The 63079-nt window shown below is 37.1% G+C and overlaps 3 protein-coding genes across 4 annotated transcripts; 1 reads left to right on the plus strand and 2 right to left on the minus strand.

The window, feature by feature from the left end:
- Window positions 1-5197: 5197 nt before the first annotated feature.
- On the minus strand, window positions 5198-9430 carry LOC122296173 (isoaspartyl peptidase/L-asparaginase 1-like). 2 transcript variants are annotated; one of them, XM_043105639.1, is made up of 5 exons: window positions 9184-9430; window positions 8109-8342; window positions 6674-6760; window positions 5651-6134; window positions 5198-5461 (listed from the first exon to the last, which is right to left on the minus strand). In XM_043105639.1, exons 1-4 carry the CDS (start codon window positions 9343-9345, stop codon window positions 5676-5678), a joined length of 942 nt encoding a protein of 313 aa, XP_042961573.1. In that variant the 5' UTR covers window positions 9346-9430; the 3' UTR covers window positions 5198-5461; window positions 5651-5675. The 2 variants fall into 2 exon arrangements, with proteins under 2 accessions (XP_042961573.1, XP_042961572.1); XM_043105638.1 differs by having other exon boundaries at window positions 5198-6134.
- A 20626-nt stretch (window positions 9431-30056) lies between these two features.
- LOC122296174 (40S ribosomal protein S23) lies at window positions 30057-32214 on the plus strand. The gene is made up of 4 exons (XM_043105640.1): window positions 30057-30214; window positions 31417-31572; window positions 31712-31838; window positions 31944-32214. The coding sequence occupies exons 1-4, from the start codon at window positions 30210-30212 to the stop codon at window positions 32082-32084; spliced, it is 429 nt and encodes a 142-aa protein (XP_042961574.1). The 5' UTR covers window positions 30057-30209; the 3' UTR covers window positions 32085-32214.
- Window positions 32215-45456: 13242 nt separating this feature from the next.
- On the minus strand, window positions 45457-50249 carry LOC122296172 (isoaspartyl peptidase/L-asparaginase-like). The gene is made up of 4 exons (XM_043105637.1): window positions 49846-50249; window positions 48815-49048; window positions 46459-46545; window positions 45457-46129 (listed from the first exon to the last, which is right to left on the minus strand). Exons 1-4 carry the CDS (start codon window positions 50005-50007, stop codon window positions 45647-45649), a joined length of 966 nt encoding a protein of 321 aa, XP_042961571.1. The 5' UTR covers window positions 50008-50249; the 3' UTR covers window positions 45457-45646.
- Between the last annotated feature and the right edge of the window lie 12830 nt (window positions 50250-63079).

Genomic DNA, 63079 nt, shown 5'->3' on the forward strand with positions numbered 1-63079 from the left:
AATGATAAAAAAAAAAATGATTCATCAATAATTGAAAAATAGCAAGAAAGTCAAATATGAGATGTAAAATTTTTATGAACAATTTGGCCTTTCTCCTATTGCTTCTTCTAGACAAAAGTGCTGGCATATTGATAAATCATATAAATATAAAACTCACGCTAAGAATAAACTTAGTAGACATGATGATTTTTATAAGAAAAAACCTACCGATTTTTATAGGAAAACATCCCCCTATAAGAAAAATACTTTTCAAAATTGAAAATGTTTTAACAGCATCAAGTATGGTCATTTTTCTAAAAAATGCATCAAAAAGTTCAATAAATTTCAAAACAAGCTTAATCAATTAAGCATTAATACCAATGATCGTGAGAAATTGATTCGAATTTTAGAATCAAAATCCTTTGAATTATCCGATATCAATGAATTAGTTTAAGTGATTCTAATTATCACTCAAAAACCGAATTGTATGATTCTCCCAATATTAAGTTTGGATGCAATGATTCTTGTTGCAAGCCTTTGGAATAAAACAATCAATAATTTAACTAAAGTTGAAGAACAAGAAAATATTTTGTTAACCTTGATTAGCCAAATTACTATTCCCGAGCTTAAAAAAGAATACCTTCAAAAGCTCAAGAAAACCATGATTTGACAAGAACTTGAGAATTTTGAATCTAAAATCTGTTTTCAAGAAACCTTGGGAATATTTGATTAAAAAAAAAAAGACCAAAGAAATTTCTATTAATGATTTATAGCGTAAAATTGTTTATATTAAAAAAGATATTGTTGATCTCAAAACTGAGATAAACAATATCAAATATGACAATAATTCTTTTAAACAAGAATTATTATGTCTAAAAATCGATAAACAATTTAAACAAAATATTCCTTCCGACAATGATGAGCAACAAAATGATGATTCCAATTCTAGTCAAAAAGAAGTTTCTCCTTCTAACAGCAATCAAATTTGTTTAATCCATCATACTACTCCTCCCAAATAATTTTCTAAAGTTTCTATTATTTTTTGTCATGAGTTTGAATTCACTATAATTGCTATGATTGATTCTGGATCAAATATGAATTGTATCCAAGAATGAATAATTCCTAGTAAGTATTATGAGAAATCTATTGAAAAATTATTATCTATTAACGGATCTCATATGAAAATCAAGTATGAGCTTAATAATACATATGGTTGCCAAGCTAGTGTCTGCTTTAAAATTCCTTTTGTGCTTAATCCTTTCGGTTATAATGGCATTACTAATAATCCTTTCGATTATATATATAAGGATTAGTAGTAATGCCATTATAACCGAAAGGATTAAGCACAAAAGGAATTTTAAAGCAGACACTAGCTTGGCAACCAAATTAGTTCCACCATCACTGAAATCAAAGTGGAAAATTATGCTTGGATTTTTTATCAAAGTTAAGAAACTGAGAGTGTAACTGATCTGGGATTTGAAACAACATAAATTTAAATCAAGCATTAACATAATCATAGTAACAATAAATAACATCTGATTGTAGGAGTTTTTTTGAAATATAGAGATGAGTTCCCCAATCTTCTTCAGTAATCACATTCAGAATGTAGGCACTATGATAAATTATCTTGGTTTTATCAGATCTGTCAAAAATGGGTTTAATAGAGAACTTTGTTTGAAGCAGAATCCCAGAATAAAATTAGAGATTTTTTGCTAGATTCTGTATAGTCCAATGAAAACTAGGGGGATAGTAGCTGGAAGTAACTTTAAAAGAATTTGTATACATGGACCTATTCGGTTCAATGTAGAATAGACTTTGAAAATATGTCTTTTGAAAATAGTTAATTTTGAAAGCAGGAAAATATTGAGTAGGCTTAGCCGTAGTGATTGGCTTAACATACGGGTCATAAGGAGTGAAAATAGCTGAAGTTAATGAAATAGGTTTGGTGGTAGGAATACTACTACGCATAGTAAACCTATTGGCAATATCAAGAGGGGAAGCAAGTTGATTTGTAAGGAATTTAGGGAGGGGACTCAGCTTTTTTACCTTTATCATTTTTCTTGCTCATGGTTTCTGCAAAAATTCACAGGTAAGAAAATCAGAAATGGAATTGTCATATCCCTTAATTTATTCAATATAAAAAAAAAATATACTTAAAATAGCTATCTATCGTGCAAAATTTACTGTTCTCTCAACTATGTTGTTGAATTCTACAAGAATATAAGGAAACAATGTCGCCTATTATTTGATCGATTACATTCCAATCTTCCTCCTTTACAGAAATTCACACTAATATTGTTAAACAAATTAATACACATGTCAAAACTCTTTTGTGTCTTGATATTCCTATTTCTGATTCTTTTAAAATTATTGAAACATATGCCTCTAATATCGATTACGATGGCATTCTGAAAGAAATAGTTTCACCAAGCTTATCTAAACAAGTTGTTCGATTCCATTTTGAAGAATGGAATTTTGCATAGCTTGATTATAGTACTATTTAAAAGGAAATATTATCTATAGTACTATGTATTTCTAAATTTCAAAGTGATTTATTACATAAAATTTTTTTATTACACATTGATTGCAAAAATGCTAAATATTTACTAGTAAAAAATATTGAAAATATTGCATCCAAACATATTTTTGCACAATGGCAAGCTATTGACAGCTAATCCTGTCAACTCTAGTTTAAGATTGAAAGAAGTTTCTACTTCTTTTCAAGTTACTTCTGGTTATTATATTACCAAGGATGCTGAAACATCCAAAGGTAAATCTGTAAAGGAAGAAGCTGATAAAGAAGAAGAAGATGCTTCATCTATATCACTTACAACTTCGGATATGGTTGCACTTATTTATCACAGCTAACTAACTGTGATCAATAAAGTTTTTGAAATTTATCTGATTTCTTTGTTTAAAGATTATAATTCTGTTGAAAACCGTGATAAGAGAAAAAACCTTATCATGCCATTTTTTCTAATTCTGAAAAATTATGTGTCGAAAGAAAATTGAAAGAAAAAATGTATGCTCTTTAGAAGCATATACTTTTATTTGATTTTTCTTAAAAATTACTATGTTTATAAACATAGTTTAAATGTTGTTAAAGCTAGTTTTGTCAAGGAAGAAGCCAAGGCTATGGTTAAATCTAGCTCCTTCCTTTTGAGACAATCATTATTTCTCACGAGGAGAAGAAATAAAAACTTCTCCCATTAAAATACCTGATGTTGGTCCTAAAGCTACTATTTATACGGAGACAAAAAAAAAATGATTCGACAAAACAACTTCGATAACCAAACTATATATATATATATATATATATATATATTGTATGGCAGATTTAGGGTTGCTGCCCACAACAAGCTGTAGACTATGCTCTCTTTATGCTGAAGGACTCGCATGCTCTTCAAGTAGTTAGTCAGGAGAAGGTGATAGGAAGTCTTGCTTGGAAACCTCCTTCTATAGGTGCTCTTTTTTTTTTTTTTTTTTGAAAGGAGAAACCTGATTTCATTAATAAACCAAGTTCATAACATCTCAGTAGCTACAATTGACTGAATGCACGAGGGGCATTCTTCAATATCATATAGATCTACAGAGAAACCGAGAGCTGATTTAGCTAACTCATGTGCTGCCATGTTCGCCTCTCTACATGCATGCACTCCCGACCACTGACTCCAAGTATTCAAAATATGTCTTGCATCCTCTACCATCAGTCCCCCTTTACTCCAATTGGATCCCTCCGTGTGAAGCACATCAATAACCTGCTTTGAGTCTCCTTCCAGTACTAAATTTCTCAGCCCAAGCTCCCTACAGAAGATTACTGCTAGTAATAGGCCCTGTGTTTCAGCCTCAAAAGGGGTTTCTGTGGCTTCCCGAGTTGCCCTGAGTGTGCCCATGACTTTGCCATTATGATCTCGAATGATTACTCCCAGCCCCATTCTCTTTGACTCCTTTCTCAGTGCCGCATCCCAGTTGGCTTTATAGAGTCCTGCTGCTGGTTTCTGCCACCTAGCTTCTCTCTGGTTTCTTTGAAATTGCTCTGTTGGTTGTGGCAAGGATGCCTCATGGAAGGACAGAATTTCATTCCTTGCTGTTTGGGTTATACTCGTGGGGTGTTTGAAACCTTTACCATGCATATAGTCATTCCTTCTATAGGTGCTCTTAAACTCAATACAGATAGAGCAATTTTCAATGAGTTGAGCAAGTTAGGAATTGGAGTCATTTTGAGAGATGAGAAAGACTGTGTTATCATGGCAGCTTGTAGCAAAGAACCAGAGATTTCAAATCCAATGGAAGTTAAATTACTTGCCATTTTGAGAGGCCTGCAACTGTGTGTTCCGATGGGTATTGGTGCTAATTGTGGAATCTGATTCCTTGTTGAGTGTTAATGCTATATTGGCAGAAGGGGATTCCATGTCTCCACTAGGTAATCTAATTTTCTCTATTCAAGATTTGCTCAAATAGATGCCAAAGGTGCGGATTCAACATGCTAGTAGAGTTTCTAATGCTGCAGCTGATGCAATGGCAAAATATGCATGGTATGTAGAAAGTTTAATAGTTTGGTAGGATTCAGTTTCTGAGTATGTTTCCCAAATTGTTTGGCATGAAACCAAATTGTAACTCTTTATAACGATGTTATTGAAATGAAAATGATTATGTTATTATAAATAAATAAATTAATAAATAAGAAAAGATCTAGGGGTGCTGGCGGGGGCCACCACCCACCCCCCAAAATTATTCTATATATATTTTTCAAATCCATAGAAAAATCTCTCTTTAATATTTTTGTTTTAAACAAAATCTCAAATTCTCAGAAAAATTATAACAATCTTATTATTTCTTAGAAAAACTCAAAAATATATAGACCAACCGATTAAAAGTTGCAATATCCCTACTGAGCGAAAAGGGATTAAACGTTGCAATAAATCTTTGTACATCATGAGGGAGCATAAGAACGACTGATTCCTATGGATTGGAAGCATGGGAAAGGTCTATATAACTGCTGTGATCAGCTCAAATAGAATGAAAAATGTATAAGTATCAAGTGTACGTTTCATCCATGAGCTAAGTTTCTTAGGATCACTGTTCCTTCAATTATTATGTTTGAAATATGTTGGCAGCTTAGAGTGTACTGAGGGGAGAATAGGAATCATCTCACCTTTCTAACCAAATGAATATGAGGGTGGAAACCAAATGTATTTAATGTAAACACAAATAAGACTTATCAGAATCTGTAACTGCTTACCATTTTAGTGTAGGGATCCTATTCATCATCCAACTAACACTTTACACCCTAAACCATCAACACTAACATATTGTACCCTCAAACTACAAAAAACTTACAAATACCAAATACCACACTATCGACAAATATTTTGTGGTATAACACAAAATATTTTCTCTGGATTTTTTTTCTCGACAAAATAAATTAAGTGCACAAATATCTACTCAAACATCAAGACGCCTTGATTCTGCAATTCCATACCTACACAATGCCAGTGAGTGAGTAGGTAAATGTGGCCTACGATGTTAATTTCAATAAAAAAAACTTACCCAACTTTGTAACCACACAACAATGTGTTTGCTTAATATTGGACAGTTCATAAGATAGCAACCCAAATAAGTCTGGGGATCACCATGAGCAATTTGTTGTACTCAAGTAATTGAAACTCACCTAAAGCAAGCAATCAGTTTAGCGACTAAGGCCAAATTGCAATCTCTGTATACCCATCTTCAGTAGCAGCAGCTCGAAACATGCCAGTCGTATTAAAAGCCATCGTGAGTTCTCCTTTGGCAGACACAGCAACCAAGCCAGCATTGCCTCTTGGCACACATTCCTCTACAACATAAGCTGCAGCCTCCTTGAGAGAAAGACCTTTGAATTCCATAAGGGCAGCCACATCTCTTGCAACAGTCCCACGTATTATTGCTTCACCTTTCCCTGTGGCAGAAACCGCACAAAGATTGTTGGCATATGTCCCTGCCCCAATGATGGGCGTGTCCCCAATCCTACCAACCATTTTGTTGACCAGTCCACCAGTGGAAGTTGCAGCAGCTAAATTTCCGTCATTATCAACAGCCACACATCCAACTGTACCAATTTGGCTATCACCATCCACAGTTGGTGTTTCTTTCTCAACCGGTTGTGTATAATCAATCTGTACATTTAGGCCCCCTTTAGATAGTGAAAGTGTTTCATCTCATTTCATCATTACAATTTTTCCAAGTTTCCACACAAAATATAATAAACAATTCAACTTCAATCCCAAAAAAATAATAATATTAAAAAATATTATTCTATCAATATTTTATTCAACTTCCAACTTTCATCTAAAACCATCTCATCTCATCACACTATCCAAACCACACATTTATGAAAGAGTTACCAGCTTCTAATCAAAATACTTTTGAGGCATAGTGGAAGTGAAATGCAGGTTATAGATATGAAAACTTTAGACACTTGGAAAATCCCCCACTACAAATGATTTGCTAGGTTGCTCTACGTACAAGAAATTCAAAAATATTTATAGGTCCTCACCATTAGAAATGGATAGCTAGCAATGTGCAAATTATTATGGTAGTGAAATGCACCATGCAAGTGATTGAGGAAATACCATCCACAGCGTAAGAGTGACTCAAAGCACAAATTCAGGATACTTCTCATCAACACCCCCAAAAAAGAGAGAGAACAAAATACCTGAACTCTATTAGCTTCTTTGGCATGCTTTAGCCTCTCAATGTTTTCTGGAGTTATAAAATGGCTTGATTCTACAGTTTCAAGACCCTGGAAAAATCAAGAAGTCGTCATCACATAAATCTTTGATGAACATAAACCATACACTGAGCAATCGAATACCAATAATAAAGATTACAACAATTAAAATATATTTTTTTGAATAAACAACAATACTAATATTATTGTTGTTGTTGTTGTTGCTATTAGTATTTATGGTTAAAGTGACTCCACTTTACCTTACCTTTGAAAAAGTTATAATCATACATGTTGTGCCTCACATAGTGAGAAGGGTTATTTAAATAATGGTTAAGTTGTTAAATTTACCATTTAAACTTAAGCTTTTAAGATGACTAGTGTTATAACAATTATTATAATCATTATTAATATTATTAATTATCACCATTCAATTTCATTCAAGATAATAATCCCAAAGCAATGCCAGTTTGCTTTTTTTGTGAATTCAAAACTGTATATGGATATGATCAAGTTTTGAAGCTCGGCCCTTCTTAGCCTCAATTTGGCAGACCTACCCTCGTAATGAAAGCAAATTACACGAGGTTGAACTTAATTAGATCTATAAATCCATACTCTACAAATGGTTTACCATCCATTTTCCTATACACTGACCTAAGCATTTGACTTGCTCTTTATAATATTCCAATGGGGCTCCACCCATAATGAGAGAATTAATCCTTTTCTTGAATGGAAAAGATTAGTTCAACTAAATATCTATATAATTTGCTTAATGACTTTTGTAATTTTTTTCAGGGTTAGCTTGTAATTAGGTGTCTCCTGTGTATTTGGGCTATGCCTAATTACGTTTACTAATAAATTTCTTACTTACAAAAAAAATATCTATATGATTTGCAAAATTACCAAAAGACATTGCACAAGAAATGAATAAAGTCAGATTCATATCAAACTTTAATTGCTCTTTCCTTTTTTTTTTTTCACAACTCAAATCCTGGGAAAAATTAAGAATGTTGACTGTGGTAACAGTACAGCAACAAAATTGGGTTTTTAAAATGAGTGGAAACAGAAGACTCAAAAATGCATACCACACTGAAATGTCTTGAACAAGAAGAGTGAGAGGGGGGATTGAGGACACAAAACATGTATGCAGTGCATGCTAGTGTTGTAATGCTAGAACTGTGGCCAAGCACATAGAATAGATGCTGTTAGAACTGTGGATTCTACATTTTTCAGAAGTAATATCTATCAGCACGATGCATTATTATTTTGTGGATAAGAATCATAAAATCAATAAAGACATTTCAGGCATGAAAACATCTAAGGAAACTTATAGCAATTTGATTTCAATTGGAAATGAAAAGTAGAGTTACAATATAATAAGCTCAAGAACAGTAAATGTGATCATAGTCAGACTTTCACTCACTTGTTCCCGTGCAAATTTTTCTGCTCCATCAAAAGCAAGATATATATGAGGAGTTTTCTCCATGACCACCCGTGCTAAAGATATGGCATTAACAACAGTAGTGAGCCCAGAGACAGCCCCACATTTTTTAGTCTTACCATCCATGATACAAGCTTCCATTTCAATCGTGCCTTCAGTGGTTAAGACAGATCCCCTACCTGCATTGAAGTGCGGGTTGTTTTCTAGTTCACGAACCTACACATGGAAAATCATCAAAAGTATAACAGTAAGTGAAATAAGTGATGAAAAATGTTTCAAAATCCTTCACCTAGAGAGGAAATAGAAATACAAACTCTTCCTTTGAATGAACACAAATTATAGATCTGATGGGGTATTTCCTCGTACAAAAGTGGTCAACTTCATTATTCTCATCATAGCACTCTGCTATAGAATTATGAGCTCACAATTGTAGTTAAGATGCTAATCTATAACCAATCTCTGTGTGTGTGTGTGTGTGTATCTTTTAACATTCTCTTCTTCATCTGGTCCCTTCATCAACTGATACAGCGATATTGTATCAGAGAAATTAGATTGGGTCCACCGCAGTGTACAGTGTATTTGATTAGGTTTTGAAAACAGTCCCCCCGAATATCATTTGAGGCAATATGTTCATAGAAGACCATCGGAACAATTCTAACCAGCCAAGTAGTACTAAAGAGTTTCTAATGATAATTTCCGTTAAAGAATATCCAATACTAGTTTTCTAATCAACCTCATCACACCAAAGACCCAAGTCAACAACAGAACCGTTCAATTTAACAAAGAACTAGTACGAGGTAGATAAATACGATCGAACTAGCCAAAATCAGTAACTATCATTAGGAAAATGAAGTAAATAGATAACCGAGTTATACAAATCCAACCATTGATATAGTTAAACATACAAAGTAAAAGACGAGAACACCGACAGTTTCAAACCAACAACGGAAGATACATGTAGCCATAGACAGATATATATACATAAACGCATTGAGTGAACTGAGATGTACAGAAAACAGTTGATAAGTGGAGTGCGGTAATTTGCGTAGTTACGCACCACAAGTTCGACGACGTCGAGGGGGGACTTTTGGGCCTTGAGAGAATCGACGCCGACCTGAAGGCAGTGGCGTAGGGCGGCTTCACGCGGTTGGCGACGCTCCGGTGGTAGCGAGAGTGGGATGTCTCCGGCTCCGCCGTGTAGAGCTATAGCCCAGCCCATTTCCACCCACTCGCTCGCTCTCCTTAGTGTCTTCCTCTTCCCGCTACTTACTGGAAAGACAACTGATTTGAGATTGTCTGCAAAGCTACTAGTCAAGTGAGAGGTGGGTCGCAGGTCAGCATCAAATTCGATCTGGAACCATGTTTCATTTGGACTTTTCCTTGGAAGACTTTTCCAAAAACTATGCGGTATTTTGTTGGCATTAGTATAGTACACTATTCAATTGATTTAAGGAAAATTATATCATCTCTAATGAATTTTTTTCTTCATTTTCACCGTTCATAAATTTTAATTTATTATTATTATTATTATTATTTTACATAATAATTAAAAAAATAAATAGTGGTTGGCAGAGTAACATTACTCTTTATTTAATCTTATAAACTATATGCAAGCACATAATAATTTACTTTACATGAAAGTGATATGTGCCGGTTGGATAATGGGTCGAGTTGAGATGAATTAATATGAAAGTTTAAAATATTATTATTATTTTAAAATTTTAAAAAGTTGAATTAAGATTTGAAAAAATTGAAATTTTATTATATTTTATGTTAAAAATTGAGAAAATTATAATAATTAGATGAGATGAATTAGGTTGAGTTGGATTAGATTCGTTAACCAAACACAACCTAACTTATTATATGTAATAGAATTCTTATATATATAACGCTTAACGACTAGACAAGAATTCATTTGATTGATTGAAGCAGGCATAGCCAAATAAATAGCATATTTCCTGCACAATGGCACAATGCCACAAGGGAACATAGCCAACAAGAAGATATGACACATAAGCAAGCAGAGGAGAAAATGGTCATACCTTCATTATTACCCCAATCAGACAACTAGCTCTCTGTAACCCAGAAAAACATGATCTCTGTACATAGCATCTAATCTTGGAGGAATTTTTTTTTTTTTTTTTTTTTTAAAAACAAGATAAACGTTCATTGATTAAACATACTGTTACAAAGATCTAGTTGAAGAATATGTCTAATACAATTAGATATCTCTTCTAAATAATAAAGATCAAACTCATTCAATAGGATATTCTTGGCAAGCATGTGTGCTGCCATGTTCAAATCCCTCTTAGTGTGTCTAAAACTCCAAGCAACAAATTCTTGTACAAGATGCTTGTAAGTTGTATCCATGGAGGATTTAATACATGAGAGCTAGCATTAATGCTTGAAGAAAACTTTCTTCTGTAGAGCATTATTCTATTTGCTTTGAAGATTAAACACCACCAGCTATACCATTACAAGGTGAACATGGCCAGCTTGCAGCTCCAGGTAGATTCTAAATCCAGATGGCTAGACATTATTATTCTACAAGACACACAAGAGGTATCTCAGATGGATGGACTTTATAAACAACAAAGATTTTTATTCAAATACTGTTCGATTATTTCAAATAAATATTATCTTTTAAAGTTTCCTCCAATTTGATTTTTTGTTAGTCGTACATTGAAAAGACAAGTAAACTTTTAGTGATTTATAAGTGAATGAGTTTCACGATATATAAAATACAATATAAGAATAGACACATAATAGTAGCGTCACAAGCATTGACTGCAAGCACGTGCATGACACATTGACGGTTTAGAAGCACTTAGCACTGTTTTGTTTATTAATAACTGTAAATGACAATTACTTTTCTACCTATTTTGTTTAAAGTCAAATGAAATATTGCATCTTTTGCTACTTTTTATATCTGTTTGTTTTAAGATTAGTGTTTAAAATTTACAATCTGCACATTATATAAATAGTGTTATATCCTGGAGACATAATTGTCATATTTTCTCTTACAAAACTCAATTCTTGAGTGGGAGGCAATATTTGCCTTAAGAGACATATTAACAATGGCCTCATTATTGGCAATTCTCGATCTCTTTTTGCTATTATTTTTTCTAACAAATACCACTTCCTGAATTTGGGTTGAGTCCTCATCCACGTTATAAATTAATAGATCGAGGTGAGATTGAAGTCCAATGAAGGAGAGATTAGGGTGAGACAAGAATCTTCAAAATATGTGTTTAGGTCTTCTTCTTTTTCTAATAACTGATAGATATACAAAAGAGAATTGCAAATACACATACATACATACATATATATACATATATATATATATATATATAAATCTATGCTACTTGATATGGTATAAAGATCAAATTTATTATAAAAAGAATTTTACAGTACTCCAATATAGTACTACATTAAGCCACGTCAATATGTAAAGTAATTTTTTTATAATTATTTTATGGATTGACCACGACATTTCTTTTTATATACATAGACTTACATGACACTAGTATGTGGTGTAACTAGCATAACTCTTTTTTGTGTTTTCTCTCTTGCAAATAAATATGTAAATCTTAATTATTATAAACATAAATAGAATATGGATGCGGCTACTGTGCCGCCTGTAGTGTATCACTAAGCATACTGCTCAGTTGTTTTTTTTTTTCACATTTTTTAATTATTTTCTTAATCATTAAATAAAAAAATATACCAATACACTTAAAATTACTTCTTTAATCATTAAAAAAAAAAAAAAAGAAGAAGAAGAAGAAGAAGCAAGCGATACACTGTAGCGGTACACTACAGACGGCAAAGCAGCATTTTCCATAGAATATGAGTATTCACACGTGATAGAAATCTCTATACGGTATCGGGTATACCCGCGTGTTTAACTAAATTATGCATTACTTTATTTGCATTAGGCTACATTTTCTTTTATATTACTCATAGCAAAGTGGGGAAGAATGCATGCACAAGTAAAACAAACGTACGTTACTCCCCCCCCCCCCAAAAAAAGATGCCTCCCCCCCCCCCCCCCCAACCCAAAAAAAAGATGCCTCCTGCTTGTTCAACACTCATTGACTAATGACTAGCACCATAAACTACGCATCATTTATAAAAATAAAAATATATAATATATTAATATAAATGCACACACTTTAACGCTAATAATTTAGTTCCTGAATCCTCAGTTTTAATAATATACCATCTACTGACTATCTGTTCCTTCTCTTTATGGTAAGATTTATTATATTATCATGTTTTTTTTAAATATTTTATGGTCATAAAATTAAATTATAAACTGACGTATATATCATATTATAAAACTTTCTTTATTATAAAATAGATATCACATATTATATAAAACTATTTTAATTAGTAAATTTTAATTTTGTGAAATCTCTTTCTCTAAATATCACGGGAGATGAGTTTGGCAAATGTTGCTCTACCACGTCCAACACATAATTAATTGGGTTGTACAAAAGGGGATTCCTCTCACCCTCTCCCTTGACATTGGGAATGAAATGTCTCACTCATTACCGATGTTGATGTCATGTTTCGTACCTTGGGCAATGGGGTGTTTCTGTCATTTTGTTCCTGCAAGACTTAATGAGAGGGGTTCAGTGGGTAAAGAATACCTCCGATTCCTAAGTCAAAATCATTTCTCACTGCATAAGCGTATTGTAAACTGAAGGAGTGTGTGTGTGTGGGAGAGAGAGAGAGAGAGAGAGCTCCGTCTACTTGCATTCTTTGTGTGTATATATAGTAGGTCGAGCTGTACCGTGCGCCATTTTGGTTGCAAGGTCCTTTGTGTCATGCCTCCCTTTACCTAGCCGCATTGTACACAGTATGTCCCTTCTCCTTCCTACACGATAAAGGAATTTAAAAATCTCTCATTGTGTTTAATTGTGGGTCGTTACATAATGCAACGATTTGTCTCCCACGTCATTAACGTTAGCTGTTTCTGTCATTCCTAAGGGGGGGGGGGGGGGGGGGACAGGCTACTACTTGGTCGTGGTTGGCCCATGTTTCCCATGCACGTCATGCTTTGGCATCCATGTTCGAGTAGTGCTCGACGATTTACCACCCTACACATTACTTGCAATGTGAGCTTCAGGATTTACTCCCGATGCCTCCTTTCCTAGTGTTTGTAAGTTCTGGGCGTTGGGAAATCCAAACACCCACTCCTCTATTTAAATGCACCTCTCTCGCTGTTGTCCTCTCTCTACTGCTTCTTCTTTGAATATCCTCCTCTTAGTGTTTCCTCTTACTGGTTCTCTTCTCCCTTTCATTGTTTGCCTTGCTCCCAGTCTTCTTCTTCTTTCCTTACTTGTTCCAAATGGCTTCCAAACATGCTTCTCAGTCCTCCGGCCAGTGACCTCTGTACTTCATGGGCTAGGGCTGGGAGTCGTCAGTCTCTACTTCTGATCTTCACGCATTAAAGAGGACCTACAACATTCTGAAGTAGGTGATTCTGGACATCCCTGGGTATCATGCCACGGTGGGTTCATTTAGAATAGCTTTCCAAGTCGCGCTCTTCCTTGTGAGTTTTGCCAACGGGTTGCGCCTCCCCTTCTATCGCCCTATTAGAGATGTCTTGGACTTCTTGGGGCTTGCTTCGATGCAGTTTCATCCTAATGCTTAGTGATTGTTGATTGCCAACTATGTGATCTTCCGCATGGTGCTAGGTTATGGGCTCGCGAAGTATCCTAACTTTACGACCAGAGAGAATGTTCCATTGCCTTGTTCTTTTTTAAGTTTTATGAAATCTGCATCTGACCCAAACCCAGGAACCCTATAATACCCAAAAGCACATAGATCATTCATACCTTTAGGTGAGAGAGAGAGAGAGAGAGAGAGAGAGAGAGAGAGAGAGACTCAGAGAGCATGAGAGAGGGGCACAGATGGGCTGTGAGACAATGAGGGTGAGGTCAAATACTCATATGTACTATGCGACAAACACTAGGAGTGGGAGAGACAGAGAGCTCAGATGGTGTGCCGTGTGTGCGAGGGACTGAGGGTCTTCCGTTTCTAGTACCCATGTTTAGAATTTGTTCGGGTATTAGTCATTAATTGAATAGACTCGAAAAATACGAAAAAAAATGGAAGTCTTCCGCTTCCATTTTCCCCATAATAGTTGTGATGACCCGTTTTTACGTATATTTTCACTGAATGGTTGTTTTTAATTTAATTAATATATTGGTTTATTTATTTTAAATTAATGTATTTTAAATTGGTTTTAATTTATTTGATGTGTTTAATTTATTTTAATCGTTTTACGGTTTTTAATATCGTTTTCGGCGGATCGGTTTTTGGTCTCCGGAGTGAGGATTGAACCTCATTTCTTTTCTTTCCTCTTTTTCTTTTTCCCTTTTTCCTTTTCTTTTTCCTTCTTTTTCTTTCTTTTCTTCTTCTTTCTTCTTCTTCTCCTTTCTCTCCCACGTACGCACAGCTGCCCCTTTTTCTCATTCCCGTCGCCGCCACTTTGACCGGCCAGTTCTCCGCCGTCCGGCCACCGTTTGGTGCACCGTCACCACCATTCTCTTCCCCTTCCACCAGAGATCATCCCTACCAATTTTCAGAGCCATCGGACCAGCCGTTAGCTTTCGAGAGCCGCCGGAAGTCGCTGCACCTGCTCTGTTTTTGCCCCTGTTGCCGGTTGCTTTCGCAGCCCAGAACCGCCGCTCGCCGGCGGCGTGGCCTACACCACCCATCCAGTTTTCTTCCCCTCTCACTGGTGAACATTCCCACCAAGTTTCACCTCCATCCGAGCCACCGTTAGCCACTACGAGCTCCTCCAAGCCATACGGTTTTTCACCGATTCTGGCGCCGTCGCACCACCTCCGGCCACCATCTTTTCACAGATTCTTCCCCTACCTCTTGCCGACCTAAACCACTCATTTCCGGCCTCGATCTGTTGCCGGAGAAACTCCCACGAGCTCAACTCCGTTCAGCCCCTTTTTGGCCTTCGACCGCCATTTCCACCACCACCCACGGCCAAAACTCATTTCCTTTAGCTTCATAAATATCTCAAGACCATTCCCTATCAATTTCGTGCCTTGGTTTGTCCCCGTTCGAAAATGGGTAATTTATTACCCACGGCAACAGTGTAAATTACACTGTTACGTTACTTTTCTTCCGCCGTTTGCAACGCCGCAAGCTTTCTAAAAATACCATATAGCGCTGTAAGTATTTTTCAAACCCTATTTTCAGATTTAAATATATATTGCTCATTCAATTTATTTTATATGCTGGTTAGTTGATTCCGGACTGAGTCCGAAGAGTTCGGAGGTCAGATGGATGGAGGACGGAGTTGCCTGTTTATTTGATTTAAGTTGTTGGATTATTTTTATGCATTGTTATGGCATTGCATGGTGCATGCACGTGTGTTTGTGAAATAGTGTGAAAAGCCTGTGTATTGACGTAAGTAGTCTTACGGGTGCGTGTGTATCACGACCCCAAGCCGGGATGGGGTATTATCCCGGTGGAGCTCCTCTGGTCACTCGGGAGCGGAATAAACTGAGTGATGTCCCCTGGGTTGTCGCTAGACAACGGGAGCGGGGGCTAGGGGTTGCTTGGCTACGAACGAGCCGGGCGCGGAACCGGGCATCGCTCTACGCACCGACTCCGTGGCCCTTCGCTGGTGAGGGCTAGAGGATGCTTGGCTACGAACACGCGGGGCGTGGAACTGGGCATCGCTCGTTAGGTGTCACATGCGTGGTGGTATTCTGCGGTGTGGCACTGGAGCCAGGGTGTGCGGATGACCCCTAAGGGAGGTCATGGTGCATACGGATAAAATTGTTTTTGGTTTGAGACGGTTATCGAGGCCAAATGTGACTTTTGGCGTGGTTTTTGGAAAAGAGGTGTTTTTGGGCCAAATGGGATTTTTGACGTGTGTGGAAAATTATGTTTTTGGGTTTTGTGCATTGGGCATGCTTCATGCATTTTGTTTGAGTTCTATGTCTTTGTATCTGGTAGTGTTTGGGTTTTACTTACCTGCGGTACCATTTTTTGGTTCCGTAGCTTTTGGTGCAGGTTTTGAGGATGAGGAGGAGGAGGCTGAGCTCGAGGATGCGGCTCCGCCGGGTTGCTAATGTTATGCTTTATATTTGGTTTAAAACTGTATTTGTGTTTTTGTAATATTTTATTTATGTATGTTTTAAACAGCTTGTATTACGTTAAGAAAAAAAAATTCTGGTACTTAGTTATGACTTTCGTTATCCGCTGCGTGTTTCTTTGTGCACATATGTTGCCTTTGCACACACTTGGCACCCGTCGATAGGATGGTGACCCGGGTTGTCACCATCCGGACGTCTCGATTTCCCCGTGTTCGAGCGTGGGGATTTGGGGGCGTCACAGGTGGTATCAGAGCAGTTTGGCTCTGGGTAAAACCACATGTCCCGTAGGTAGTAGCAGAATGTTTTTAAAGTTGTGTTTTAAAATTTATTTTAAGTAAAGTTGTTGTTTGATATGTTTTAATTGTTTTATTTGTTTGGGCTCGTTTGCTTGTATGTATTTATTTAGTTGTGTTATTGGATGCTGGTTTCTTTTTTATGTTTTCTTGTTATGTGGTTTGGTTTGAGTTTTTGGTTTTATGTTGTTGGTTTTATTTGTTTTCTTAAAGGGGGTCAAATGTTGTGTTGTGGCAGGAAGACGGTATAATCGAGGATACTATTATTAGGCAAGAACATTTAGTGTAGTAGGCTTGAATTTTTAGCGATGTGGTTTGCTTGTATGATGTTGAGGTCTGAAGGGAATGTCATGGTTTAGGCAATCTTTGTAAGGCAGGAACTTACGTAGCAATGAGGAGAGGGATTAGCTTTAAGTCACTTAAGATGATTGAGGTCAAGGTTTTGTAGAATTTATGTAACGAGGCTATAGGATAGGAGAGTGTAGGTTCAGCGAACTTTAAGGATGTGTTTAAGGGAATTTTGTTTAAGGATTGGGGTCTTTTGCCGCTGTAACCTGGTAGCGCTTCAAGAAAGAGTTTAATGACCGCTTCTTTCCCGCATCGGTAAAGAAGCAAAAGGCAAGAGAGTTCTCAAATTTGGTCCAATGGGGGGCATGACAGTGGAACAGTATGCCCGAAAATTTATAGAACTTGGGCGATTTGCTCCCCACCTCATCGCCTCGGAGGAGATGCAGGCAGAGCGTTTCCAGGAGGGTCTACGTTCTGATATACGCCGAATGGTGGTCAGCCACTGGATATCCACTTTTCAGGATTTAGTGGATGTGGTCACTCTTGTAGAGCGAGAGAATAATCTGAATATGGGCTCCCCTTCAGGACAAAAGAGGTAGAGTTTTACTGGTGAAGGAAGTAGTTCGGGTTCGCCTCAGAAGTTTGTTCAGCGGGCCGGGACTCGACCATAAACAGCCTCGGGAGTGCGTATGGGAGGCCGAGTTCCAGTTTGTGGCAAATGTAATAAAGCTCATGAGGGTGAGTGTCGTCTGGGTAGTAATCAATGTTTTGAATGCGGTCAGACGGGGCATTTTGCTCGTGAGTGCCTTAGTCGAGTTCAAGAAAGCCGTGGAGCTCGTCGCAGTGGTAGAACTAACCAGAGGCATTTAGCTCGGGCTCGAATGTATGCAGTGACTCTTGGTACTGTTGGAGGCGAGGTTACGGAGACTCATAATGCTAGAGTCATGGCATGATCTGGGTGATCTTTTAGGGAAGTAGAATAATTGAGTTCTTTAGTTCCGAGGAGTTTATGAAATGGTCTATAGCGTAGTAGTTTGTAAGTTCAACAAATTTCAAGGGTAGATTTTATGAAATTTCATTAAAGTTTTAAAGTTTGGGGCCTTATAGATTTTAGGAAAATAAGTTTATGGTAATTAAGGTGATAGGTTCGACAAGCTTTGGGGGGGAAATAATTAAATTTTGAGTTTTAGATTTCGTGATTCGGATGAATAATTTTGTGACAATTGGGGCTTTAGATTTTACAAGCTTTTAAGGTGAATGTTTTTTATTAAAGCTACCAATCTTGAGAAATTCAAAAAAAAAATGATTTATTATCTATTAATGTTTTAGAATTTAAAGGATTTGAGAGTCGATTTTTCTTTTATGGGATGTAAGTTCTTTAATCTTAGAGGTTCCGGAAGATGATTCTTGTTTGATTTAAGGTTTTAGAATTGCAGAATTGAAGGACTGATTTATAATTGGATTTGAGTTCTTAGTTTTACAGACTTAGTGCTGTAGCTTGATCTACTCTGTGAGTGATTAGTTTGTAACCATTAAAATGGGGTTGATTAGAGTTAAGTTATTGATATGAAAATTTTTCTAGAGTAGATTTCTTTGAGGATTAGCGGTAATGATCTATTTCGTGTATTTCTTTGAGGATTGAAGATATCGAGCTAGTTTAGAAAATAATTATTGTTAACTCGAGGTTGTAGTGGCAGATTTTAGGAAATGATTCTATTGATTCGAAAGATATAGGTCCATCAGGGTGTTGGAAATAGTAGATTTTGTGTTGGTATTGAATACGATTGAATTTGAGGCTATACGATTCGTAGACTTTTGGGAATGGATTCTTAACAAGTTTAAGGTCATTCTCGGTACCAAACTTTAAGCAATGGCTAGTTGCTGATTTAAGGATATAAGTTGAGTAGATTCAGGAATGATTCTTGTTGAGTTGAGGATATAAGTCTAGGTGATGGAAATGTGATAATGGATCACTTGTACGTTTGAATGATTTTTGGTGTTGGCTAAGAGTGCATGAGATCGATGAGTAGTAATGGTAAGTGCGTATGGATTCCGGGGAGTGCTGGTCCTAGTTTCAGCAATTTTTGGCTTGGTAGGAGTTGAAGAGGAATCTGTGTGATAATATTAAATTCAAGAGATTTTGGCTCTGGGTCGTTTGGTAAGTTGAACGGAATGTACAGTCGAATCGGGTTACCCATTGGAATGATGGTTTGAAACGACTGTTGTATTCATCTTGAGAATTAATTGCGACTTGAAGTCATAGGAATTTAAATTGGTGAGGCTATGCTTTTCTTTGGAGATCAAGTATTCAATTGGGAGAATTGGGGATATGGTTATTTAACTTGAAAGAGATCGTTAGGTCACCATGTGTGGTGTATGAAGTAATAAAGCAGTAGGATCCATGAGTGTTGTTTAATAGTTTTTGATGGATTGAAGATTTAAACAGTATGGCCTGTCTTGAGATTTATTTGTGAAGTGCTATGAAGAAATTAGTTGTGCTAAAACTAGAGTTTTTGAGAGTACAAGTAGGTGGGTGAGTTACCAAGAGCGTTTCGATTATGTCTAGGTGAAGTAAATGGTAGTTTATGGTGAGTTAGTTATTGCAAGATTAGATGTTATTCAAAATATAGGAAATGAGCTTGAAGTGTGGGATATCGGATAGAGGTTATAGGCGCTCTCGTTGGTTGGCTGGGAAGGATTTAGGCTTTTTGGAGATGTTCCTTATCTTTAGAAGAGACAGGTGTATTTTGGGATGATGTTATGTGTTTGCCAATTGGAGCCTGGAAGTTGATTAGTACTGGTTTCCATCATCAATCAATTGATGTATTTTTGCGGAATGTTGGTTTTCGTTTAGGGCAGCGATGGCCAACTGAGAAATGAGTGGAGATTTGTAGTTTTTGGAAGTATATGATTTTCTATGAAAATGTGGTAAACGTTTTCTTGTGGTTAGGTGTGGATTGAGCTTGTACTTCATGATATTAATTTTTGAGGATATAGCCTTTATGTATGTTGGTGAGTTATCAGAGTGCGCGCAAAAGCATGATTTTTGGAGATTCTTAGAAGTTCAATATTTTGTGTTGATTTTGAAGGATTAGTAGTGATTCGAAGTTTTAATGGGAGATTAATCTTTTGATCGTGCAATTTGGTTTATGGATGGTTAACTTTGGAAGTGGCTATTAAGTTACCAAAGTTGGAATGGGATGAAAGTTTGGAAGGTAAAGCAGAGACGTCGTGGATATTAGTAATTTATGGTGTGAAGATAATAACCATTAGATTTATTGGGAGTTGTCGATGATATGTATCTCTCAGTTATATTCAGAGTTGTATTCTGTATCTTTTTGGCGCTGGTGGTTGATCTTGCAAATTTCGGGGACGAAATTTGTTTTAAGGGGGGGAGGATATGATGACCCGTTTTTACGTGTATTTTCACTGAAGGGTTGTTTTTAATTTAATTAATATATTGGTTTATTTATTTTAAATTAATGTATTTTAAATTGGTTTTAATTTATTTGATGTGTTTAATTTATTTTAATCGTTTTACGGTTTTTAATATCGTTTTCGGCGGATCGGTTTTTGGTCTCCGGAGTGAGGATTGGACCTCATTTCTTTTCTTTCCTCTTTTTCTTTTTCCCTTTTTCCTTTTCTTTTTCCTTCTTTTTCTTTCTTTTTCTTTCTTTTCTTCTTCTTTCTTCTTCTTCTCCTTTCTCTCCCACGTACGCACAGCTGCCCCTTTTTCTCATTCCCGTCGACTCCACTTTGACCGGCCAGTTCTCCGCCGTCCGGCCACCGTTTGGTGCACCGTCACCACCATTCTCTTCCCCTTCCACCAGAGATCATCCCCACCAATTTTCAGAGCCATCGGACCAGCCGTTAGCTTTCGAGAGCCGCCGGAAGTCGCTGCACCTGCTCTGTTTTTGCCCCTGTCGCCGGTTGCTTTCGCAGCCCAGAACCGCAGCTCGCCGGCGGCGTGGCCTACACCACCCACCCAGTTTTCTTCCCCTCTCACCGGTGAACATCCCCACCAAGTTTCACCTCCATCCGAGCCATCGTTAGCCACCACGAGCTCTTTCAAGCCATACGGTTTTTCACCGATTCCGGCGCCGTCGCACCACCTCCGGCCACCATCTTTTCACAGCTTCTTCCCCTACCTCTTGCCGACCTAAACCACTCATTTCCGGCCTCGATCCGTTGCCGGAGCAGCTCCCACGAGCTCAACTCCGTTTAGCCCCTTTTTGGCCTTCGACCGCCATTTCCACCCCCACCCACGGCCAAAACTCATTTCCTTTAGCTTCATAAATATCTCAAGACCATTCCCTATCAATTTCGTGCCTTGGTTTGTCCCCGTTCGAAAATGGGTAATTTATTACCCACGGCAACAGTGTAAATTACACTGTTACGTTGTTTTTCTTCCGCCGTTTGCAACGCCGCAAGCTTTCTAAAAATACCATATAGCGCTGTAAGTATTTTCCAAACCCTATTTTCAGATTTAAATATATATTGCTCATTCAATTTATTTTATCTGCTGGTTGTTGATTCCGGACTGAGTCCGAAGAGTTCGGAGGTCAGATGGATGGAGGACGGAGTTGCCTGTTTATTTGATTTAAGTTGTTGGATTATTTTTATGCATTGTTATGGCATTGCATGGTGCATGCACGTGTGTTTGTGAAATAGTGTGAAAAGCCTGTGTATTGGCGTAAGTGGTCTTACGGGTGCGTGTGTATCAGGACCCCAAGCCGGGATGGGGTATTATCCCGGTGGAGCTCCTCTGGTCACTCGGGAGCGGAATAAACTGAGTGATGTCCCCTGGGTTGTCGCTAGACGACGGGAGCGGGGGCTAGGGGTTGCTTGAATACGAACGCGCCGGGCGCGGAACCGGGCATCGCTCTACGCACCGACTCCGTGGCCCTTCGCTGGTGAGGGCTAGAGGATGCTTGGCTACGAACACGCGGGGCGTGGAACTGGGCATCGCTCGTTAGGTGTCACATGCGTGGTGGTACTCTGCGGTGTGGCACTGGAGCCAGGGTGTGCGGATGACCCCTAGGGGAGGTCATGGTGCATACGGATAAAATTGTTTTTGGTTTGAGACGGTTATCGAGGCCAAATGTGACTTTTGGCGTGGTTTTTGGAAAATAGGTGTTTTTGGGCCAAATGGGATTTTTGGCGTGTGTGGAAAATTATGTTTTTGGGTTTTGTGCATCGGGCATGCTTCATGCATTTTGTTTGAGTTCTATGTCTTTGTATCTGGTAGTGTTTGGGTTTTACTTACCTGCGGTACCATTTTTTGGTTCCGTAGCTTTTGGTGCAGGTTTTGAGGATGAAGAGGAGGAGGCTGAGCTCGAGGATGCGGCTCCGCCGGGTTGCTGATGTTATGCTTTATATTTGGTTTAAAACTGTATTTGTGTTTTTGTAATATTTTATTTATGTATGTTTTAAATAGCTTGTATTACGTTAAGAAAAAAAAATTCTGGTACTTAGTTATGACTTTCGTTATCCGCTGCGTGTTTCTTTGTGCACATATGTTGCCTTTGCACACACTTGGCACCCGTCGATAGGATGGTGACCCGGGTTATCACCATCCGGACGTCTCGATTTTCCCGTGTTCGGGCGTGGGGATTTGGGGGCGTCACAATAGTCTATTAAATCGAGTCAGAATTTTTGGGTCGGGTTAACCCTATGAAATGTACTAATTTCTAATTCTTTTTTTTTTTTAATTTTTTTTGCATTTTATTCATTTCACAATTGTTATCAATACAAAATTTATCCTTTACAACCAAATGGTAAACACAATCAGGGACTTTCTCTAGCCTACAATGTTCCCCATCCATCTGCAATGCCAACCTCGCTAGATGATGAGCCACCTCATTGCCTTCCCTTCGAGCAAATCCAATTTTCCATCTCCCAATGTTATTCCACTTATGTTTTATGTCTTCTATGAGCTGGCCCCTCCAAGATTCATCCTCTCTTTCAGTTCTAATAGAATCTATAGCCTCCTTTGCATCTCCCTCAATGATCACCTCGTGGATTCCAATTTCTAAGCACAACATCATTGTCCTCCATAAGGCATTGGCTTATGCGATATAGGGAGAATTCACATATCTTCTAGTTGCACATAAGGAAACAATAACATCTCCTCTACAGTCTCTTATTACAATTCCCATCCCCATCCTTTTTTGTTCCACATCTAGAGCACCATCAAAGTTTGCTTTATACTAGTTTGCCTCTGGTTTAGTCCATCTGCCACCCCTTTCACTCTCTTTCTTCTGTTGAGCTACTCTTCCTTTTATTTGCATAGCATCATAAAAGTCTTTCAATTCATTCATAGTACCCTGCAAAACTCTACTTGGACTTTTGAACTTGTTATTAAAATTAAAATTATTCCTTTTTTTTTAAAGAAATATTGTATTAATAATGTCAAACCATAATTCGAATACAAGAAGGGATGGAATCAAAAGTAGTGGTACAACCACTGATGCTAAGAGCATCCTTGCTCAAGGCATGAGCAACTACATTGTTTGCTCTAACAGTGTGCCTTACTAACCAAGATTCGAAAGTATTAAGAATGCCTCTAGTATCATAAATGAGCTGGCTTGCATAGGTGAGGTCATCTGCTTGTGAGTTGAGTCGTGCAACTACTAGGAGGGAGTCTCCTTCCATAATGATATGCTGGTGGCCTAAAGATTTGCAGAAGATGCCTGCCTGAAGGGCTGCAAATGCTTCAACCATGAATGGGTCCAGGAAGAGGTCTTGCTTTATTTTGAAGGTTGCTAGTGCATGGCCCTCCCAATCTCTAATAATTGCACCCACTCCTACGTTACACAGCCCTTTATCAATTGAGCTTGACTTTGCCTTGAGGAGGGGCTTCCCACTGTGATTGTTGGAGTTGATCAGCTAGCTTAAACTTCTTTTGTAGGTTGAGTTGTAAGAAGACTTCTGCCAGTTGTTGGGATTGGTGAGCCACATTAGATGGGTGCGTGAGGGTTCCTTTGAAGACCATTTCATTTCTTCTCTTCCAAATGTGCCATGAGGTGATGGCAAAGGTGATTAACTCTTCTGGGGCCAGGGATTCAGCAAAGCTTTCAAACATCTCTGCAAATTGAGATGTACTTCATTATGTACTTCTAGACCATATGTACTTCATTATAGCCACTGCTCTTCCTATACATTCAGTTTGTATATTTATATATAAATCTTTCCACAAATGTACAAAGTTGCTATCACAAATAGGCCAATTATGGACAACACTATTTCTTTCTCCCCACACATCCCTTGCAGCTGGACAACTCCAAAGAGCATGCATAATTGGTTCATCTTCAGTTTGGCATATTGAACACTTCGAACTTTCTACCACTCTTATATGGTATAACAGCAACCTTGTAGGCAGAATATTATTCACAACTTTTCAAAAAAAAAATTTTAGCAGTAATAAGGATATTAAGCCTCCATATGTTCCTCCACATATCATCCCATTTATTCTGCTCAGAAATACCACAATCCCCACTCTGCCACTTCTGTTTTTCCATGTAATAGGCACTCTTAACAATGAAGACACCCTTCTTTGAATTGTTCCATATTAGTTTATCTGCCACCTCATTCTGACTAACTAGTATTGCATTTATCACCTTAGCCTCCTCTTCACTTAAAACAGCCGCAGCCACATCTTCCTTCCATACCCCATTTTGCTCATTAATCAATTCACAAACTTTTGCATCCTTCTGCAGAATTCTTAGGGCATCCTCAATGGATTAGCTAAAAGCTAAATCCATTGAGTATTTAGTTATTAGATAACAAAAAATCAAGTGCAATGGACTAGATAAATTATACAAAATTGGACTTTAGCTACAGTAACTTATAAAATAATTTCCAAATTTGAAAGCTACTATCCTTACATCAAATTGATATTTTATTATTCTCTCTCTTTCTTCTTCTCATCTCTTTCTTCTTCTTCTTCTCATTCCAGTATATACTCAATGTTAGTTCTCTTACTATGAAATTATTTTGCATGAATAAATTCATTTTGCTACATCCAATAAGTCTGTGTAATGTCCTACGAAATTATTCGACATTACTGAGATGAATTTATTATTATATAATGAAAAAATGGATAATCCAATTCATCTCATATTATTTTATTGTTATATAATAATAAATAATAACTATTCCAATGTGGGGACTGTAATAGCTAAAGTTAAATTTATCTCACATTAACTAAAAGCGTCCTTTAGTTTTAGCTAATCCATTAAGAGTTCTCTTACAGGTGACTATACGCAATGGGTAGTGGGAGTAGGCAACCATTTCTAGCCTCATATACATGTTGTTCTCCCATCCCAATCCTCCATATCATACCTTCCTTCACTATTCTTAAATTTGACCATATATTTTTCTAGATTAGTGAAGGTGAATTTCACAATGATGCCTCTAGTAGTTGTAGGTTTTTAAAATATTTATCTTTAAAGACCTTGTCGACCAATAAAATGATGCTCCTTGAGTAGTCTCCACCCCTGATTTGCCAACATGGCACTGTTTAAGCACTCGAAGTCTTTGAACCCCAAACCCCTTTCAGCCTTTGCTAACCTGAGATTCCTTTACTGCTTCCAATGAATTCCTTTCTCTTTTTTATAATTGGCCCACCAAAACCTAGTCATAAGTGCCTCAATCTCCCTACACAGCTTCTTTGGCAACTGAAAAAATTCATTGCATACGTGGGGATTGCTTGCAACACAACTTTGATAAGTACTTCATTGCCTACTCTAGACAAAAAGTTGTTTTAACAGTTTTGTATCTTCAACCAAATTCTCTCTTTAATACTTTGAAAATCATTATATATTGATTAGCCAACTACTGCTGAAAGCCCCCAAATACTTCTCATAATTGTCACAAACCATTGCCCCAGCCTCTTGAAATATTCTCCCTCTCACATCAGTACGGATATTGGCACTAAATAATATAAAGGTTTTATCCTTGTTGAGTGTTTGCCCTGAGGCTTTTTCATACACTTCCAACAATGAGTAAACTCCTCTCCATTCTTTCTTTAAAGCTCTGCAAAAAAACACATAGTTGTCAGCAAAAAGTAAATAGTTGAGCCTCAATCCTCCCTTACTCACTTTTGTTCCCCTTATATCTCCTTGCCTTTTTGACTTTGGCAATAATTGACTCAAACCTTTAGCACATATAATGAATAGGTAAGGGAATAATGGATCCCCTTGCCTTATTCCCCTTGTTGATTGAATTCTTCTTCTAATATTGCCATTCACCAACACTAAATAACTAACAAAGGATACACAAAACATGATAAGCTATGTTATTTTATCACCAAATCCCAATTTTTTCAACATAGCTTCCAAGAAAGGCCATTCTACCCTATCATAGGTATTTTACATGTCCAGCTTTGTTGCTATAGTCCCCACTCTCCCCCTTTGTTTAGTCCTCATGGAATGAAGCATCTCATATGCTATTATTATGTTGTCAGTTATAAGCCTTCCAGGTATAAAAGCACTCTGGTTAGGTGCAATTATAAATGAAAGTACTTGCTTTAACCTATTTGTCACAACCTTTGAGATAAGCTCATATAGGACATTACACAGGCTTATTGCCCTATATTCCTTGATTGAAATAGGAGCTTTTGTCTTTGGAATGAGGGCAATAAGTGTATGATTTAATCCCTAACTCATTTCACCCCCTTTTAGCACACTCAAAATAGCTCTGCATATGTCTTCCCCTACTACATTCCAATGGCCTTGATAAAAACCTACCCCAAATCCATTTGGCTTAGGTGACTTAAAAGCTGACATTTGTCTGAGAGCCTCACCCACTTCAACAACAATGAACTCCCTCTCCATTTTCTCATTCATACCAACAATGACCCTTCCTTCAACACACTACACACATCTCTCTATCTCTTCAGCAATAGGATTCGAAGTTAAGTAAACTTCCTTGAAATATGAACTAAAAGCATCTTCCAATCCCCTCTCCCCCGACACTAGCCTTCCTTGTGAATCCTTGATGATTTGATGGTATTCATTTGTCTTCTTTGGTTAGCACATGCATGATAGAATCTTGTGTTTCTATCACCCAATGCTTTTTTGCCCTCTGCTTCCACCTCTAATTCTCCTACTTAAGTAGAATACTCAACTCTCTCTTAACATTCTTCACTTCTCCCACACTCTCTGGACCCTCATTCTCCTCAAGTACTTTTAATTTTTTTGTCAAGTCTCTGATTGCCCTTTCTTAATTAAGAATAGAGTTTCTGCTCCATCTACTTAGAGATCTCCTACTTCCCACAAGCAACTGGTTCATTTTAAGCTAAGGCCCATTAAGACTAGAAATCTTTTCCTTCTTGGCCTCCACAATTTTTCCACACTACTCTTCTATTCCCCAACTCATCTCATATTCAAAATTTCTTCTTCTTTTCGAGCTATCTCCCTTCTCACTTACAGTAAGTATCAATGGTTTATGATCAGAAACCCATGTCAGAATGGTTTCCACCCTTAGTTCATAAAACCGAGAGGCCCACACATGGTTTGCTACTGCTCTATCTAGCCTCTCCTTCACATAGGTACCATCCTCATGGTCATTATTCCATGTGAATTTACTTCTTTTCCACCCCAGATCTGATAGTCCAACTCTTCTAGTGACCTTCTAAAACCCTCCATCCGCCCCTCACTTCTATCTCTTCCACCCACCTTCATCCTGTGCTACCAGCTCATTGAAATCACCAATGGCACACCATCCCACCGCAACTGGTGGTTTTAGTGTCAATAACAATTCCCACGATCTACCCCTTTTACTTGCTTCTAAATTTGCATAGAAGCCAGTCGCCCCCCTTTAATCCACACACTAACATGCCATTGTGAATAGTTCATGAGTTCCACTTCTCCCACATTCTTCCATAACATCATTAGACCACCCCTCATTCCCCTTGGCTCAACCACAATACATCCCTCCATGCCAATTTCCTCTTTATTCTTTCAGCTTTCTTCATTTCCAGCTCTGTCTCCATTAAAAAGACTATGTTGGGTTTCTTTTCTTTTACTAACAAGTAAATAGCCTGAACTGTTTAGGGGTTCCCAAACCCCTGACAGTTCCCACTAATAGTTCTCATTGATCTTGGTGGGGCTGCTTAACAGCCACTGCCAATATATTAGCAACAAAATTTTTTGCCTCATCACTCCCTTCCAACCCTTCTGCCTCTTCTTCCCTTCACTCCCTCCCTCCTCCTCACCACACTCCCTATCACCTCTTTTTCTTTGATTCAATACAGAATAGGTATTAGTGATCATACATTTCCCTCTTGCTCTTCTCTTCCATCTACCACTTCTTGGAGTATTCAGCTTCATTTCTATAGAGTTCCCCCCCTCAGCATCTTCCCCCATTCCCTTCTTGCTTGCTTGTTAAAATATAGTTGGGAAATTTGTAATAGCTTCTACATCCACCTCTCCTGCATTGACAACCATCAAACCTTTCTCTCCTTCCTCTCCACCAGACTCCACCTCATCTCCCTTTTTAATGGCAGTAGCATTAACCTCCACGTCAGGAACAATTCTAACACCCTTCCCCATACACACCTCCTTACTTTTTCCATCTTCTTTTACTGCTCCACTCCCATTTTCATCCTATACCTCCTCAACCTTACTGCTTCCTTCTTCCTCCTCCTTCTTCTCATAAAACTCATTTTCCTTTTCCTCTCTCCCTCCCCTAGGCCACAAGACATAAGCTCTCATTCTCATTACATTCTCAGCCCTCAACTCGATTCCCTTCCACCATACAACCCTTTTCACCATGAATTATCCATCCACACTGAAAACACATGCGAGAGAGCTTCTCATACTTCAGATTCACCCATAGAATACACCCTTCCGCCATAATTGTCCTGCCCCTTGCTATTGCCTTCCTCACATTGATCTCAATTTTCACTCTTAAGAAGTATCCCCATCCCACACCATCATATGGAACTTCCACCTTCATCACCACTCCTAGAGACTTACTAGTCTGAACTCCATACCCTCTCGTCATGTAAGCCAATGGTAAATTGTGGATCTGAATTCAAAACACTTCCTTCTCAAATTTCCAGTCCTATGGTTGGGAATATCCATCGAACACTTGGAGGATGATAAGATGATTATCAAAGAGCCATGGTTTTCCATCTAGAACTCGCATTTGTTCAGCATGATTCTTGATAGTGATAATGAAGATATTACTCCCTATTGTTTGTAAACTTTCCAGGGAACTAATTCTCTAGATCTTCCCCATCATCTTCTCAATTATCTCCTTCCCAATCTATCGATCCAGACACAGCTTCTCGATCAAACTCATATCTCCCTTCTCCTTCACCACCTCCACAGAATCTCCCGTCAACTCAATCTTCCTCTCTCCTCCTCTGTTAGCTTCAGGTTACCACATAACTCCTCTAAAACCTCCATACTTCCTCTAGAACCCTCTGCAACTAGCCCCTCCAATCGGTTCAAGAATTCTCTTCCACCTCTGTTTTCGCTGGAAAGCAAAGAGGAGACTCATCAAAGAGATGTAGTTGAATGGTCTTAATTTCTAATTTTATAAAGTATAACACATCTATTCATCCGGTTAAAATGATAGGTTTATACTAGTTTAAATTAAAAAAAAAAATTAAAATTTGAGTAATAATGGGACAAAAATGTCCCTAAGTTTCCTATGGTCATGAAAACTATTTTAACTAATAAAGATAAATGTTACAAAGAAACCTTATACCACACATTTCCGCTTAATCAAAGTGTAATTTATCATTTTTGCTTACTATTTGAACACACACATATTTAAGCATTACTATAAAATGATAAAAATAACAAATTATATATTAATTAGTTGGTATGCGGTGTAAAGCTTCCATATAAAAATTTTCATTGAATATTAATTTGTACAAGCTTTAAATAAACAAGTCTCGCACAATCCCTTTGTAAAAATGTGAACTCTACCATGAAAAGGTATAAAAATATCTATTTTTTATTAATATGACCTACATTTTTATAAATAACTTACGTGAAATTTATCTATTTAGAATTTGTAACTATTATTACTATTTAGCAATTTCGAACAGTGAGAGAGACATTTGCTTCTCATATTATTTTATTAGTTTATGGGCCCAATGGTGGATCTAACCACCTAAATAAAAGCCCAAATTGGTCACACGACATTGGTCCCAAACTACAAAACTAGTATTTCTTGGTCCAGTCCAGCTACGACCAAAATTACACGCCCTATATATTGTTCGTATATATAAAGGCAAATTCTACTTCATTTTAAGGATTAGGGTTCTACTCTGCGGCTGCTTGCTTCAACCTCTTCTTCGCCCTCCGACCCCTCGTAGCAGTTGAAGAAATCCTCCTCCCTTCGTCACCATGGGGTATGTGACGGAATGAATCTCTTTGACTCTCTCTTATTTTCACAATACTGCTCTACTCAAGATCTGTCAATTTATTTCCATTTTTATGATATGTACTCGCTGAAGATTTGCTATTTACTTTGAATATGGGGTTCTGTAATCTGTACTACGATTCTTTAAAGCAAATCTTAATATCGAATGGCTTCAATCAGCAAAGCCATGCTTAGATTTAGGTTTTTATAATTTCCGTACTCTACGTCGGCTGTTGGAGAAGTTATGGAATAATGTATGGGAATAAAATATTGGCTCACGATTCATGTCGTTTTGATTGGCTGGATTTTTACGAAAAAAATCGAAACTCACAGTAGAGAACATAGGATGATTATGTTAGGGTTTTATATTTGGGACGTAGCTGACGCAGAATGTTTCCTTTTCCAAATTTTTATTTCGGTCATATATAGAATGGAATCCGTGACTATCAAGGGCTTAAATAAAAGCAAGCCATCCTGCCTAAAGCAAGAAAATATGACCATGTAGAATAGGGGTAATGACTTTGATTAGTTACTGGTGGCTTGCTAGATCTCAAGGCTAATCTGGTTTTTTAGTTTTGTAAGTTGAACTCTAGTACTGCTTCAAAATGTAGTTTGTCTCATGTCTGATATCTGGATACAAATCATAAGAAACTAATAGATTTTTATTTTCTGAGTTGATGATTTTGGTTTACATATTTTTACAAGCTTTCCTTGGTATAGAGAATTTGATTTAGATGCCCTTTTTTAATTAAATTCGTAGATATAAATCAAAACTGTCTCAAAAGTGAATGAAATGTGTTAAGTTAAATTCCCTGTGGTCTGTTGGTAAATAAATTAGGTTTTAGCGAAAACACTTGTTGAAATTGATAGTTTTTTATTCACTGTTGTATTTTTGATCTCTGATCTGTTAGTACTTGTTAATTGTTTGATTAGATAGGTGGCCTTGATAGCCTCCGATTAAATTGGTTGATTTTTTTTTTTCTTTGAGATGTTTTGCTATATAATTGCTTGGAACAATAATAAACAAACTAGGACCTGGAGTCTTGTTCCTGATGATGGTTTAAATCTTTCAACTTTTGTTTCTTGCTCACTGGCAATCTATTAGACTTGAACTATTGTTTAGGATTTGATATGTAAACCATCCTCTATTAAGATGATGAGCTCATGATCTGTTGCAAAATTGTCTAACAGGAAGACACGTGGTATGGGAGCTGGTCGCAAGCTGAAGTCCCACCGTAGGAGGCAAAGGTGGGCTGACAAGTCTTACAAAAAGTCCCACCTTGGAAATGAATGGAAGAAGCCATTTGCCGGGTCTTCCCATGCAAAAGGCATTGTCCTTGAGAAGATGTAAGACAATTTGGTCATTTTTATCCATTCACTCCTGCATAATTGATCATTTAGTTTGCTAGTAATTCTGAGTGAGTGAAGATGTTTTTGAAAGTTAAACATTTGATAACCTCTCTCCATACGGTTTTATGATTTTCAGAGGTATCGAGGCCAAGCAGCCAAACTCTGCTATCAGGAAATGTGCCAGAGTTCAACTGATCAAAAATGGGAAGAAGATTGCTGCATTTGTCCCCAACGATGGTTGCTTGAACTACATTGAAGAAAATGTGAGTACTCTTGGCCTCAAATAAGGCATGGTCCATTCTGGTAGTTGCTTCATCTTCAATCCCTTCCTACTTATGGTTGACCACTATCATGATATTTGTATGTAGGATGAGGTGTTGATCGCCGGATTCGGTCGAAAGGGTCATGCTGTTGGTGATATTCCCGGTGTTAGGTTCAAAGTCGTGAAGGTTTCTGGTGTCTCCCTCCTTGCTCTATTCAAGGAGAAGAAGGAGAAGCCTAGGTCCTAAGTTTCTAGGGAATGGCAGCGTATTTGTGTTTTACATGGATTTTTCAATGAATCGAGGTGTTGCAACCTTTTATCAAGTAGATTTTGTGGACTTTTCTTTATTAATTTAAAGTATTTTTTGGGTAATCAAATATAAGTTATTACAAAGAATTTGTGAAAATCTTTTTGATTCAAGAAATCCATTTAGGACTTGTGAGAATGGCCTTCCCCTCATTTCCCTGAATGTTACTCACCCACCAAGCCACACCAACAGGCAAGGGAAATTAATTTGAGAATCTACAAGCCACACTTTTTTTCTTTATTTTTTAAAATTTTTTGAAGTTTATATTTCTAAGACTAATTGAATTTTATCTATATACAAAATATTTATAAAAAAAATTTTAAAAAAAATTAAAAAAAAAAAAGTGGTGTATGGGCTTATCTTTAGAATTTTTGTTTTAGTGGAAATGCTTGGTTCGCGCTTTAAATCATCAGCCTACCCTGTGTGACTATATGCTTAATGATTGGAATGAGTCTTTATCTTTTTCCTATTTGGAGGTAGCCGCAGTTTGGTATATTTTCTCCACTGCAAAGCCGAATTCCAGCAACCCATGGTAAATGGAGTCGGCGCTTCTCAATGTCCGTGCATGTCATACTTACGTAATCAATAACATCCAAGAATGACTATTTAACAAAACAACAGATCCTAATGAAGACTTCATTGCATATTTTCGAGAAAAAGATAAATCATGGATGTCTGAAGTTCCAAACCATGCGTTATTATTTGGAACAGTGAGAATGGGCGAAAAAGAAAAAAGACAGGCTTGTAACGATGTGTCTAGTTGTGACAAATAGAAAATTACGGGGTTAGTAAACATTATTGATAGATGGTAACGACAATAATTTTTGTTGGGGTGGGAGGAGGGGGTGCTTTGTCATAAGGCTCAAGGGGGCGCGGGGGTTGCTTTGTCATAAGGCTCAAGGGGCTCTCAAAGCCTAGCCCATCTAAGGGGGCTTCACTATAGGATGAAAGAGGAAAAAATTAAGGAAGACGGGATAAAGAATGCAAACTAATGTCTGGATGATAGGAGAAAAAAAAGAAAAAAAATACAAGAGGAAGGGTGATATGACATAAAGGAAAGGGAGAGGAGATAAAAAGATGAGGGATGGAAGATTTGGGGGGATCCCTTTCCGGATAGACTTTTGGCCAGACTTATCAGAAAGGTTTTTTCAACCTCTAGACACAAGTTCCAGTTATGGTATCGAGATAGGAAAGAGAGATATATGAAATTTATTGTACAATGAGAATGAGAGACCCTGAGAGACTATAAATCAAGCTTATTATAGTAGATTTCTCTCTTCCCAAGCCTTCATAGACGTTCCTGTTATGGTATCGAGACAGGAAAGAGAGAGATATGAAATCTATTGTATAATGAGAATGAGAAACCTTGAGAGACTATAAATCAAGCTTATTATAGTAGATTTCTCGTAAATCCGTGTCTATCTTTTTCTATTTTCTCTGCATTTATCTACTATTCACTACTATGAGCATACGCATGGACTCCGTATAGCCGCACTGGATTAGCCGAAGGCCCACCTAACCTCAACTCTAGTCCCGCATACTAAGACCCACACAACCTCCTTCCAAGGCCAACGCCAAAGCCTAGCCCATCAAAGGGGGCTTCACTAGAGGATGAAAGAGGGAAAAATTGAGGAAGACCGGATAAGGAATGCAAAATGATGTCTGGATGATAGGAGAAAAAAAAAAAAAAAATACATGGGGAAGGGTGATGTGACATAAAGGAAGGGGAGAGGAGATAAAAAGAGGAGGGACGGAAGATTTGGGGGGACTCATTTTTGGATAGACTTTTGGCTAGGTTTATCAGGAAGGTTTTTTCAACCTCTAGACATGAGTTCCTGTTATGGTATCGAGATAGGAAACAGAGAGATATGAAATCTATTGTACAATGAGAATGAGAGACCCTGAGAGACTATAAATCAAGCTTATTATAGTAGATTTCTCCCTTCCCAAGCCCTCATAGACGTTCCTGTTATGGTATCGAGACAGGAAAGAGAAATATGAAATCTATTGTATAATGAGAATGAGAGACCCTGAGAGACTATAAATCAAGCTTATTATAATAGATTTCTCGTAATCCGTGTCTATCACTCTCTATTTTCTTTGCATTTATCTACTATTCACTACCATGAGCATACGCATGGACTCCGTATAGCCGCACTGGATTAGCCGGAGGCCCACCTAACCTCAACTCTAGCCCCGCATACTAGGACCCACACAACCTCCTTCCAAGGCCGACGCCAAAGCCTAGCCCATCAAAGGGGGCTTCACTAGAGGATGAAAGAGGGAAAAATTGGGGAAGACGGGATAAGGAACGCAAAGTGATGTCTAGATGATAGGTGAAAAAAAAGGAAAAATACATGGGGAAGGGTGATGTGACATAAAGGAAGGGGAGATGAGATAAAAAGAGGAGGGACGGAAGATTTGGGGGGACCCCTTTTCGGATAGACTTTTGGCTAGGCTTATCGGGAAGGTTTTTTCAACCTCTAGACACGAGTTCCTGTTATGGAATTGAGACAGGAAAGAGAGAGATATGAAATCTATTGTACAATGAGAATGAGAAACCCTAAGAGAGTATAAATCAAGCTTATTACAGTAGATTGCTCCCTCCCCAAGCCCTCATAAACGTTCCTGTTATGGTATCGAGACAGGAAAGAGAGAGATATGAAATCTATTGTATAATGAGAATGAGAGACTCTAGAGACTATAAATCAAGCTTATTATAGTAGATTTCTCCCTTCTCAAGCCCTCATAGACGTTCCTGTTATGGTATCGAGACAGGAAAGAGAGCGATATGAAATCTATTGTATAATGAGAATGAGAGATCCTGAGAGATTATAAATCAAGCTTATTATAGTAGATTTCTCGAAAATCCTTGTCTATCTCTCTATTTTCTCTGCATTTATCTACTATTCACTACCATAAGCATAAGCATGGACTCCGTATAGCCGCACTGGATTAGCCGAAGGCCCACCTAACCTCAACTCTAGCCCCGCATACTAGGACCCACACAACCTTCTTCCAAGGCCAACGCCACCTCAGCATGCCGAGGATGATCATTCTCATCTTCCGGATTGTTGACAAAAACACCTGTTGACAGTATCAATACTAGGAAAAAAATACAATAAATAGGAAAAGAAGTCATGATAATGATAATAATAATTGCGAGCATAACATTATTACTAATAATAATAACAATGATAATAATACTAATAATAATGTGAATGATGATAATACTAATAATAATAATCATAGAATAATAATGATGACAATATTAATAATAATATTAGTGATAATGTTATTAATAAATGCTATCGATGATGATGATGAAGACGACAATAATAATAATAATAATAATAATAATAACAACAACAATAGTAATAATATTAAGAAGAATAATAATAAGTGTAAGGGGAAGGCAAACCCAAATAAGGAACGCCCAACTTGGCTGGATGGTCCCTCGACCTCCTAAGGCCACCCTGCCCAAAAGATGAAGTTAACACATGACCACAATAACGCGGGAAAGCCCAAGGACAAAGATGGAATGGACTCATCATCCCAATACTCCCCTATGACACCTAGCACTCAAGAACCTACATAGGCAGATGGGCGGGAAATATGGGGGAATCCTTGATCCTTTAACAGCAAGCATGGGGAGGCTTGATGATGTACACCCACGGGATAAAGAGGTTAGGAAGCCACGCTGCATTAATGGTGCCGATCCTCGAACTCCACGCCGCATTAATTTTTCCATCCTAGGAGTCTCTCCACACCATATTAATTGAGCCCAAAAGATGAAGTTAACACACAACCACAATCACGTGGGAATACCCCAGGACAAAGATGGAAGGGACTCGTCGTCCCAGTACTCCCTTATAACACCTAGCACTTGGGAACCTACGCAGGCAGGTGGATAGGAAATATGGGGAACCCTTGATCTTTTGACAGCAAGCATGGAGATGCTTGACGATGTGCACCAACGGGATAAAGAGGTTAGGAAGCCACGCCACATTAATGGCTCTAAACCCCAGACTCCACACTACATTAATCCCGTCACCACAGGAGCCAGGAAGCCACTCCACATTAATGGCTCTAAACCCCAGACTTCACACTACATTAATCCTGTCACCACAGGAGCCACGCTGCATTAAAGGATTATGACTAAGTAAATAGCTGAGGGGACATATACTCCCTAAGGCAGAGTATGGGTTGTTCCCCCCTCAGAAACTTAGTATAAAAGTCAATCCCTAGGTACAAAGAAATATCTCTAATTCCTCTATACTCTTGCACAAACTACTAAGGAGATACTAACTTAAGCATTGGAGACTCCCCGACCTCTACCAAGGCCCCCAACTCTCTATATTTTTTTTTAGTGTGTAGGTGAAAGATTCAAGATCCGAGTTACTGAAACTCGGAGGTGTAAGAAACATGACGTTCATAGTGCCGCCGTCTGTGAGATTCCTATAGATTTCACATGTCCTTTGTATGCTTGCAACAACCCATTCTCAGACAACTCGAGGACAAGAAGAAGCAACGCCAACAAATATGGAAGCAAGGCTCATGATAATGAAGCAACAGGTAGGAAAGCTAACTACCAAAGTGGATACCCTCCAAAAAGAGAACGAGACGCTCAAACTAGCCACCAACGGACCAAAGAATGACGTAGAACCAAGCAACAACGAGCACGTAGCATCCAAAAACACTGGAAGAGGAGGCGACGTGACAGAATAAAGAAAAAATATGCAGAACGAGCTATGTAACCTGCAAAGAAAGTACGAAGAGATGGCAAAAAAGATCGACACATCGTCATTGGTAGACCAACTGCTCACCAGCACAAGCCTACCCTATAACGAGAAGGTAATGGTTGTGCCCTTACCACCAAAATTCCAAGTTCCCCTCATGGAGATGTATGATGGGACCAAAGAGCCCCTTGAATACCTGGAAACCTTTATGCCTCACATGACCTTGCAAGGTTTCCTAGGAGAGGTTGCTTGTAGAGCTTTCCTGCTAGCCTTGAAGAGGCCAAAGAGAGTATGGTTTGGGTCCTTGGCACTTGGTCCATAGACAACTTTGGGGAGCTAGCTCGCTTGTTCTTCATATAATTTATAGCAAGTAGGAGAAGAAGACGCCTTGCGACGTACCTCCTCACCATCAAGCAAGGGGAAGACAAAAGTCTGAAGGTATACCTATCCAAGTTCAACAAAAAATGCATGACTATAGACGACCAAGACGAGAAGATAACTTTGGTCATGCTTTTAGAAGAAGTGTGGCCTTGATCCCAGTTCATGATAGAATTGGCAAGAAGAACTCTTGCCAAGCTGCAAGAGTTCATGGATCAAGTTGACAACTTTATAACACCGAGGACACACTTCGGACCTTGACAGAACCAAGGAGGAAAGAACTGGAACGGGCAGATAAGAAAGGGAATGCACCAAAAGCAAGGCTCACGAGAAGCAGGAGAAAGGAATGCATGAAAATAGGAGAGAAGAAATCCCTACAAGAGGGACCAACTAGCACTTACCATCCAAAAAGATGACTGTTAACCTGCCCAAGAAGACAACTACAAGAGCTTGATTGTCAGGATTTAAGCTGCCTAGAAGCCATTGCCAGGATTGGCTTCTTGGTGGTAAAGGCCCTTTGTATTTCTTGGCAGGCAACACCACCTAGCTAGCGCTCTCCTGATAGCAGAGCATGATGATCCCTTTGGACCCGAGCCTCGTGGAAGGCACCACTAGGATTGGAACCGGGATGAAACTTGAAATGAGGAGATCCATGTATCAGCTCACGAAACACTGTGATGTCTTCACCTGGAGTCACGAGGACATGTCCAGAATCGACCTAGATATCATGCAGCACCACCTGAGCATGGACCCAAAAGCTAAGGGAGTAAGGCAAAAACACCAAAACTTTCAGCACAGAGAAGAATGCTGCTATCACTGTAGAAGTGGATTGATTACTCACAGGCACACAGAGGGCTTTATACAGGAGGCTCATTACCCAGATTGGCTATCCAATGTGGTGTTGGTGAAGAAGCAAAATGGCAAGTGAAGGATGTGCATTAACTTCACCGACTTGAATAAGGCTTGCCCAAAGGAAAGCTTTCCACTATCCCACATCGACTTGATCATTGACTCCATGGCGCGTTATCACATGCTCAGCTTTATGGATGCATACTCTGGATAGAACCAAATCCGTATGAACCTTGACGACAAGGAAAAGACTCCGTTGATCACTGATTGAGAATTATACTGCTACTCGACCCTACCATTTGGGGTTGAAAAATGCAGAGGCTACCTACTAGCGGCTGGTCAACCCCATGTTCGAGAATCAAGTCAGGAGAAACATGGAGGTCTATGTGAACGATTTGTTGGTGAAGAGTGGAACTCTCGAGCAACACTTAGACAACCTCTGTGAAGCCTTTATGGTGTTGAGGCAATACCAGATGAAGTTGAACCCCTTAAAGTGTGCATTCGATGTAGGCTCTGAGAAATTTTTGGGTTTCATGGTGTCGAAGCTGGGAAAAGAAGCTAACTTGGAGAAAGTAAGGGCCATACTTAGCATGGCCCCCCCTCAGAGCATAAACGAAGTACAAAAACTAGTAAGCTAGTAGCCCTTAACAGGTTCATGTTGAGGTCCACTGATAAGTACCTCCTCTTTTTTATGGTGTTGCAGAAGGCTCGAACATGGGATGTCGAGTGCAACCAAGCGCACGAGGCTCTCAAGAAGTATCTCACCAGCCCTCCATTGCTCAACCAACCTAGATGTGGATAAACTTTAGTCTTGTACCTCTTAATCTCCCCATAGGTGGCTTCCTCAGCCTTGGTACAAGACAAAGAAGGGGTTCAAAGGCCCATATACTACACCAGCTGAGCTTACTAGGGAGTAAAGGCCAGATATCCACACATAGAGCAATTTGCCTTCGTCTTAGTGGTGACCACCCGAAAACTCCACCCATAATTTCAAGCTCACCTAGTAAAAGTTCTCATTGAGACCCCCTTAAAGAAGATCCTGCAAAGACTAAATACCTCAGGTCGTCTCACAAATTGGGCCTTGGAATATAACAAGTTCGACATCGAGTACGTACTACAAAATTATGTTAAAGGGTAAGTGTTGGCAGATTTTGTGGTAGAATTCATTGGCTTCCTGGAAAGGGTCAAATATGCACCTCCCATGAAAGCCCTGACAAGTCTTCGTTGATGACTCGTCCTGCCGGGTTGGAGGGAGAGTAGGGGTGCATATTGTTACAGATGAGGATGAAGAGCATAATTATGCTATTAAGTTAGCATTCAAAACCATGAACAATAAGGCAGAGTACGAGGCATTGTTCTCAAGCCTAGCGATCGCTAGATCTTTGGGTGCCAAGAAAGTAGAGGTGTGAGCCGACTCTCAAGTTGTGTCAACCAAGTACGGGGGGAAATTTGCTGTGAAGAGCGAAAAATTGAAGAAGTACCTAACACAAAACACTGATAGAGGCAGAGTGCACCCACTTTAGATACTTCCAAATCCAACAATTTTCGAGGACCGAGAATCAAAAGGCAGATAAGTTAGCTCAAGTAGTGTTCGGGCAAGAAAATTCTCCCATGCCAGAACGAAAATGGTGATTAGGACTGTCGAGATACCCGCCATGGGAATTGAAGTGGTAGAAGTTAAGCTAAGAGCTCTGGAATGGACGTTGGATATTATCAGGTACATAGATGTCAACGAGGTGCCCAACGACAAGTGGGAAGACAAAAAGATTAGGAGTAGAGCAGCGCGCTACACCCTAGTGGAGGGAGGGAGTCCTATATCAAAGGGGATACTTCAATGAAGAGGTGATACACAAACAAGTAAGTAATTATTATAGCTTCGTTATTTACAATGAAGAGGTGAATTTAATCATTTAAATTATATCTTAATACTCTTCATCATGTGTGAGATAAATTGTCCTTTAATAAGTAAGTCCAACACATAAAATATTTTAATTAAATGAAAAACAGTATAAAGCCAAGATCTGAACTTAGAACATTCCACTTGTTTAAAAAGCTTAAATTAATTGAAATATTTGTATTTAATTATTTAAATTATATCTTAAAAAAGCCAACTCACCTAAAAGCTCTCACTAGAATCCCCTTTATTTCCCTTAAAATAAAAGAAACACCCAAAAAGAATTTATATAAAATTAAAATTATTTTTAATGAAGTAGAGCAATTACAATAGTAGGTAGTAAAAGGAGTTTTTAAAATAGAAGTGTTACATACAAAGAGATTTTATAAAAATAAACTCACAAACTGGCATAGTTTTATATGATATATTAAATCTATTTTATAATAAAAATAATTTTACAATCTGACGTATTATATGAAATCACGTCAATTTCTAATTTTTATTTTTATGAAATCATTTTGTGACTAAAATATTTCTAATTTTAAAATAATTAAGAGTTATAGTTTTATTATTGAAGAAGAGTGCCCCATAAAGTCATCGTTTAAATAAATAAATAATTTTTGTCTTAGTAAGTAAAGTTTTAAATATTCATTAATGTTATTAATCTTCTTAATTACTAACGTGACATTAAATGATAGAAAACTATTTATTATTTCTTACCATATTATGATATAATAATAAAATAATAAATAAAATAATGATGAGGAAAATATATTACCTCGTAAATATGGATGCCATTAACAACATATTCGATGCTATGATTTGTAGTGATATAACTCAGTGACTGCAACTCTTAAGATTATTTTGATTGCATTGGGATAAGAAACTAGAGTCTAGGTAAAGAAGTTACGAATCTTAAAGGGCAAGCCCATATATAATGGCGTAGAGTTGAAGAAATTAAAAATAGCAAGGAGGATTAGCAAGAATAGATAAGAAGAACATGTGTTACAAACACAATTCCGGTCACAAAAATTGACATTAAAAACTTTTTTGGGTTTAAAATTTTCCCGGCTTGCACAAAATATCTAGGGATTCCCCTCACTTGAGAAGTCGAATCTTCCGAATTCCACAACAATCTCATTGAAAAAATTCAGTTAAAACTCCAAAGTTGAAAAGCAAAGATCATTTCTTAAGCTATAAAAATTGTCCTCATCAAAGCTGTAGCAAGTGCAATCCTTTGCTATACAATGGCTACCAACCTACCACCAAAATCCATCAACAACTATCTCAATTCCATATTTTGAAGATTTTAGTGAGTCATGGACAATCCTGAAAAGAAAATATTCACCAAAAAATCCTGGAAAGACATTTGCATTTCAAAATCTATGGGAGGGCTAGGTTTAAAACAAATGAATCTCTTCAATTTGGTTTTGATTTCTAAATATGCCTGGGTTTTTATGAATGACTCAAACAATATGTAGAAGGAAGTGCCGTCCAAAAAATATCTCAACTCTAATTCCTTTGCCAAAGTCACTTCAAAATTCCAAGATTCTTGGTTCTAGAAATGTATCCTTAAGCAAAAAGACCTTATGAGGAATAGTTGTTGTTTCCAAATCAATAATGGAACTACTGTGAAGGTATGGCAGGATCATTGGATTCCTACTTTACCTTCATTTAAACTCATTCCAAATTCATCCATCTCTACTATTGATCAGAATACTACAATCTCGGAGCTCATCCTTGAAGAACCTAGAAGATGGAACATTTTACTTCTCAATACTCTCTTCATCGAGGATACAACAAGAGAAATTCAAAACATTTCCTTAGCCATTCATAATTTCCACTCAATCCCTGTCAAAATCAAATGGACCCATCACTCATCAAGGAAATTTTCGATAAAGTCAGCTTATGTTGCCTTGGTGAATCAAAATTCCAATCATCCTCACTCAAACAATTAAATTAACTGGAAACATTTGTGGAAAATGAATATCCAAGACCGAATGAAACTCTTTGTTTGGAAAATTTGTCACAACATCCTTCCCACAAAAGAAATCATTCATAGAGTCATTCCCCTAGAGGAAGAACATATTTTATGTCCTCTTTGCAAAACAAAACCAGAAAATCTTACCCACCTATTCCTAAACTATATTTATTCCAAAATTGTGTGGAGACAGTCCAAATGGCCCATAGATATCACCATTTTCTTGAATCAACCACTTCATGACTGGATCAAAAATATCATCAATCCAAGCAAGTTTTTAAAAATCCCAGAGTTTGGACACTAAAGTTTTCAAATCTTTGCTTGCATAGCCATGAACTCTTTGTGGTTTCAAAGGAACAAACTCATACATGAACAGATTCAATCTAACCCAATCAGATTTGTGGAATTAGTTCAAAAACATTTTCAGGATCATATAACAGCTTGGACAAGGAAAGATGATTATTTGCCACTTGAAGATTTCTTTTCAATTAAAGAAAAACACCAAGACCCACCAGAATCCAAGATATTGTCTTTTGATGTAGCTATGAGGGATCAAGGTATAACAATTTTTGCAGTAGGAAGGGATTCAAAAAGGACAATTGTTTTTGCTAAAACAGAGTGGATACATAGCTCTCATCTGAACACAAGGGAATCCAGAGCAGCACTAATGGCCATTCAAGAAGTTGAAAAAATGAAACTGAAGAATATAATTCTTGAAGGAGATTCCAATGTGGTCATATGGGTACTAAACCCCATCATCAATGATATCAAGCATCTTTTAAAATTCTTAACAAGATGGGAAGTAAGAAAATTCATCGATCTTCAAATCAGTGCGCATAATCTAGTGTAGTGGGTGGCAACAATGAAAGTCTATGGAAATATTGCCTTAATCCAAATCCCTTCAAGTTTATTGCAATTTCATGGTGGAAAAGATCCACCTGTCATATAATATGTAAAAAGAGTTAGACTCTCCAATATTTCTACATCTATATATTATCCACTTGATTGAAAAGAAAAGAAAAGAAAAGAAAAGAAGAGCATGTGTTAGAGTCATGACTCGTGATTTTAGATAGCATGTGTAGTTGAGTCATGATTTTGGAGAGCATGTGTTGAAAAGTTTTTTCGTTGCTATATACTGGGTGCTATTGAATCTAAATTCTATTATCATATTCCTTATTTGAGATACTAATGTATATTTGTCGAGTTTGATCCTCTTATTTCTCATTCTCCCTCTTCTTTTCGACATAAGAAATGTTTGTGAGCGGAGATAGTGTTAATCAACATAGAATGCTTGACCTATTCAATTGAGAAAATGATGTCCCATAATTCTTTTGTGCAACTGAGGGGCTGTATCTTCAAGATCCCTAATATACTCTACAGGCAAAATGAAAGAACATTTATCCTCGATGCATTTTCTTTCAGTCCTCTTCACTGTGACGATCAAAACTTTAAAGCTACTGAAAACATTAAAGTACAATACTTGAATTGTCTTATTTCTCGATTACACACTCCAAAGATAAGTAAGAAAAAGCTAATAGATTTGATCAAATCAATTGTAGAAGTAGAGAGAGAGGCTCGTTAGTATTATGTCGAATTGGTTAAATACACTCTGGAAGAATTTGTTACAATTTTGTTATTTGATGGTTGCTTCATTATTGAGCTATTTTGTAAGGATGCTCATGATGAGCTTAGAGAAAAGAAAGACCCTATTTTTACCATGTCTTGCATGCATCAATATCTATATCACGACTTGATATTACTAGAAAACCAAGTTCTTTGGATTGTACTTGAGCGCTTGTTCAACATGATCAAACAACAAACCCACAATGAGTTTTTACTTCAACTAGCCATTTGATTTTTTTTGGACAACTTTCTCAGCCACATCAACTACCAAATTCTTGCCTCTCAAAGACATCAAGCACATTGTCGACTTGTTGAGAAAATGGCTGGTTTCATCACCTAAAGAGTAAAAAAAAAACTCAAAATATTGGAAAGTCATGCCTTCTACTACGGTTCTCGTGGAGGCTGGAATAAAATTCATGAAGGCTACATTTGAAAGCATATTGGACATAGAATTCATTGATGGAGTCCTCGAAATTCCTCATTTACTAATCCAAGAGACTACAGAAACAACTTTCCAAAATTTTATCCCTTTTGAAAAGTAGTCTCAATATAAATATATGAATGAATGTATCAAATGCATTACTTGTAGATATTATTTATAGGAAAGTGATGAGTGTAATAACAACTCATCTCCAAAGACAATCTTGGAGACAATCTGTATTAAGTGTGATGATCACCTCCCTATCAATCAAAAATATTATCTAGTCTCATTATCTACAGCATATATCAATAAGACTAACTCTTGGGCACGTAGTTCAACCCTTGGAGCCTATTCGGGCCCTATATTACATCGGCTTACTTCTTCAAGATCCTAAATATCATTACATTTATATGACAATGAGTTAATTAACAAAGAACATAAAGAGAAAAGCAAAGAGGGTATAGATCTTAATACAATATCAAGATAGAAAAATATTTACAAGAAATTTAGAGATCTGTTCGTTGAGAGGGGTCCAATTAGAGATGATTATGTAGATTTTCTTAAGTAAAAATAATATACATTTCTTTACCACATATATAATAGATCCAAGATTTTTCAAATTGACAGATACATGATAGGAAATAATGTATTAATTATCAATCTTGGCCCATGAAAATTTAATAATAATTCTTCATTTCAAAAAGTTATAAGAATATATAGTTTTTAAATTTCAAAAACTTTTAATTTTAATACATTTAATATAGTATTAGTTTTGTCTTGTTGTATCAAAAGATAAAAGGCCACATTTCCCATTTTAGCCTTAGGGCATTCCTAATGGTTCCGTTAATCTTTTAAAAAACATCATCAAAATTCACATTTTTTTATTTTACATACTGACTTTTACAATATATTATACATCAATTTATCTATTTTTTCTATATATTATTTAAATATTATACATTTTAATATGTTTTATTCATTTAAAAATTTCCTCTAACTATTTATTGATATCCCCATATTTCTTGTTATTTGCAATATTTCTTCATATACAATGTCATATAATTATGTTCTATTTCATATTAATCCAAATTTATAAGTAAAACCAAAATTTAATTAAATTGATTCAGAATAGAAAAAAAAAAAAGACGATATTATATTATGAGAATATTCTCAAAATATATTGTGAGAATATTCATTTTGGATTATTGTGAAATAATTATTATATAATGTGTGCAGTTAAGTATATAGCCAAATTAAAAAGCTATGACAATTGAATGCGCAGATGAATGTGGGACTATCATTTCACAAAACAAAAAGCGTTCTAACTTGGTTGGAGTATCCCTTAATGTACCTATTAAGGCTTACTTATATAGCTTTGAGCACTCAGGTGATCTTACATTCCATGCCATAATTTTTAAGGTCGGATCTTAAAGCTGGCAGTGTACACGCATGCCATAATATATCAGTGTTGAGAACGCCATGATTCTGCAATTCCATATCTACACAATACCAGTACAATGCGTTTCCATATTTTGGACACTTCATAAGATACCAAATACAAGTCACCACCAAACTGCAATTTATTGGACTCAAGTAATTGAAACTCACCTAAAGCACTCAGTTTTCCACAGAAGGCCAAATTCCAAACTCTGTATACCCATCTTCAGTAGCAGAAGCTCGATACATGCCTGTTGTATTAAAAGGCATTGTGACTTCTCCTTTGGCAGACACAGCAACCAAGCCAACATTGTCTCTTGGTACACGTTCCTCAACAACACAAGCTGCAGCATCCTTGAGAGAAAGACCTTTGAATTCCATGAGGGCGGCCACATCTCTTGCAACAGTGCCACGTATTATTGCTTCGCCTCTCCCTGTGGCAGAAACTGCACAAAGATTGTTGGCATATGTCCCTGCCCCAATGATGGGCGTGTCCCCAATCCTACCAACCATCTTGTTGACAAATCCACCAGTAGAAGTTGCAGCAGCTAAGTTTCCATCATTATCAACAGCCACACATCCAACTGTACCGATTGGGCTATCGCCATCGCCAGTTGGTGTTTCTTTCTTCACATCTTTCTCAACTGGTTGTGCACAATCAATCTGTAGATTGATCATGGTAAGTTGCCAGCTTCTGATCAAAATATATTCGAGGCATAGTGGAAGTGAAAACAGGTTATAGATAATATACAAACTTTAGACATTTGCACAATTCCCCACTTCAAATTAATTGCTAGCTTGCTCTACTTACAAAACAGTCAGAATGCTTATAGGTCCTTGACAGAAACGAGGGATAGCTAGCAATTTGCAAGTTATAGTGGTAGTGAAATGCACTATGCAAGTGATTGAGGAAATACCATTTCACAATTCAAGAGAGACTCAAAGCACAAAATTCAGGATCCTTCTACAGCCCCAAAAAGGAGACAAAATACCTGAACTCTATTGGCTTCTTTGAATTGCTTTAGCCTCTCAATGTTTGCTGGAGTTATAAAATGGCTTGAATCTACGGTTTCAAGACCCTGGACAAATTTATAAGTAGTCATCATTACACAAATATTTGATGAACATAAACCATACTTTGAGTCAATCAAATTCTAATAAAAATGATTACAACAATTAAAATATCTTTGTTTTTTTTAACAAACAACAATACTTATATTATTCTTGTTGGTGTTCTTGGTATTAGTATTACTAGTGTAGACTTGCACAATATGCGGGAATAATTCAAGTAGAATAGTTAGGAGTTCAAGAAACAAAATGAATAAATAATGATGAGTCAATAGCTACATAGATGAATAGCCTTTTTTTTTTTTTTTAATTGGAAAAGTAATAATAAAATGCTAGAAGAGTTAAGTGTATGAAAGTCGAAGAGACATGTAACGAGAAATCAAAAACTACCATAAGATGAAAAGTTCGTTTTTCCTCTCTATTGAATTGGTAATCATGAATGGAAGGAAATTTTTTGTCTTCAAACTTCTCTTGTAATCTTAATGGAGCGTTTATTGCGGATATAAAGACAATACAATGAAAGGCCTTTTTAGCACTTAAAAGGGTTGAAATAGGTCAATAAAGTAAAATGAAAGATAAAATAAATTGATGAGGTGGCTTAATAGAATACAAAGAACATGCTTCAGAAATTACTTAGGTAATAGATTGATAGAATAATGGTAAAGTGACTCAATTCTACCTTACATTTGAAAAAGTTCAAAAATCATATAGGTTGAGCCTCACTTAGTGAGAGGGTGTCTGGGAAAACAAATGATAAGGAGCATTAAAATAATGCTCAAGTGATTAAATTCACCATTTCAACTAACTTAAACTTTTAGGATGACTGGTGTTCCAACAATTAGGATAATCATCATAAATATTATTATTTATCACTTCAGATTTCAGTCAAGATAATGATCCCAAAGAAATACCAGTTTTCCTTTTATCTGAATTCAAAACTGTAAATGGATCTGAGCAGGTTTTGAGTCTTGGCCTTTCCTAGCATTTATTTGGCAGACCTACCCTCGTAATGAAAACCAACTTACTCGAGGTTGAACTTAATGAGATGTACACATTCATACTGATCTATAAAAGGGTTTACTTTCCATTTTCCTATACACTGATACAAATGTTGATAGCATGATATACACTGACTTCACCATTCATATTCTCCTCACCCCTCACTCCCTCTTGGTTAGGCCTGAAGTTGAGGCCTTGAATCAAGCTGCTAATTCTAGTATGATCAAGTATAAGAAAAATCCAAATACTAGAAAGAGTTTGAGGCCAAATTACAATGAATGTGTTATTTATGGTTCTAAGGAGGTATTAGAACCATATAGGGCTAAGACTTTTCAAAATGAGGAATTGAAGTAGGATTATATCAAGTATTGTTATTGGCCACTTTTGCCAACAAAGAGTGATAATTGGGTTTCTTTCAAAATCAAGAGCTTGCAAAGCTTAAAAGCCAGTTTTCTTGAGGGACTCTAGGGTCCCTAGATGAGTTGCAAAATGGTAATGTTTAGAAGCCAGAACAAGGAGGGGTTAGGGTTTTCGGAATTGACTGCTCTGTTTAGGATTGAGATCCCCCATATTTCTAATGTAACTTAATGCCTAGATTTTATATAAATCCCAATCACTTCTTTCTAATCCAATGGTAGGAATTTTCCCACATCAACATTGATTATTAAAATCCTGAACCATTAATGATTGCACATAAAAAAGGATGAACCATTACTTTTCCCACATCAAAATTTATTATTAAAATCCTGAACCATTAATGGTATTAATGTTTGCACATCCACTTTCCTTTATTTTTTCTTCTTCACAACCCAAATTCAGGGAGAAAATAAGGATGTTGACTGTGGTAACAGTACAGCAACTGAATTGGGTTCTTACAATCTGTGGAAACGGAAGACTCAAAATGCATGTCATACTCAATTGTCTTGAAAACCAAGAACACACAGAGAGAGAGAGAGAGAGAGAGAGAGAGAGAGAGAGAGAGAGAGAGAGAGGAGATGGATTCAGTGCATGCCAGTGTTGTAATGCTAGAACTGTGGCCAAGCACACAGAATAGATGCTGTAAGAACAGCAGATTCTACATTTTTTGGCAGTAATATCTATCAGCACGATGCATTATTATTTTTTCTGGATAAGAAAATCATAAAATCAATAGACATTTCAGGCACAAACATTTCTAAGGAAACTTACAGAAATTTGATTTCAATTCGATATGATAAGTAGAGATACAATATAATAAGCTCAAGAATAGTAAATATGATCAGTAGTATGATTTTCACTCACTTGTTCCCGTGCAAATTTTTCTGCCCCATCAAAAGCAAGATATATATGAGGAGTCTTCTCCATGACCACTCGTGCTAAAGATATGGCATTAACAACGGTAGTGAGCCCAGAGACAGCTCCACATTTTTTTGTCTTACCATCCATGATACAAGCTTCCATTTCAACTGTGCCTTCCGTTGTTAAGACAGACCCCTTACCTGCATTGAAGTGCGGATTGTTTTCTAGTTCACGAACCTAAACATGGAAAATCATCAAAAGTACATTAGTAAGTGAAATGATCGTGAACAAATTTTCCAAATCATTCACCAAGAACAGAAATAGCAAGGCCTGCATTTATCCATAGATTCTTCACTTCAAAGAGCTTCCTTGAAGACATAAAAATGGGAACCCTTCCTCAGAATCAACACAAATTACAGATCCGAAGGGTTATATGCTCATGCAAAAGTGATCATAGCACTCTGTAACATAATCATGAACTGACAGTTGCATTTTAGATGTTAATTTATAACCAATCCCTCTCTCTCTCTCTCTCTCTCTCTCTCTCTCTCTCTCTCTCTCTCTCTCTCTCTCTATGTATGTATCTTTTTACGTTCTCTTCTACATCTGGTTCATTCATCACCTGATACAGCGACATTGTATCATAAAAATTATATTTGGGTCCACTTCAGTGTACTGAGTATTTGATTGTCTTAAAAAAACAGTTCCCCGGAGCATCATTTGAGACAATTCCTCGAATATGTTCAAAGAGGACCAGCGTTACATTTCTAATCAACAACAGAACCATTTAATTTAACATAGAACTAGTATAAGGTAGCTAAATACGAAATAAATTGCCAACATCGGACACTATAGTGAGGTAATCGAAGTAAATGGATAACCGAATTACATAAATCCAACCACTGATATAGTTAAACAGACAGAGAAAAACGAGAACACAACATGTTCCAAACAAACGCAGCAAGTATTACTTGAACTGAGATGTATATAAAAGTTTGAAGAGTCGAGTGGGGTCATGTTGGGTGGTTACGTACCACAAGTTCGACGACGTCGAGGGGGGACTTTTGGGCTTTGAGAGCATCAACTCCGATCTGAAGGCAGTGTCGCAGGGCGGCTTCACGGGGTTGGCGACGCTCCGGCGGAATTGAGGGTGAGATGTCGCCGGCGCCTCCGTGTAGGGCTATAGCCCAGCCCATTTCCACCAACTGTCTTTCACACTCTTCAACTCGAGGAAGGGTGGAGGAAGAGCTTGAAGTAGTAAGTAGCTTCTGAGTCTTAAGGCAGAGTCTTCTTCTTCCCCTTGTTTATAGTGGAGAGACAACTGAATTGATCTTTGTCTGCAAAGCCAATAGTGAAGTGTACAGAGCTCGCAGGCCAGCATCAATCTGGAACCATGCTCTATTTCGACCTTTCCTAGGAAATAGGAAGTACTGAACTGCAGATAGGTACATCGAATCCAATAAGATATACGTTTTTTTATTTTTTATTTTAAAAAAATTGTTATTTTAAGTTTCTACGTCGTCTGTAGCATTTAAAATTTTAAAATTTATTTTAAATTAAATTACATAGAGATAGTAGTTTATAGAATTATTTATTAACTAAAGATAATGATACAAATATAATATTTTTATAATTTTTATATAATTATATTTTAAGTTGAGTGTAAAGAACGTATTCCACTATCAAACGTGATCATCAACTTGCATGTCTATGATCACTAGATGTAATGGATGACACTGAATGTCTACAATCACTATGATGCCTAAGTTAAGTAATAAGTGATAAATAATAATTCAATAACGTAATTAGATAAATCGAAAGTTACCTGTTACCCATATATATATAGGAAAAATATAGTTGCAAGCATAATTATGCACTAATCTGTACACCAATGTGATGTGATTAGTCAAAAAGTAGATTTTATTGAAAATAGTATTAATTTAAATTTTAAGTATGAATAAATCAGTATTGGTACACAGATTAGTGCGCGACTGTACTTGTATGTAGCAAAACTCATATATATATATATATATATAGATGTATAGGTTCATTGGATCAACATTGTGAATAAATTAGATTCACATAGTATCTAACTGTGAGGCTTATTCCTAACGCCATATTATGGCTTATCCCTTCTAGTAATTAGGGTGGCCAATTGGTCTATTGGGATATCAATCCTTCAAGAGTAGTAGGTTGTAATAAACCTTTGGACAACAATCTAGACCAGGCCAATATTAATCTCTCCACTGAGGATATATTTAAAATGATATTATTTTTATAAATTATTTTATAAAAATATGCTTTATTTAAAATAAAGTTATATAAAAAAAATTATAAAAATAATTTTGTAAATAATTTTTCTTGAATAAGAATTTAAGAACAAAAAGAGAATCCCGATAAACACCTATCACCCATAAATTAATACAACCGCAATAAATTGATTTCTATGATAAAAGGATGAGTCCTTATTTGTGTTTTTAGTACAATTAAACTTGTTTATGTTTGGATATCAAAATTATTTCAATCAATCTCAATCTATTTCATAAATTCAAACACATATCACAATTTATTTATATTCAAATACATATCAACTCATATTATATGAAATCAACTTAATATTTAAACACAGCTTAAATTGCCATGATCAAGAGCCACGGGGATTGGAGGGGTGTTGCATTTTATTATTTTTGAGTTAATTGATGGAAAATTCTAATTTCTTAATTTGTTGATTAGAAAAGCAAAAACACAGACTCTTAGGTGTTGTTTGTTAGAATATTATTTTTTTAATATTATTATTATTTTAGAATTTGAAAAAGTGGAATTGTTTATTATATTTTGTGTGAAAATTTAAAATTGTAATAATGAGATGAGATGAAACATTTTTTATATCTAAACGGGACCTTAACTATGTATAGACGGTATGAATGGCCGACATCTTTCAGTGCAGTTTGGATAATAAGATGAGATGAAATAGTTTTAGATAAAAAATAAATAAAATATTATTAAAATATTATTTTATAATATTATTGTTATTATTTTAAGATTTAAAAAAATTAAATTATTTATTATATTTGATATAGAAATTTAAAAAAATTATAATGATAGAATACGATAAAACATTTTTATTATTCAAACAACGCAAGATGTGAGGAGTGTAGGTAGAGAGTGATCTAAGAGAGAGAGATCAGCTAGTATAGGTAGAGAGTGCCTTCAATACAAAAGTTGAAGATACAATGGCCATTCAACTAATTATGCAATATCAGTATTTTATTCGCTGAATAATTCTATATACAATCGTAAAATATATAAATATTGCATAATCGATTTGAAAAAGAGTATGATTCACTATTAAAAAATTAATTTATTTTATTTGAGTCCCATATTTTATTCATTTTTTTAAAGCGATTACGTGGTAGTTGCATAATTTACGGTTGTAAATATCTTTTCTCTTAAAGAAATGCACGTGGAATGAGATGAGATAACAATTTTGTAAATAATTGTGAAATAACTTGTGAATAGTGATAAAATAGTTTGTGAATAATAATAAAATAGTTTAATCTAAGATGTTTTATTAGGTTTTGAAAAATGAGAAAGAGAAAGTTAAATAAAAATATTATAAAGTTAAAATATTATTAGAATATAATTTTTTAATATTATTTTTGTTTTGAAAGATGAAAAAGTTGGATTACTTTTTATATTTTTTTGTGAGTTTATAAAAGTTACAATGATTAGATAATGATCAGATGAACAAAATTGAAAATTTAAAAGTAAAAAGTGTTTTTATTAGTGAAGAAAATTATGAGAAATTTTGAGATGACGTGAATTGAAATAAGTTTTCTATAAAAATGGATTATTGCAAAATGTATGGACAATAATTCATTTGGTGAACAGGAGAGACATAAGCTAGCATCCCGAATAGCATATTTCTTTTTTTTTTTTTTTGAAGAAAACCATCTGGTTTCATTAATGATCACGAAGGATGAGTACATGAAGGATAATTCTCCATACAAATGCTCTCCTCAGAGAGTTTTAAAGCATCCTTAGCTAGATTATGAGCTGCAAAATTACAGGTTCTAGGGGTAAAGTTAAAACCAGCTTTGCTGCTTAGTCAGTAACTGCTTGATGTCTCTAATAACTACTCCTGCACTGTTTCCAGTGTCATTATAGTCTTGAATTGCTTTCACCACCTGTTGTGCATCCCCTTCCAGTATTACTCTTGCCAAACCGAGCCTCTTACAGAATGTGACTGCTCTTAGTGCTGCTAAGGATTCAGCCAAATGAGCATCAGGAAAAGAGTCTTTAGGAGACTTTAGGCTTGCATAGATCCTTCCCTGTGAATCTCTGATCACTACCCCTATACCAATCTTGCAATTTACCCTGTCCACTGCCGCGTCCCAATTGGCTTTGTATGTGTGGAGTGGTGGGGCAGACCACTGAGCTGCAGGTTGATTGGTTCTAAGGGAACCTCCATGTCTGACCCGGTTAGCTTCTTGAAAATCAGCTACTGACTGCCTTGCCCCCTTAACCACTGATTCTGGGGTGGCAAAACTATCCTCAAAGATCAGGTGGTTCCTTCTTTTCCAGACTTGGCAAGCAATAGCTGCAAACTCATAGGTGGTTTCCTCATCCATGGCCTCAAAAACTAGTGACACAACTTCAGAGAAAGGGGACTCTAGAGTTTGAAGTTTTTGTAGTCTTCTAGGCCCCACACCCCACACATCTTGTGCTGATTTGCAGGACCAAAGGGCATGAGTTATAGTTTCTTCCTCACTGAGGCACACAGGACATAGAGGTGAATCTATAATTTTCCTTTTGAATAGGTTCCTCTTTGTTGGAAGAGACTCGAGGCTGGCCCTCCACAGCAGCATTTTAGTGGCATTTGGGACTTTTAGCTTCCATATTTTTGACCATATGGGCTGTTCCTGCATGCTTCTAGAAGTTTGTCCCAGTTCCCTACCATCGACTTCATTCAGGAGGTAATATGCACTCTTGACTAAAAAAAGGCCATCCTTAGAGCCCCTCCACACTAATTTGTCAGAAGCATTGGTAATACTAAGTGGAATTCTGCAGATCATGTTGGCCTCCTCAGTCTCAAACATCTCATGAATTAAACCAGTGTTCCATGAACAGCTTTGCTTGTCAATGAGTTCACTCACCAGAGCACTTTCCCCCATTCCCCTACAAGTTGATTGTACTTTAAAGGAGCTGGGTTTTGGGATCCATTTGTCATGCCATATCTTCACTTTCTCTCCATTGCCAATGTTCCAAAAAAGACCTTCCATAAGGATGGGTCTAGCTGCCAGAAAACTCCTCCACAAGTATGAGGGGTTGCTCCCTAACTTCCCTTGCATAAAGTTGGATTTGTGAAAGTACTTGGCTTTTAGTACTCGAGCTGCAAGGCTATTGGGCTGCTGCAAAATCCTCCATCCCTGTTTAGCCAATAAGGCTACATTAAAAAGTTCAAAATCTCTATAGCCAAGACCCCCTTCCTTCTTTGACTTTCCCAATTGTTTCCAAGGTAACCAATGGGTTTTTGCTTTTTCTCCTCTAGTACCCCACCATAATTGTTGCATTAGCCTGTTAATGTCATTCAGGATAGTTTTTGGGAGCTTGAAAATGCTCATGCAGTAGGTGGGAATTGCTTGAACAATTGCCTTTAGTAGCACCTCTTTTCCAGCTTGTGACAGAAATTTAATTGTCCAGTTTTGCATCCTTGATCTTATACTTTCTAGGATTGGTCGAAAGGCTGCCTTTTTGTGCTTGCCCACATAAGATGGTAACCCCAAGTACTTCTCGTAGCTTCTTGCTTCCCTTAGACCAACTGAGTAGAGTATTGCTTCCTTAATGTCTTCTAGTGTGTTGCTGCTGAAAAATAGTGTGGTTTTGTCCAGATTTAGCCTTTGTCCTGAGGCTATCTCATACAGCTTGAGGAGTTGTAAAAGTATGCAGCACTCGAGCACATTTGCTTTACAAAACAATAGACTATCATCTGCAAAAAAGAGATGGTTGATTAGTAATGACCCTTTTGCAAAAGGGAAACCTGTAATAAGTCCCTTCCCCTCAGCTTTGTCAAGTTTCCTATTACTTCAGTGCATAGAGGAATAGATAAGGAGAGATAGGATCCCCTTGTCTTAAGCCTCTACATGGGTTAAAAACCTTTAGAGGGCTCCCATTTATCAAGATGGAGTATTGGACAGTGGTCACACACTGCATGATGAGCATGATCCACTCCTTCTCAAAGCCAATTTTCACAAGGACTGCTTCTAGAAAAGCCCATTCGATCCTGTCATAAGCCTTGCTCATGTCCAGTTTTAGTGCCATGTAGCCTTCCTTTTTCCCCCTCATCCTATGTTTCATGGAGTGCATGGCTTCATAAGCCACTGTGATGTTGTTTGAGATCAATCTACCGGGTACAAAGGCACTTTGAGCTGGACTAATGATGTCTGGTAGTAGCCGTTTCAGTCTATTTGCAAGTACTTTTGAGACTACTTTATAGATTACATTGCATAGGCTGATTGGGCGATATTCAGTTACATGGATGGGGTTCTTCTTCTTGGGGATCAAAACAATGAAAGTGTCATTAATGGACCTGAACCCCATTCTGTTAATTAACAATTTCTGCACTGCAGTGACTATGTCTTGCCCCACTACTCCCTAGTTGTCTTGATAAAACCCAGCTGAGAAGCCATCAGGGCCTAGTGAGCTTAAAGGATTTATATCAAAAACTGCATCTTTGATCTCCTCTACAGTGAATGCTTTCCTGAGAGTACCATTCATTTCCTCTGTAATGATGGGCTGTAAGTTGTCAATTGCTTCTGCTATACAGCTTGGGTTGGATGGACTGAAAATGTCCTTGAAGTACTCTTGGAAAAGGCTATTGATTCCTTCCTTGCTGCTGACTATATTGCCCCTCTCATCGTAAATTCTTCTGATAGTGTTTGTCTGCTTTCTCTGTGATGCACATTTGTGAAAAAATCTTGAGTTTCTGTCACCATTCTTGAGCCATAACTATTTTGCCCTCTGCTTCCATTTGATTTCTTCCTCCTCCAAAATGTCATTAACTTCTCTTTGAATTTCTTTGATTGTTTCATTGCTGGTTCCAGTATTATCTGCTTGGAGCTGTTGTAACCTGCCCCTCTTGCTGTCTAGTTGTTGTTTTACATTTCCTTTTGCTGACTTTGCCCATGAGCATAACGTTTGTCTGCATTTTACCAAACTGGCCTTAATCTTGTCCATGCTCCCAGTACCCCTCCTGCCTTGGTTCCAAGCATCTTGGATAATCTTCTTACAATCTGGTTTTTTCCCCCATGAGGCTTCATACCTGAAGATCTTCCTTTTGGTTGCTGTTGGCTCCTCAAAATTGCAGCAAGAGATTAATAGAGGTGCATGGTCAGAAGTTATGGTGGGAAGAACATAGTTATAACAGTTCTCAAAAAGTTGGATCCATGAGCTATTACCAAAACCTCTATCTAACCTTTCTTTAGTAAAAGCTCTTCCTTCCCTCTTATTACTCCATGTGTACTTTGCTCCAATGTAACCCAGGTCTACTAAGTCACATTCATATAAAGCTTCTCTAAATCTTTCCATCTGAGAGAAAGGTCTAGGAGCAGCTCCTTCTTTCTCCTCGTTACAAAGTATCTCATTGAAATCCCCCATGCACAGCCATGGGCCATTATTCACAGGTTTGAGTAGTTTTAGAAGTTCCCAACTCTCTCTCCTTTTTTCTACCACCGGGTTGCCATAGAAGCCAGTAACCCTCCAAGGGATGGCCCCTTCCTCCACTGTTATCATTAGTGAAATTTGATTATTCGAAAAGGTATGTAATTCTGCACACACCTCCTATTTCCACATCATGACTAAACCACCACTTCTTCCTATGCTGTCTACTACAAAACTGCACTTAAAACCCAATCTATTCCTCACTGTTTCGACCTTGGTTCTTCTACTCTTTATTTCAGACAAAAATATCACCCTTGGGTCCTTCTCCTTCACCATGAGGCGAAGTTCTCGAACTGTGCGAGGATTCCCAAGCCCTCGACAGTTCCATACTAAGAAGTTCATGGTGTTTGGCAGGGCTGCTTAGCAGCCTCTGCCTTTGGTTTTTGTTCTTCATCCTTCTTCACTGTCTTGTTCCTCTTGTGGCTAGGCTTTGTTTCTGTCCAGCTTCCATGGTGGAGCTGTCTTTTTGAGCTGCCTTGGATCACTGCCATAGGATGGCCCTGAGAAGCCGTGGTATTAGGCTTATCACGTGCCCTTCTTTTCCAGGTAGTTTTCAGCCTGGTCTGTGCTAACTCCTATAACTGTTGGCTAAAAAAATTGTCTAGAGATTTGATGTGACTTACCAAGGGGGTGTCCTGAGAGAGTGGCTCCTCGTCTGCAAACCTTTCCCTTTTAAGCTCAACACTTTTTTGTCTTTCCTCTAGTACAGTGTAACCTTCCCTTTTTGGTGAAAGCTGCTCATCCAAAATTGGTAAGTCTGACCCCACCTTTTGTTCTCTCTGATGCACGCCTGCTGTGGGATCCTTCTGAGCCAAGTGGTCCCTCTCCTCAGGCTATGTCTCCACTGTCATGGCTTCCCTCCCCTTCCCCTCCTCTGAGCTCTTCCTCCCCCCCTGCGCCACCTTGGATGGTGCCCATTTTTGACTATCAGCCTTTTGTTCATGGTGAGAGGCCTGGTTCAGCTTTCCACCATAGCGTTGAGGATCATTGCCTTCTAACCTTGGTGGGTTGGCTCTAAGCCAAGGCCCATATTGATGAGCTTGTTCCCCTTTGGCATTGATGTTGGGTCCCTGGCAGTGTTTAGTATGAATGATTGCTCCACATTCGAAACAAAATAAAGGTAATCTTTCATACTTGAATGGGACCCAGTTTTGCACCCCTCCAACCTCTAGAAATCTCCCTCTGATTAGAGGCTTAGTGATGTCAACTATCACTCTAGCACGTAGTGAACTGCCCCAACCACACCCGGATTCATCCGTCTCAACTTCTACCACCTTTACCATCCCTGAGAATAACTCCCTTCCTATCTCCTTGGTCATGCTTGCCACAGGCATTTCATGTTTCTGGACCCAAAACCATTCCGTGTTAAAGTCCAGTTCTTGTAAGGAGATGTGCCCCTTCAACTCCTCCAAACAGACAAGGTTTCTGTCGAAAGACCAAGGCCTTCCCTGGAGCACCTTGGTCTTATCCCGTTCATGTTGGAACTCTGCTAGTAGTCTATTGTCTCCCACCTCCTTGAACTGGATCCAGCTTTCAGGTCTCCACACCTTGGACATGGTTGTTTTGAAGGCTTACTTGTTTACCGTCCTCTCTGCAATAAGTTTTAGTAGCAAACATCTCTTTCCTTTCTCTACCAGAGGTTCTAGCACTGTCTCCTCTATCCTCATGGTGTCGCTTTCCTGTTCAGTAAGAGTTAGGCCCTCCCATTGTTTCCTCAATGCCTCCATCATCTAGTATCACTATCTGCTTTGCTCTCCCCCTCCCTTTGTACCACAGAAACCTCACCACTCTCCCCTAACAGAGAGACTCACCCCACCACACAGGGAGACTCACCCCACCTCACAGGGAGTTACACCTCACCTCAGAGAGAGAGGACTTCGTACAATTTGAATAGCATATTTCATGTACAAAGGCACAAGGGAACAAGGCTAACAAGAATATAGGAAACGGTATAAGCATAAAGTGGAGAATATGGTTAGCCTTTCACCTTCATTATTCCCCAAATTAGACACAGCTCTCTATCACCCATAAAAGCATCCCACAACATCTAATCATGAAGAATTTCCTAAGAGCATTAATGCTTGAAGAAAACTTCTTTCCACATAGCATAATTCTAAACTGACTTGAAGATAGGATTTCGTTTAGAATATTTCAATATATATGTGAATATTAGTAAAATAATTTAATTTTAGATATTTTATGGGCTTCAAAAAATGATACGAAAAAAGTTAAATAAAAATATTATTAAATTCAATTTTTTTTCAATATTATTTTTATTTTAAAATTTGAAAAATCAGTGTATTATTTGTGGTTTGTTTACGAGTTTAGAAAAATTGTAATAATTACATAAAAAAGTTTAAGATTTAAAATTAAAAAATATTTTATATTTAGTTGATGTTTGAAAAGAAAATATATGAAAATACTTGAAAATAATTATATTATAGTACTAAGCATAAAATTTATGATTAGCCTATAGTATTATAGAGTTTGTTTATTTCCATTGTTTGCATTTTCAGAGTTTTGATAAAATTATTATGTTATATCTTAAATAGAAAATCAAAGAATATGCTATGAATTTAAAATAATATTATTATCTATTAATCTTAGTATAACCAAATATTTATTAGATTATTTCCATGGTATGATTTTAATTAATTAGAATACCACGAAACGCTTTCTTACAAAGTAACAAACCGTGTTTACAAACTGAATTGGGATGCTGCCATCAATCAACCACTGAACCAAGTAGGTATTGGGGCTATTATTAGAGATTGCAGTGGCCAAGTACTTGGGACAATGCGAGCTAGAAGAGAGTTGAACCTATCCCCTTTCACTGCTGAAGCTTATGCAATGATGATGGCAGTCATATTCTGTAAAGAAGCTGGTTTCCAATCAGTCCTCTTCGAAGGAGATTCACTCAAAGTGGTCGAGGAGATGCAGAAAACAGCTAAGGATTGGAGTCAAGGAGGTTTAATCATTGAAGACACTAAGCAGATGCTACAAGACTTTGTTAGTTGGAAGTTCTGTCACACAAAGAAGGATTCAAATATGGTAGCCCACTTGCTAGCCAAGAATGCCCTCCTAAATGATTGTGATCTCTATGAGTTAGAGGAGATACCATCTTGTATTAGACGTGCATTTATCTTAGATGTTTGTAATAGCATGGTTTAATCAGTGAAAGTTTCCATTTAAAAAAAAAAAAAACCGTGTTTAGTGTTTCGTATAAATTTAGAAATGCTTTGTTATTTCCATGGTATGAATTTAGTGTTTCGTATAAATAACAAACTGTAAAATGAGATTTTAGAAGCAGAGCTACGAGGTAAGTAATTTGTTTATCCACCGAACTTGTATGGTGGATTTGTCACTTCTCTTAATTTTGTATAAATCTATGAGGTGTATAAACTTTGTATGGATTTCAATTCTCATTTTGTTGTTCATTGTGGAGTGATAGATAGCCAAGTAAGATCTAATTTACTATCGTATATGTAATTTTGTCTAATACCAACACTTATTACATATCATAATTATATTTATTAATCTGTTTTTTCTTATTATTTATTTTTATAAAAAAAGCTTTGATTTTTAGGAATAATCCTCATGTTTTTGCAAACCGGCACACTATATATATATGTATATGTGTGTGTGTGTGTGTGTGTGTGTGTGTGTGTGTGTGTGGGCTTTATAAATAATATAGATTTATTCAAATGCCACTTCCTAAATTAGGTTGAGTCCTCAACGTGAGAAATAGATCAATCTGCAATCAGAGAGACATTAGGACGAGAGAGAAGTTTGAGGGGAGAACCTTCAAAGTAAGTGTTTATTTTATTTTATGTTTTTGTTTTTTGTTTTTGTAATTTTTTGTTTTTTGTTTTTGTTTTTTGCTTTTGTTTTTTTGTTTTTGTTTTTATTTTTTTGTTTTTTTTTTTTTGTTCTTGTGGGGATCAGACTTATTTTCTATGTTTAGACTAGCATGACACTAATATGTTGTAATGTCATAAGGCAATTTGTAGCTGTAGCAGAAAACATCTCCATCTTTACTGTAAACATCAATATAACATGAATATTGACAATTGATAGGAATCTCTGTATCCACCCGTTTAACAAAACTATACTTTAAGCAAATAAACATCAACATGAACATGATACCATGAAGTATGCATCATTTATGAAACACAAAACGACAATAATTTAAGCTGATAATTTAGCTTTCAAACCTTTCACACTAGTCCCGTTTAGATGTTGAGTTAAGTTGGGATGAATTAAATTCTTTATAAATAGTAGTGAGTTGAGATGGTGGAATGAGTTTTATGAAATTCATCTAAGATGAGTTTAGATGTGTTTGGATATTAAGATGAGTTTAAATGTATTTATGAAATGTTGAAGAAGTGTATGGATCTTACGTGTAAAGATGTGTTGATTTAAAAAAAATTGTGAATCCCATGTATAAAAAAGTTTTAAGTTGAAATGCATTTTGTAACTTGAGAGTAAGGTGTTTGGATATTAGACTCAATTTAAAATTAAACTGAACTAATTTGATCTTAATTGAGTCTAACTTCCAAACAGGACCTCCCCCTCCCCCCCTCCCCACCCCTAATAGTAAGAGAAACTTGACAATTTTCTTCTCCTTATATATATATATATATATATTTATTTTGCATTATTGGACTCATATATCTTAGTTTTTTTTGGTTGAAAATGACTTTTGTGAAGCACTTAATTCTAGCACCATAACCAGAATTTTAAAGAGTTGGACTATGACATTGACCCGACCCGGTTTCATAGGCCATATGCGTAGACAATATGTCAATATCCCTAATGCCACTTTTCTAGTTACAAATATAACTGTGTATTAATATGTGCATCAATCTAATGTGATTGGTCAAAAAATAGATTTGATTGAAAACAGTACTAATTTAAATTTTGAATATAAATGAATTAGTATTAGCACACAGATTAATATGCGACTTTGCTTGTACATAGAAAAACTCATATCCAAATGGATTGGCTCTAAATATCTACAATATGAAAAACACTGGAGTCAATCAGCCGATGCAAGCGTGGGGCAAACGGCACTGACGTGGAAAAAATAAAACGGCACCGTTTTAAGTTTTTGATGTTTATCCCCATTTCCACAACTCTCCCTCCTCTCTGTGTTTCAAAATAAATTATGAAGACCCCTCTATGTTTCTCTCCCTTGAAACCTCAAAGCCTCTTATGTGACGCCCCCAAATTCCGTTTGGGATCGGACGGACATTTGAAGCGTCGAGACATGCAACACAAGGTTACCTGCCCCCGTTCATGACATATAAGATGCAATAATCCTAACATGCATCTAACATTATGCAATATTCGCAGCGGATAATTTTTTTCTTTAGCAATACTATGCACCAAACTGAAAATATCCCAATACTTAAAACATACTTCATACATAAAGATCCATTGAATAACTACGATCACAGCACTATTCCAAAATAGTTATGATCCAAAAGTACTGGAGATGCAACTCCATCGTATAAGTAGTAATTTAACTACTATATTAACATTAACGACGCACCGTCGTTCAGTCGACTGTGTCTAGTTGGTCAGCTCCTGATCCTCCTTCAGGTCCTGTAACAAGATCTACCATTCGGGGGGAATGGTAGTTGAGACTACCACAGTGAGATTTGATTACAAATCTCAGCAAGTTAACAAAAAACTTCCATACAGACTAATGATGCATGTATGACAGTAAAAGCATAAATGCATAATCAAATTTATAAGTAATTAAAGCATAACTTAGCGTACAACATAGCATAATTGACATAGCTTAAATTGAATCATGAACTGAACTTGACTTGACATGAACTTGATCTAAAACTTGACTTAGCATGAACTTGCTCTGAAACTTGAATTAACATGAAAAATACATACTCCACAGTTGTTGTGGCCCCATGTATTCTACGTGTAAATACATACTCCACAGTTGTTGTGGCCCCATGTATTCTACACAAACTTGACTTAACATTAAAAATACATACTCCACAGTTGTTGTGGCCCCATGTATTCTATGTGTAAATACATACTCCACAGTTGTTGTGGCCCCATGTATTCTATACATCACTATGCAGTTAAATACATACTCCACAGTTGTTGTGGCCCCATGTATTCTACATAAACTGAATATACTCAAGATGAAACGTGACTGGAATATGAAAGGACTGAAGCCCTGACGTAACATAATGTGACTTGAACATAATTTGAAATATATAACCAACTTAAGATAGTAACATTTCGTAACATGGTATAACATATAACAGACAACATATTTAGCATGACATATTTGTAATGTATAGTAATACATGACAGAATATATTGTGTAACAGATAAAAATTGATGACAGAATAAATTCTGTATAATAGACAATTACATGATAACTTGGCATGGCATGACATATATGATAACATACATACATACACTGTAATTCTTTTACTTAGCACACATACACAGTAGACTGCTAGTAAGTTAAAAGCTAACTTACCTCGATCTCCGCGTTTCTTATAAAACTTCAAG

This window comes from Carya illinoinensis, chromosome 15 (assembly GCF_018687715.1).
Source record: "Carya illinoinensis cultivar Pawnee chromosome 15, C.illinoinensisPawnee_v1, whole genome shotgun sequence".
NCBI classification, from domain to species: domain Eukaryota; kingdom Viridiplantae; phylum Streptophyta; class Magnoliopsida; order Fagales; family Juglandaceae; genus Carya; species Carya illinoinensis.

Excerpts from the sequence above, each read along its gene's own strand:
- LOC122296172 (XM_043105637.1), bottom strand. The coding sequence starts at position 50,007 with ATGGGCTGGGCTATAGCCCTACACGGAGGCGCCGGCGACATCTCACCC. Across the intron at positions 49,049-49,845 it reads TCGACGTCGTCGAACTTGTG|GTTCGTGAACTAGAAAACAA; the intron begins GTACGTAACCAC and ends TTCCATGTTTAG. Across the intron at positions 46,546-48,814 it reads AAAAATTTGCACGGGAACAA|GGTCTTGAAACCGTAGATTC; the intron begins GTGAGTGAAAAT and ends AAATTTGTCCAG.
- LOC122296173 (XM_043105639.1), bottom strand. The coding sequence starts at position 9,345 with ATGGGCTGGGCTATAGCTCTACACGGCGGAGCCGGAGACATCCCACTC. Across the intron at positions 8,343-9,183 it reads TCGACGTCGTCGAACTTGTG|GTTCGTGAACTAGAAAACAA; the intron begins GTGCGTAACTAC and ends TTCCATGTGTAG. Across the intron at positions 6,135-6,673 it reads AAGAAGCTAATAGAGTTCAG|ATTGATTATACACAACCGGT; the intron begins GTATTTTGTTCT and ends CTAAATGTACAG.
- LOC122296174 (XM_043105640.1), top strand. Across the intron at positions 31,573-31,711 it reads GGCATTGTCCTTGAGAAGAT|AGGTATCGAGGCCAAGCAGC; the intron begins GTAAGACAATTT and ends TATGATTTTCAG. Across the intron at positions 31,839-31,943 it reads TGAACTACATTGAAGAAAAT|GATGAGGTGTTGATCGCCGG; the intron begins GTGAGTACTCTT and ends ATTTGTATGTAG.